Here is a 72,089-nt window from a genome sequence, read left to right as displayed (position 1 = left end):
AGGGGCTACTCCTAACAGTACCTGCATTGCCTCCGTAGAGACAGTGCGGCACACAGGCAAACAACCTAACAGAAGCACTCTCTGGCAAGCCAGCACTTTCTTTCTGCCGACCACAGTCGTGACCGCCTTGCACCATACAGACGATCCATATGCTGCACATGCAACAAACAAACCCTCATAGATGGTGCGGACAGCACGTCTGCTTAGGCCCCAGTCAGACCTCAAAATACGACGCACTTGCCCCACCAAACCAAGTAGCCGGGCCTTGAGACCAGCGATATGAGGAGTGAAACACATCCTCTCGCCGAAGGTTATGCCGAGGTATTTCACCTCAGACGCATACCTCACATTCACTCCATTCAGTCTGACAATGGGTGGCCGACTAGCTGCCAATCTGCCCTTGAGCAGCATTGACACTGTCTTGTCCATTGCAAGACTGACCCCAACACTTTCACCCCACTCATACACAGTGCGCAAGCACATACCCGCATTCGTCTCGATCTCAAGACGCGACCGACCCTCAATCAAGATGAGCAGATCGTCCGCATACGCACAACATTTACACATCTGCTCAAGCTGCACCAGCAAGGGGTCCATCATGAGGTTCCAAAAAAATGGGCAACAGATAGATCCCTGCGGGCAGCCACGAACAACATTTACGCTCACACATTCACACCGCCCTACAGCACACGCACGTCTGCCAGAGAAATAGCTCTTCCAGAGAGCTTTTTCTCGGCACCCGCATTCATCCAACCTTCTCAAAACACTCGCCCAACTCAGGTAGTCGAAAGCACCTTTAAAATCAACAAAGATGCCCAAGACATACGTGGAGCTGCTAGCCTCAACAGAGTCACTAACATACCTCCACGCATCCTCAACACATCTGCCCTGCCTAAAACCAAATTGCCTGTCAGACATTTGGTCACTCATTCTCCTCTGAAGCCTTTCTACCATAATCCTTTCCAGAACTTTTCCAAGAACCGGAAGAAGACTGATGCCCCGAAAAGATCTAGGATTGCTCCTGATCCTGTCAGGCGACTTCAGGAGCACTATCACTCTCGCACACTTCCATTCATTGGGGAAATAACCCTCATTCAGACACTTCGCGTACATCGCTTTCATATACTCTGGAATTGACTTCCAGACACTTTTACACATTTCTCCAGTGAATCCATCCATAGCAGGGGACTTCCTCGACTTTAACCTCGAGAAAGCCACCTCCAACTCACTATCCAGAAGCGGATCAACAGGCCTAACCACACTAGGTGGTGAGTCCTGATGATCCGCTCTGGGGAAGAATTCATTCAACAAGACATTCATGCAATCCCTCCATGCCGTTAACTGAACGTTACCAACACGGAGGCTACTTACATCCGTTTCCCTGCCTCTACCTCGGACTATTTTATAAGCACGACCCCAGGGGTCATCCTTATTGCGCTCCAGGAAAGAGCGCCATTCATCTTCTTTCACCTTTACAAGCATTTGCTTGTACTCATTCATACACCGACTATATTCAATCCTGAGTTGGGCTGCACCATCCGCATTGGTAGCTCTGGCCCTTTGGAATCGCTTCCGCAGAGACCGGACCATCCGCCGCTTGGTGCTTAACTGATTCGTCCACCACTTCACATGCTTAAGGTTGACCTTAAGGTGCCTCTTAAACATGCGATCATTCGCACCAGTTATCCACCCATTCACACATACGACCTGCTCATCCACATTCAAATCATTAAATGCATTAAGCGGAACTTGCGTTGCCGCCTCCTGCACAATGAGCCCATGAAGGGACCAATTCACACTACAAGTGCGCCAGCGATTACCCCCAACACTTTCGTTCCTCGTAATAGTGTGTGTGACAACAATCTCAATCGGATTGTGGTCACTCACACCAAGCCCACCTAGTACACACCAATGAAAAGCATACATACTCATTGCCACCGCATTCACTAGAGTAACATCAATGTCACTCTGACCCACCGGACCCGCAAACGTATACCACTCACTGGGTTCGTTAACGACCCGAACATCCTGGGACACGGCCCACTCGGCTAGCATCTCACCCCGTGTGTGGTTCGAATACCCAGACGAATGTCTGGATACCTTGCTGAACCACATGGGGGATAATGCATTCGCATCAAGACCAAGGATGACTGGTACGCTACTAACCAGTAGTAGCACCCCATCCAAGTAAGCAATGTATGGTTCGAGGGGATCCCCGAACTTACAATACATGCTCACTACAAAAATCCTGCCAAAACTGCCGCTTAGGCTCACACACACCCCCCAGTCAGTTGAACTACCCAAAGTGCATTCAATACTGACATCATTCACAATGACAGCGGAGTTAGCCCTGCTGTCAGGGAATACTCGCATACATGCGGGCAATCACCTTACGCAACCACCGGTCGCGTAGGGTTCCTGCAGCAGGGCAACGACGCTGCCCCTTTCACACATCATAGCCCCCACATCACACATAGCTGCATACGACCTTTGACAATTCAGCTGAAGAAATCTGCTAGACATTTTAATGTCTAGCATTCGCCCGCGCAACAATCGCCCCGTATATGGGACAGGCTAGAGACATCATCAGATGTCCCGAAGGCTTCCCCTTAAAGGAGCAATTGCGGCAATTCAGTGCATTGCTGCACTGAGCCACGCGGTGACCCATCTGGCCGCAGCGACGGCAAACGTCCTCTTTGGCTCTGCACTCCGCCACCTTATGGTCGAAGCCAAGGCAGCGGTAGCATCCCGGTACCAGGTCAAAACTTCTCACTCTAAATGAAAACCATTTTATGTAGCAGCGTCCGATTTCTAAAAGGGACTGCATGGCCACCACAGCACCCTCGAGGACTATATTAACTGCTACATTACCTCCCGCCGCCCATGGCTTACTTGTCATCCGGACACCTTTCTTAAAGGCTTCAAGTGACATTTTGTCCTTTTAGTTCATCTCGTAAAGGTCACCCATGAACTCGTCAGGGGTGATCTGCGAGTGAACGCCCTGAACCACAACTTTCGGCCCTAATTTATCATTCACACACACTTCCAATCCCACCTCGTTGAACTTTGTGTTCTCCACAATTTTCTCACGCTCGGCGACCGATGGAGTCCGAATTAACGCACCTCCATCCCTTAGAGGTTTCACCTCATGTATCCGCACACCAAGAGAGGGACCTACCTCCTTCACCACCTGCTCAACCACGTCCTTAGCGGTTTTGCCAGCAGCCTTGCTGCGCACAACCAAGGACCAGGTCTCAACTGGCCGAGGCATCTCCGGGGTAGACGGCACTGCCGACCTGGGACCCCCTCTGGCGGCGTTCACCGACGAAGCCCGCGCTTGGCCGGCTGGAACATGCAAATCATGCGAAACGCCTGAACCCCCGCAAACGGCCTCCAAGCGCCCCTGCAGCCGCTCATTCTGCGCCACAAGCGCGAACGGGAGCTGCTCATACTGCCCTGTATAATCGACTAACTTGCAAATGAGCGACCCCGTGGCTCTCGCCTTGAGTGCAAGCTGCAATAAAGCTCCCGTTATCCCCTTCATCTGCTCGACAGCTGTTCCTTTCCGCTTCCTCAAAGCCGCCGCACTTGTCGACGGCCCCTCCACGGCAGGTTCAGACACATTCAAAGCGCTCACGGCATGAGGAACGGCAAAAACCCGCTCCTCCACACTTGCACCCGCTGCTCCGGGCGAGCCATCTGCGGCTCCCGCGGGAACAGCGCTCCCCTCACGCGCACCAACTGAGCTGACAGCGCTTTCCGAAGTTGCCTTCCTCAGGCGCTGCTTGCTCCTCCGCCTTACCTCGCTGTTCGATGACGACTCCGACAAGGTCACCTCATCTTCCGACGTCATCCTACAATTTTCAAAAGCCCCCTTCTCAGCGGGCTTCTTTTTGCGTGGCGGCATCGCCCGCAGGTGTGCGCTTATCTATTTAATATATAAATAGCACGCACACACACACACACACGTAGAAGCTGGCGGTTTCACACACACACACGAACGCCTGTTGCTCACGCAGCAACGACGTAAACAAAGCAATAAAACTTTATTGCTGATAAGCGCACAAAATGTAAACAAGATACCGTTGCTTGAAAGCACCGTTATCTTAAAATTGTTTGCGAAGCGAGGGATGAAATAAACACGTCTGTTCCCAACGACTGTCTGAAACGAACTGATGCATCGCGGCAGTAGGAATCTCGTTAATCCATTCATGCGCGTCACTAATTAGATGACGAGGCATATGGCTACCTTAAGAGAGTCATAGTTACTCCCGCCGTTGACCCGCGGTTACTTAAATATCTTCACTTTGCCATTTAGAGCACTGGGCAGAAATCACATTATGCCACTTGCTTGGCAACCAAATCCAACGGCGGAGCTCCAGCAAGCACCTGCAGTGCCACGGTGGACACTGTACGGCATACCGGTAGGCATCCTAAGAGCATGACTCTTTGGCAGGAGATGAGGCGCCTCCTGGCCCCCGACTATCCCCTGACCACGGAATACCATACCAAGGCACCAAACAGTGCGCAAGGCACCATGAGTCCGTCATATACAGTGCGTCTGGCTCGGGGACTGAGGCCCCAGTCAACCCGCAGCACGCGGCCTAATGCTCCGACGACTCCAGTCAGTTTATCCCGCAATCCTGCGATATGCGGCTGAAAATTCAACCGTTCACCAACTGTGATGCCTAGGTACCGGTACTTGTCGACATATGGTAGGCTTGCTCCTGCAAACCGTACCACGGGCGGCCTGGAAACGGCAAAACGCCCCTTCAACATCATCATTGCCGTCTTGCTGGTTGAGATCGACACTCCGACCTCGGCTCCCCAAGTTCCCACGACGGACATCAGCTCAGCTGCTCGACGCTCGAGTTCAGCTCTCGACCTTCCCTCGACAAGAACCAGCAGGTCATCGGCATATGCACTAAATGTGCACAAGGGCTCCAGGCGTTGGAGCAGGACATCCATCATGGTGTTCCAGAGGAACGGCCCACTGATGGATCCCTGGGGACACCCTCGCGTGACCTCCACCTCGACTTCGCCACATCTGCTGGTCATCCTGGCTTTCCTGCCGCAGAAGAAGATTCTCCACAAGCTAGCTTCCTTGCATACCACGAAAAGACCAAGTACGGTTACCGCGGCAACGCTGGTCATCACGTGCTTCCAGGCGTCCCCGAAACAGCGTCCAGGTCGAAAGCCAAACTGCCATCTATTTCCATCCGGAACACCTCCTTCATTCGATCCACCATGATCCCCTCAAGCACTTTGCCAAACACTGGCAACAGGCAGATGCCCCGATAGGAAGCTGGATCGTTCCTATCCTTGTCGGGGCCCTTAAAGAGCGCAACCACACGCGGGCACTTCCACTCAAGGGGAAAGTATCCTTCTGCCAGGCAGCGGGAATACAACGCTGTCAGGTGCTCGGGGATGGCACGCCATACCGCCTTGCAGATCCCACCTGTAATTCCGTCAAGCCCGGGAGAGCGCCTGCTCTTCAACCGAGCGACGCATACTCCAACCTCGAAAGCTTCGAGCGCTGGAGAAGCTTCGTCCGGAATGAAGATCTCTTCACTCGACTCCGCAACTGGAAAAAAGCTGTGGAGGAGGAGACTCGCGCAGTCGTGCCATGTTACGACCAGCCCGTCACCCGAACGGAGGCACCTCAAATCGGTAGACCGCTTTCGTCCCCGGCACATCCGGTAGACGTGCCCCCACGGATCGTCTCTGTGGTCTCCAACGAAGCGTCGCCAGTTTTCCTCCTTCGTCTTCAGGATGAGCGTCTTGGACTCGCGGACAGCTGTCCGCAGATGAGCTGCAAGATACGGTGCAGATTCATGACCTCTGCGCCGTGCATCCTGGGGCCTCCGCCTCAGTCTCCTGACCTCCCGGCGTTTGGTCCACCATTTAACTTTTCCCTGGGCTCTCGACGGGGTGCGGCCTAACACTCTGTCGCACACAGACTGTACGGCAAGGTGTAGGGCAGACACCGCGGTATCCAACGGCAACATCCTAATATCCTCCTGGGAAAGGTGCTCCTCGAATTTCCTCTACCAGCTCCGAGTCGAACAATCGCCAATTAACATTCGCAAGCTTCCAGGACGGCACAGGAGCATAGCTCTCAACTGCATTTGCTGGGGATGGCGGAGTCACAACAGTAATCATGTTGTGGTCGCTCAAATCCCACTCGTCCACACTCCAGTCATACGCGGCCCACGTTGACGCTGCTTCGTTCACGATTGTTACGTCGATATCGCTCTGTCCTCTTCCATTATCGAACGTGTACACCTCGCTGACTTGATTTAGCACTTTGGCACGACTTCCGAGTATCCACTCATTTAGCTGTTCGCCTCTTCTGTAGTTCAGCTGGCCACGAATGACTTCGTGCCGTTTGCTGAACCACAAGGGAGACACAGCGTTTGCGTCCAGGCTGAGAATTACCGGTGTACTGCTCGCCAGTAGCAGTATGGTATCCATATAGCTCAATATCCTTGTCAAGTCAGCATGATCATGGCAGTATATGGAGGTCAGGTAAACACTGCCATGTTTACCTGTGACCCTCATACATACTCCAGCCTCGGTGGTCAGCGACTCCACTGGTAGGCAGATGGCATCTGGGTCGTCGATGATGACAGCAGCGCTCCTTTTCCGGTCCTCGACAGCGTGGCTTCCGAAAACGCGCATCCCAGCTGGGAAGTTCGTAATCCTTCCAACGACATCCGAGTATGTCTCCTGCAGCAGCGCAAAGGAGTGGCCGTGGTCACGCATACGTACACCGATATCGACGCACGCAGCGTGGCCCCGGCCACAGTTGGCTTATATGAAACTAAACATTAATGTTTAGCTTGCACCCTCGCCAACACTGCGCCATAAATCGAGCAAGACCCCGAAAGCATATAATGCCCCAAGGGTAGCCCTTTGAAGCGGCAATTCCGGCAGTCCAACAGATTTGCGCACTTGGCTCCGATATGCCCCATCTGTCCACACTGTCGGCATACGTCCTGCTTTAACCGGCACTCGGAAACCTTGTGGTCTAAGCCGACACACCTATGGCAAGCATAGGTGCGGACGAGGGACCGGCATCGGTATGAAAACCACTTTATATAGACCCGTCCGGTCTTTTCAAAAGTCGCCAGGGCCCTCTCGTCAACTTCTAGCGTCAGATTAACGCTGGCGCCATCAGTGACGGACCACGGCTTCGACTCAAGGTGTACTTGAAGTTGTTCGTATACAACTCCTCCATGAACACCTCGGGTAGGATCGATGTGTCCACATCGAACACCGTTTTCCTCGGCCTCAATCCTTTGTTCGGCTGGATGTTGAGTCCAACCTCTGCGAACTTGGTGTTTGCCACCACTCTGTTGAGCTCGCCCTTCGATGGTGTGCGGAATTCCACGCCGCCTCGCTTGAGCTCCCGCACCTCGTGCACCCGCACTCCAAGGGTGGGTGCGACCTCCTCCATGATCCGTTTGGCCACCATTTTGCCCGACTCGCTCGGGTCCCGACTCGTGACCACCGCGGACCACGTCTCAACTGGCTTGTTGACCCGTGGGGCAGCGATCGGCACTCCTGGGACGGGGACAGCGGTGCGGGCAGCATGGTGGGCAACTTGGTAAACGACTTGGTGAGCAGCAGTTGGGGTGGGGTCTGCGAGCTGCGCTGCAGACGATCTGCCTGCCAGGCTCTCGAGCAGAGCGTTCCGCACTGCCAGCGACGCGGACAGCTCCTCCAATCGCTTAACGGCTGCCGACACTTCGCGCGCGGCTTGGGGGGCGACACCCACCAGGGCAAGGCGGGTCATTTCGGTAGCTGCCGAAAGCTCCGCTATAATCACCCCTGTCCCCTCGGCCATAGTCCTCCATGCTGGGGCAAGCGCGATGATGGGGGCGGCAGCGGCAACGGCTCTGACGTCTTCTTCTGCAGCGGCAGCATCAGCGGCTCTTTTTGCAGCAGCCCTAGGGGCGGGCTTGGCAAACTTATCCGCGCTTTCCAACGCCTGCCTCTTCGGCTCAACATCAACGCAGGGGGGGGGGGGGGGAATCGTGCTACGGCCCCTCCCACTCCACACCCTCCTCCTTCCATCGGCGGCGACGCTGGCAACCGACTCGGCACTAGACGCTGTGCCGGCCACGTTTCTGGCCTCCATTGTCGTGGCGCCCTCCGTCGGCAACACAACTCCCCGAAGGGCCGCACCAACTAACTAAGGACGCAACGAGTTCCGTGGGCTCCTGGTTACCCGTGGTACCAAATTACAGCTTTGGTCGGCTGTTCGTAGCAATTGCCACTCCCCAGTTTTGTTGACGACAAACACGGAATAGGTCATCCATTGTTCGACTTACCACAAATTGGGGTTTGCCCACCAGATTAAGCTCTGTTCGGCTTCGTGACACAGTCCATGCCACTCCCAGTTTTGGCTAACGTCAGCCCGGCACTGGTTGGCCCTGTGTGGTTGCATTTCACTCCATCCTTCGCCGCCGTCTAGCAAACAGCGCTCGCGCAAACATCTTTATTAGTAGCAGCCGCTCTGGTGTCTCCAGGACCCGGGACCCAATTGCTTGGCAACCAAATCCAACGGCGGAGCTCCAGCAAGCACCTGCAGTGTTACGGTGGACACTGTACCATCCTAAGAGCATGACTCTTTGGCAGGAGATGAGGCGCCTCCTGGCCGCCGACTCTCCCCTGACCGCGGAATACCATACCGAGGCACCAAACAGTGCGCAAGGCACCATGAGTCCGGCATATACAGTGCGTCTGGCCGGGGACTGAGGCCCCAGTCAACCCGTAGCACGCGGCCTAATGCTCCGACGAGTCCAGTCAGTTTATCCCGCAATCCTGCGATATGCGGCTGAAAATTCAACCGTTCACCGACTGTGATGCCAAGGTACCGGTACTTGTCGACATATGGTAGGCTTGCTCCTGCAAACCGTACCACGGGCGGTCTGGAAACAGCAAAACGCCCCTTCAACATCATCATTGCCGTCTTGCTGGTTGAGATCGACACTCCGACCTCTGCTCCCCAAGTTCCCACGACGGACATCAGCTCAGCTGCTCGACGCTCCGGTTCAGCTCTCGACCTTCCCTCGACAAGAACCAGCAGGTCATCGGCATATGCACTAAATGTGCACAAGGGCTTCAGGCGTTGGAGCAGGACATCCATCATGGTGTTCCAGATGAACGGCCCACTGATGGATCCCTGGGGACACCTTCGCGTGACCTCTACCTCGACTTCGCCACATCTGCTGGTCATCCTGGGTTTCCTGCCACAGAAGAAGCTTCTCCACAAGCTGGCTTCCTTGCATCCCGCATCAATCAAAGGCGCCTTTAAAGTCCAGTCCAAGTTCCAGGCGTCCTCGACACAGCGTCCAGGTAGAAAGCGAAATTGCCATCAATTCATCCGAAAGCACCTCCTTCATTCGATCCACCATGATCCCCTCAAGCACTTTGCCAAACACTGGCAACAGGCAGATGCCCCGATAGGAAGCTGGATCGCTCCTATCCTTGTCGGGGCCGTTAAAGAGCGCAACCACAAGCGGGCACTTCCACTCAAGGGGAAAGTATCCTTCTGCCAGGCAGCGGGAATACAACGCTGTCAGGTGCTCGGGGATGGCACGCCATACCGCCTTGCAGATCCCCACCTGTAATGCCGTCAAGCCCGGGAGAGCGCCTGCTATTCAACCGAGCGACGCATACTCCAACCTCGAAAGCTTCGAGCGCTGGAGCAGCTTCGTCCGAAATGACGATCACTTCACTCGACTCCGCAACTGGAAAATAGCTGTGGAGGAGGAGACTCGCACAGTCGTGCCATGTTACGACCAGCCCGTCATCCGAACGAAGGCACCTCAAATCGGTAGACCGCTTTCGTTCTCGGCATATCCGGTAGACGTGCCCCCACGGATCGTCTCTGTGGTCTCCAACAAAGCGTCACCAGTTTTCCTCCTTCGTCTTCAGGATGAGCGTCTTGAACTCGCGGACAGTTGTCCGCAGATGAGCTGCAAGATACGGTGCAGATTCATGACCTCTGCGCCGTGCATCCTGGAGCCTCCGCCTCAGTCTCCTGACCTGCCGGCGTTTGGCACTCAGTTCGGCAGTCCACCATTTAACTTTTCCCTGGGCTCTCGACGGTCTGCGGCCTAACAATCTGTCGCACACAGACTGTACGACAAGGCGTAGGGCAGACACCGCGGTATCCAACGGCAACATCCTAATATCCTCCTGGGAAAGGTGCTCCTCGATTTCCTCTACCAGCTCCGAGTCGAACAATCACCAATTAGCATTCGCGAGCTTCCAGGACGGTACAGGAGCATAGCTCTCAACTGCATTTGCTGGGGTTGGCGAAGTCACAACAGTAATCATGTTGTGGTCGCTCAAATCCCACTCGTCCACACTCCAGTTATACGCGGCCCACGTTGACGCTGCTTCGTTCACGATTGTTACGTCGATATCCCTCTGTCCTCTTCCATTATCGAACGTGTACACCTCGCTGACTTGATTTAGCACGTTGGCACGACTTCCGAGTATCCACTCATCTAGCTGTTCGCCTCTTCTGTGGTTGAGCTGGCCACGAAAGAATTCGTGCCGTTTGCTGAACCACAAGGGAGACACAGCGTTTGCGTCCAGGCTGAGAATTACCGGTGTACTGCTCGCCAGTAGCAGTATGGTATCCATATAGCTCAATATCCTTGTCAAGTCAGCATGAGCATGGCATTATGGAGGTCAGGTAAACAGTGCCATGTTTACCTGTGACCCTCACACATACTCCAGCCTCGGTGGTCAGCGACTCCACTGGTAGGCAGAGGGCATCTGCGTCGTCGATGATGCATCGCGGCATGAAAGTCAGTGGGCTTAACGTGAGCACCTGCCGCGATGGCTTAATCTCACGGTTCCTAGTATAGGATTAATTCAAGCGTCAATCACCGCCCCCTTGGAACATCAATTCCGCAGGTACCAATTAAAGACACGACTGTTTGGTTGTGACTTCTACCTTGGTTTGGCACGAGGACTACCTAAGCCTCTTCCGTTATCTGGGTCACGGAACCCGGTTGTATGACGCAACTACACGTCGAGCGATGCTCTACCCGCATTTGGGTGTTAAACCACAACCACCACGATACTCCCCGAAGGGCCGCACCAACTAACCAGGACGGAACAAGTTCCGTGGGCTCCTGGTTACCCGTGGTTCCAGATTAAAAGCCTCTGGTCAGGCCTCGTACCAGAAGGGCACTTCCAATTAAAACTCCAAAACAGTTAAGGGTTGGTAGCCCCAACACAACACAATGTTCAACAAAAATTACCATTCAGACACACCCCCACATTCGTACCCCCACATTCCCACATCTACCATCCATCATCATTCATACAATTCCTTCCTGCAATTGCAAACGTCGCCTGGAAAATGCAGCTCTAGCAAACTCTCTTCTAACCCTATCACTAGTGGAGAGTGATTGACTTACGTCAAACCCGCCACTAACCTCACATACCCATCCCCCTCAGATCTCGAAGATCTGCATACCTTGTGCACTCACAGAGAACATGCTCCCATGTCTCAGCAGCCGAGCCACAACGGCATTCTGGACTGTCATAAAGGTTCCTCGAATGCAGGAATGCATTGAGGGAACCGTGACCAGTCAACAGGAGTCCAAGACTCAGGCCGAACCCAAAGTCTGGTCGGCTGCCGGCAAATGTAACCTCCCGTATAAACCGATAAGTGACACGCCCATTCACGCTAGTGTCCCATCTGACTTGCCAGTCAGACAAAACACACTCTTTCACCCAATCTCTTGCATTCACTAGGCCCTAAACTCTCCACATCCCTACCCGCTAGCCAATCATTCTGCAGCAATGGCAGCCGCCTCTTGATCCTGTACATCAAGGCTCGACGCCTGATCTCCAAGTCAAGAGGGGCTACTCTTAACAGTACCTGCATTGCCTCCGTTGAGACAGTGCGGCACACAGGAAAACAAACTAACAGAAGCACTCTCTGGCAAGCCAGCACTTTCTTTCTGCCGACCACAGTCGTGACCGCCTTGCACCATACAGACGATCCATATGCTGCACATGCAACAAACAGACCCTCATAGATGATGCGGACAGCACGTCTGCTTAGGCCCCAGTCAGACCTCAAAATACGACGCACTTGCCCCACCAAACCAAGTAGCCGGGCCTTGAGACCAGCGATATGAGGAGTGAAACACATCCTCTCGCCGAAGGTTATGCCGAGGTATTTCACCTCAGACGCATACCTCACATTCACTCCATTCAGTCTGACAATGGGTGGCCGACAAGCTGCCAATCTGCCCTTGAGCAGCATTGACACTGTCTTGTCCATTGCAAGACTGACCCCAACACTTTCACCCCACTCATACACAGTGCGCAAGCACATACCCGCATTCGTCTCGATCTCAAGACGCGACCGACCCTCAATCAAGATGAGCAGATCGTCCGCATACGCACAACATTTACACATCTGCTCAAGCTGCACCAGCAAGGGGTCCATCATGAGGTTCCAAAAAAATGGGCAACAGATAGATCCCTGCGGGCAGCCACGAACAACATTTACGCTCACACATTCACACCGCCCTACAGCACACGCACGTCTGCCAGAGAAATAGCTCTTCCAGAGAGCTTTTTCTCGGCACCCGCATTCATCCAACCTTCTCAAAACACTCGCCCAACTCAGGTAGTCGAAAGCACCTTTAAAATCAACAAAGATGCCCAAGACATACGTGGAGCTGCTAGCCTCAACAGAGTCACTAACATACCTCCACGCATCCTCAACACATCTGCCCTGCCTAAAACCAAATTGCCTGTCAGACATTTGGTCACTCATTCTCTCCTGAAGCCTTTCTACCATAATCCGTTCCAGAACTTTTCCAAGAACCGGAAGAAGACTGATGCCCCGAAAAGATTTAGGATTGCTCCTGATCCTGTCAGGCGACTTTAGGAGCACTTTCACTCTCGCACACTTCCATTCACTGGGGAAATAACCCTCATTCAGACACTTCGCATACATCGCTTTCATATACTCTGGAATTGACTTCCAGACACTTTTACACATTTCTCCAGTGAATCCATCCATACCAGGGGACTTCCTCGACTTTAACCTCGACAAAGCCACCTCCAACTCACTATCCAGAAGCGGATCAACAGGCCTAACCACACTAGGTGGTGAGTCCTGATGATCCGCTCTGGGGAAGAATTCATTCAACAAGACATTCATGCAATCCCTCCATGCCGTTAACTGAACGTTACCAACACGGAAGTTACTTACATCCGTTTCCCCGCCTCTACCTCGAACTATTTTATAAGCACGACCCCAGGGGTCATCCTTATTGCGCTCCAGGAAAGAGCGCCATTCATCTTCTTTCCCCTTTACAAGCATTTGCTTGTACTCATTCATACACCGACTATATTCAATCCTGAGTTGGGCTGCACCATCCGCATTGGTAGCTCTGGCCCTTTAGAATCGCTTCCGCAGAGACCGGACCATCCGCCGCTTGGTGCTTAACTGATTCGTCCACCACTTCACATGCTTAAGGTTGACCTTACGGTGCCTCTCAAAAATGCGATCATTCGCACCAGTTATCCACCCATTCACACATACGACCTGCTCATCCACATTCAATTCATTAAATGCATTAAGCGGAACTTGCGTTGCCGCCTCCTGCACAATGAGCCCATGAAGGGACCAATTCACACTACAAGTGCGCCACCGATTACCCCCAACACTTTCGTTCCTCGTAATAGTGTGTGTGACAATAATCTCAATCGGATTGTGGTCACTCACACCACCACTCAAATCCTGCCAAAACTGCCGCTTAGGCTCACACACACCTCCCAGTCAGTTGAACTCACCAAAGTGCATTCAATACTGACATCATTCACAATGACAGCGGAGATAGCCCTGCTGTCAGAGAATACTCGCATACATGCGGGCAATCCCCTTACGCAACCTCCGGTTGCGTAGGGTTCCTGCAGCAGGGCAACGACGCTGCCCCTTTCACACATCATAGTCCCCACATCACACATAGCTGCATACGACATTTGACAATTCAGCTAAAGAAATCTGCTAGACATTTCATGTCTAGCATTCGCCCGCGCAACAATCGCCCCGTATATGGGACAGGCTAGAGACATCATCAGATGTCCCGACGGCTTCCCCTTAAAGGAGCAATTGTGGCAATTCAGTGCATTGCTGCACTGAGCCACGCGGTGACCCATCTGGCCGCAGCGACGGCAAACGTCCTCTTTGGCTCTGCACTCCGCCACCTTATGGTCGAAGCCAAGGCAGCGGTAGCATCCCGGTACCAGGTCAAAACTTCTCACTCTAAACGAAAACCATTTTATGCAGCAGCGTCCGATTTCTAAAAGGGACTGCATGGCCACCACAGCACCCTCGAGGACGATATTAACTGCTACATTACCTCCCGCCGCCCATGGCTTACTTGTCATCCGGACACCTTTCTTAAAGGCTTCAAGTGACATTTTGTCCTTTAAGTTCATCTAGTAAAGGTCACCCATGAACTCGTCAGGGGTGATCTGCGAGTGAACGCCCTGAACCACAACTTTCGGCCCTAATTTATCATTCACACACACTTCCAATCCCACCTCGTTGAACTTTGTGTTCTCCACAATTTTCTCACGCTCGGCGACCGATGGAGTCCGAATTAACGCACCTCCATCCCTTAGAGGTTTCACCTCATGTATCCGCACACCAAGAGAGGGACCTACCTCCTTCACCACCTGCTCAACCACGTCCTTAGCGGTTTTGCCAGCAGCCTTGCTGCGCACAACCAAGGACCAGGTCTCAACTGGCCGAGGCATCTCCGGGGTAGACGGCACTGCCGACCTGGGACCCCCTCTGGCGGCGTTCACCGACGAAGCCCGCGCTTGGCCGGCTGGAACATGCAAATCATGCGAAACGCCTGAACCCCCGCAAACGGCCTCCAAGCGCCCCTGCAGCCGCTCATTCTGCGCCACAAGCGCGAACGGGAGCTGCTCATACTGCCCTGTATAATCGACTAACTTGCAAATGAGCGACCCCGTGGCTCTCGCCTTGAGTGCAAGCTGCAATAAAGCTCCCGTTATCCCCTTCATCTGCTCGACAGCTGTTCCTTTCCGCTTCCTCAAAGCCGCCGCACTTGTCGACGGCCCCTCCACGGCAGGTTCAGACACATTCAAAGCGCTCACGGCATGAGGAACGGCAAAAACCCGCTCCTCCACACTTGCACCCGCTGCTCCGGGCGAGCCATCTGCGGCTCCCGCGGGAACAGCGCTCCCCTCACGCGCACCAACTGAGCTGACAGCGCTTTGGGAAGTTGCCTTCTTCAGGCGCTGCTTGCTCCTCCGCCTTACCTCGCTGTTCGATGACGACTCCGACAAGGTCACCTTATCTTCCGACGTCATCCTACAATTTTCAAAAGTCCCCTTCTCAGCGGGCTTCTTTATGCGTGGCGGCATCGTCCGCAGGTGTGCGCTTATCTATTTAATATATAAATAGCACGCACACACACACACACACGTAGAAGCTGGTGGTTTCACACACACACACGAACGCCTGTTGCTCACGCAGCAATGACGTAAACAAAGCAATAAAACTTTATTGCTGACAAGCGCACAAAATGTAAACAAGATACCGTTGCTTGAAAGCACCGTTATTTTTAAATTGTTTGCGAAGCGAGCGAAGAAATAAGCACGTCTATTCCCAACGACTGTCTGAAACGAACTGGACATGAAAGTCAGTGGGCTTAACGTGAGCACCTGCCGCGATGGCTTAATCTCACGGTTCCTAGTATAGGATTAATTCAAGCGTCAATCACCGCCCCCTTGGAACATCAATTCCGCAGGTACCAATTAAAGACACGACTGTTTGGTTGTGACTTCTACCTTGGTTTGGCACAAGGACTACCTAAGCCTCTTCCGTAATCTGGGTCACGGAACCCGGTTGTATGACGCAACTCCACGTCGAGCGATGCTCTACCCGCATTTGGGTGTTAAACCACAACCACCACGATACTCCCCGAAGAGTCGCACCAACTAACCAGAACGGAACAAGTTCCGTGGGCTCCTGGTTACCCGTGGTACCAGATTAAACGCCTCTGGTCAGGCCTCGTACCAGAAGGGCACTTCCAATTTAAACTCCAAAACAGTTAAGGGTTGGTAGCCCCAACACAACACAATGTTCAACAAAAATTACCATTCAGACACACCCCCACATTCGTACCCCCACATTCTCACATCTACCATCCATCATCATTCATACAATTCCTTCCTGCAATTGCAAACGTCGCCTGGAAAATGCAGCTCTAGCAAACTCACTCATTCTTCTAACCCTATCAATAGTGAAGAGTGATTGACTTACGTCAAACCCGCCACTAACCTCACTTATACCCATCCCCCTCAGATCTCGAAGATCTGCATACCTTGTGCACTCACAGAGAACATGCTCCCATGTCTCAGCAGCCGAGCCACAACGGCATTGTGGACTGTCATAAAGGTTCCTCGAATGCAGGAATGCATTGAGGGAACCGTGACCAGTCAACAGGAATCCAAGACTCAGGCCGAACCCAAAGTCTGGTCGGCTGCCGGCAAATGTAACCTCCCGTATAAACCGATGAGTGACACGCCCATTCACGCTAGTGTCCCATCTGACTTGCCAGTCAGACAAAACACACTCTTTCACCAATCTCTTGCATTCACTAAGCCCTAAACTCCCCACATCTCTACCCGCTAGCCAATCATTGCAGCCACCTCTTGATCCTGTACATCAAGGCTCAACGCCTGATCTCCAAGTCAAGAGGCGCTACTCCTAACAGTACCTGCATTGCCTCCGTAGAGACAGTGCGGCACACAGGCAAACAACCTAACAGAAGCACTCTCTGGCAAGCCAGCACTTTCTTTCTGCCGACCACAGTTGTGACCGCCTTGCACCATACAGACGATCCATATGCTGCACATGCAACAAACAGACCCTCATAGATGATGCGGACAGCACGTCTGTTTAGGCTCCAGTCAGACCTCAAAATACGACGCACTTGCCCCACCAAACCAAGTAGCCGGGCCTTGAGACCAGCGATATGAGGAGTGAAACACATCCTCTCGCCGAAGGTTATGCCGAGGTATTTCACCTCAGACGCATACCTCACATTCACTCCATTCAGTCTGACAATGGGTGGCCGACTAGCTGCCAATCTGCCCTTGAGCAGCATTGACACTGTCTTGTCCATTGCAAGACTGACCCCAACACTTTCACCCCACTCATACACAGTGCGCAAGCACATACCCGCATTCGTCTCGATCTCAAGACCGACCCTCAATCAAGATAAGCAGATCGTCCGCATACGCACAACACTTACACATCTGCTCAAGCTGCACCAGCAAGGGGTCCAAATGAATGGGCCACAGATAGATCCCTGCGGGCAGCCACGAACCACATTTACGCTCACACATTCACACCGCCCTACAGCACATGCACGTCTGCCAGAGAAATAGCTCTTCCAGAGAGCTAATTCTCGGCACCCGCATTCATCCAACCTTCTCAAAACACTCGCCCAACTCAGGTAGTCGAAAGCACCTTTAAAATCAACAAAGATGCCCAAGACATACGTGGAGCTGCTAGCCTCAACAGAGTCACTAACATACCTCCACGCATCCTCAACACATCTGCCCTGCCTAAAACCAAATTGCCTGTCAGACATTTGGTCACTCATTCTCTCCTGAAGCCTTTCTACCATAATCCTTTCCAGAACTTTTCCAAGAACCGGAAGAAGACTGATGCCCCGAAAAGATGTAGGATTGCTCCTGATCCTGTCAGGCGACTTCAGGAGCACTATCACTCTCGCACACTTCCATTCACTGGGGAAATAACCCTCATTCAGACACTTCGCATACATCGCTTTCAGATACTCTGGAATTGACTTCCAGACACTTTTACACATTTCTCCAGTGAATCCATCCATACCAGGGGACTTCCTCGACTTTAACCTCGCGAAAGCTACCTCCAACTCACTATCCAGAAGCGGATCAACAGGCCTAACCACACTAGGTGGTGAGTCCTGATGATCCGCTCTGGGGAAGAATTTATTCAACAAGACATTCATGCAATCCCTCCATGCCGTTAACTGAACGTTACCAACACGGAGGCTACTTACATCCGTTTCCCTGCCTCTACCTCGAACTATTTTATAAACACGACCCCAGGGGTCATCCTTATTGCGCTCCAGGAAAGAGCAACAATCTCAATCGGATTGTGGTCACTCACACCAAGCCCACCTAGTACACACCAATGAAAAGCATACATACTCATTGCCACCGCATTCACTAGAGTAAGATCAATGTCACTCTGACCCATCGGACCCGCAAACGTAAACCACCCACTGGGTTCGTTAACGACCCGAACATCCTGGGACACGGCCCACTCGGCAAGCATCTCACCCCGTGTGTGGTTCGAATACCCAGACGAATGTCTGGATACCTTGCTGAACCACATGGGGGATGATGCATTCGGATCAAGACCAAGGATGACTGGTACGCTACTAACCAGTAGTAGCACCTCATCCAAGTAAGCAATGTATGGTTCGAGGGGATCCCCGAACTTACAATACATGCTCACTACAAAAATCCTACCAAAACTGCCGCTTAGGCTCACACACACCCCCCAGTCAGTTGAACTCACCAAAGTGCCTTCAATACTGACATCATTCACAATGACAGCGGAGTTAGCCCTGCTGTCAGGGAATACTCGCATACATGCGGGCAATCACCTTACGCAACCACCGGTCGCGTAGGGTTCCTGCAGCAGGGCAACGACGCTGCCCCTTTCACACATCATAGCCCCCACATCACACATAGCTGCATACGACCTTTGACAATTCAGCTGAAGAAATCTGCTAGACATTTTAATGTCTAGCATTCGCCCGCGCAATAATCGCCCCGTATATGGGACAGGCTAGAGACATCATCAGATGTCCCGACGGCTTCCCCTTAAAGGAGCAATTGCGGCAATTCAGTGCATTGCTGCACTGAGCCACGCGGTGACCCATCTGGCCGCAGCGACGGCAAACGTCCTCTTTGGCTCTGCACTCGCCACCTTATGGTCGAAGCCAAGGCAGCGATAGCATCCCGGTACCAGATCAAAACTTCTCACTCTAAACGAAAACCATTTTATGTAGCAGCGTCCGATTTCTAAAAAGGACTGCATGGCCACCACAGCACCCTCGAGGACGATATTAACTGCTACATTACCTCCCGCCGCCCATGGCTTACTTGTCATCCGGACACCTTTCTTAAAGGCTTCAAGTAACATTTTGTCCTTTAAGTTTATCTCGTAAAGGTCACCCATGAACTCGTCAGGGGTGATCTGCGAGTGAACGCCCTGAACCACAACTTTCGGCCCTAATTTATCATTCACACACACTTCCAATCCCACCTCGTTGAACTTTGTGTTCTCCACAATTTTCTCACACTCGGCGACCGATGGAGTCCGAATTAACGCACCTCCATCCCTTAAAGGTTTCACCTCATGTATCCGCACACCAAGAGAGGGACCTACCTCCTTCACCACCTGCTCAACCACGTCCTTAGCGGTTTTGCCAGCAGCCTTGCTGCGGGGTAGACGGCACTGCCGACCTGGGACCCCCTCTGGCGGCGTTCACCGACGGAGCCCGCGCTTGGCCCGCTGGAACATGCAACTCATGCGAAACGCCTGCACCCCCGCAAACGGCCTCCAAGCGCCCCTGCAGCCGCTCATTCTGCGCCACAAGCGCGAACAGGAGCTGCTCATACTGCCCTGTATAATCAACTAACTTGCAAATGAGCGACCCCGTGGCTCTCTCCTTGAGTGCAAGCTGCAATAAAGCTCCCGTTATCCCCTTCATCTGCTCGACAGCTGTTCCTTTCCGCTTCCTCAAAGCCGCCGCACTTGTCGACGGCCCCTCCACGGCAGGTTCAGACACATTCAAAACGCTCACGGCATGAGGAACGGCAAAAACCCGCTCCTCCACATTTGCACCCGCTGCTCCGGGCGAGCCATCTGCGGCTCCCGCGGGAACAGCGCTCCCCTCACGCGCACCAACTGAGCTGACAGCGCTTTCCGAAGATGCCTTCCTCAGGCGCTGTTTGCTCCTCCGCCTAACCTCGCTGTTCGATGACGACTCCGACAAGGTCACCTCATCTTCCGACGTCATCCTACAATTTTCAAAAGCCCCCTTCTCAGCGGGCTTCTTTTTGCGTGGCGGCATCGTCCGCAGGTGTGCGCTTATCTATTTAATATATAAATAGCACGCACACACACACACACACGTAGAAGCTGGCGGTTTCACACACACACACGAACGCCTGTTGCTCACGCAGCAACGACGTAAACAAAGCAATAAAACTTTATTGCTGATAAGCGCACAAAATGTAAACAAGATACCGTTGCTTAAAAGCACCGTTATCTTAAAATTGTTTGCGAAGCGAGCGATGAAATAAACACGTCTGTTCCCAACGACTGTCTGAAACGAACTGAGTAGATAGGGACATGAAAGTCAGTGGGCTTAACGTGAGCACCTGCCGCGATGGCTTAATCTCACCGTTCCTAGTATAGGATTAATTCAAGCGTCAATCACCGCCCCCTTGGAACAATTCCGCAGGTACCAATTAAAGACACGACTGTTTGGTTGTGACTTCTACCTTGGTTTGGCACGAGGACTATCTAAGCCTCTTCCGTCATCTGGGTCACGGAACCCGGTTGTATGACGCAACTCCACGTCGAGCGATGCTCTACCCGCATTTGGGTGTTAAACCACAACCACCACGATACTCCCCGAAGGGCCGCACCAACTAACCAGGACGGAACAAGTTCCGTGGGCTCCTGGTTACCCGTGGTACCAGATTAAAAGCCTCCGGTCAGGCCTCGTACCAGAAGGGCACTTCCAATTTAAACTCCAAAACAGTTAAGGGTTGGTAGCCCCAACACAACACAATGTTCAACAAAAATTACCATTCAGAAACACCCCCACATTCGTACCCCCACATTCTCACATCTACCATCCATCATCATTCATACAATTCCTTCCTGCAATTGCAAACGTCGCCTAGAAAATGCAGCTCTAGCAAACTCACTCATTCTTCTAACCCTATCACTAGTGGAGAGTGATTGACTTACGTCAAACCCGCCACTAACCTCACTTATACCCATCCCCCTCAGATCTCGAAAATCTGCATACCTTGTGCACTCACAGAGAACATGCTCCCATGTCTCAGCAGCCGAGCCACAACGGCATTCTGGACTGTCATAAAGGTTCCTCGAATGCAGGAATGCATTGAGAGAACCGTGACCAGTCAACAGGAATCCAAGACTCAGGCCGAACCCAAAGTCTGGTCGGCTGCCGGCAAATGTAACCTCCCGTATAAACCGATGAGTGACACGCCCATTCACGCTAGTGTCCCATCTGACTTGCCAGTCAGACAAAACACACTCTTTCACCAATCTCTTGCATTCACTAAGCCCTAAACTCTCCACATCCCTACCCGCTAGCCAATCATTCTGCAGCAATGGCAGCCACCTCTTGATCCTGTACATCAAGGCTCGACGCCTGATCTCCAAGTCAAGAGGGGCTACTCCTAACAGTACCTGTATTGCCTCCGTGGAGACAGTGCGGCACACAGGCAAACAACCTAACAGAAGCACTCTCTGGCAAGCCAGCACTTTCTTTCTGCCGACCACAGTCGTGACCGCCTTGCACCATACAGACGATCCATATGCTGCACATGCAACAAACAGACCCTCATAGATGGTGCGGACAGCACGTCTGCTTAGGCCCCAGTCAGACCTCAAAATACGACGCACTTGCCCCACCAAACCAAGTAGCCGGGCCTTGAGACCAGCGATATGAGGAGTGAAACACATCCTCTCGCCGAAGGTTATGCCGAGGTATTTCACCTCAGACGCATACCTCACATTCACTCCATTCAGTCTGACAATGGGTGGCCGACAAGCTGCCAATCTGCCCTTGAGCAGCATTGACACTGTCTTGTCCATTGCAAGACTGACCCCAACACTTTCACCCCACTCATACACAGTGCGCAAGCACATACCCGCATTCGTCTCGATCTCAAGACGCGACCGACCCTCAATCAAGATGAGCAGATCGTCCGCATACGCACAACATTTACACATCTGCTCAAGCTGCACCAGCAAGGGGTCCATCATGAGGTTCCAAAAAAATGGGCAACAGATAGATCCCTGCGGGCAGCCACGAACAACATTTACGCTCACACATTCACACCGCCCTACAGCACACGCACGTCTGCCAGAGAAATAGCTCTTCCAGAGAGCTAATTCTCGGCACCCGCATTCATCCAACCTTCTCAAAACACTCGCCCAACTCAGGTAGTCGAAAGCACCTTTAAAATCAACAAAGATGCCCAAGACATACGTGGAGCTGCTAGCCTCAACAGAGTCACTAACATACCTCCAAGCATCCTCAACAAATCTGCCCTGCCTAAAACCGAATTGCCTGTCAGACATTTGGTCACTCATTCTCTCCTGAAGCCTTTCTACCATAATCCTTTCCAGAACTTTTCCAAGAACCGGAAGAAGACTGATGCCCCGAAAAGATCTAGGATTGCTCCTGATCCTGTCAGGCGACTTCAGGAGCACTATCACTCTCGCACACTTCCATTCACTGGGGAAATAACCCTAATTCAGACACTTCGCATACATCGCATTCATATACTCTGGAATTGACTTCCAGACACTTTTACACATTTCTCCAGTGAATCCATCCATACCAGGTGACTTCCTCGACTTTAACCTCGAGAAAGCCACCTCCAACTCACTATCCAGAAGCGGATCAACAGGCCTAACCACACTAGGTGGTGAGTCCTGATGATCCGCTCTGGGGAAGAATTCATTCAACAAGACATTCATGCAATCCCTCCATGCCGTTAACTGAACGTTACCAACACGGAGGCTACTTACATCCGTTTCCCTGCCTCTACCTCGAACTATTTTATAAACACGACCCCAGGGGTCATCCTTATTGCGCTCCAGGAAAGAGCGCCATTCATCTTCTTTCACCTTTACAAGCATTTGCTTGTACTCATTCATACACCGACTATATTCAATCCTGAGTTGGGCTGCACCATCCGCATTGGTAGCTCTGGCCCTTTGGAATCGCTTCCGCAGAGACCGGACCATCCGCCGCTTGGTGCTTAACTGATTCGTCCACCACTTCACATGCTTAAGGTTGACCTTACGGTACCTCTCAAACATGCGATCATTCGCACCAGTTATCCACCCATTCACACATACGACCTGCTCATCCACATTCAAATCATTAAATGCATTAAGCGGAACTTGCGTTGCCGCCTCCTGCACAATGAGCCCATGAAGGGACCAATTCACACTACAAGTGCGCCAGCGATTACCCCCAACACTTTCGTTCCTCGTAATAGTGTGTGTGACAACAATCTCAATCGGATTGTGGTCACTCACACCAAGCCCACCTAGTACACACCAATGAAAAGCATACATACTCATTGCCACCGCATTCACTAGAGTAACATCAATGTCACTCTGACCCACCGGACCCGCAAACGTATACCACTCACTGGGTTCGTTAACGACCCGAACATCCTGGGACACGGCCCACTCGGCTAGCATCTCACCCCGTGTGTGGTTCGAATACCCAGACGAATGTCTGGATACCTTGCTGAACCACATGGGGGATGATGCATTCGCATCAAGACCAAGGATGACTGGTACGCTACTAACCAGTAGTAGCACCTCATCCAAGTAAGCAATGTATGGTTCGAGGGGATCCCCGAACTTACAATACATGCTCACTACAAAAATCCTGCCAAAACTGCCGCTTAGGCTCACACACACCCCCCAGTCAGTTGAACTCACCAAAGTGCATTCAATACTGACATCATTCACAATGACAGCGGAGTTAGCCCTGCTGTCAGGGAATACTCGCATACATGCGGGCAATCCCCTTACGCAACCACCGGTCGCGTAGGGTTCCTGCAGCAGGGCAACGACGCTGCCCCTTTCACACATCATAGCCCCCACATCACACATAGCTGCATACGACCTTTGACAATTCAGCTGAAGAAATCTGCTAGACATTTTAATGTCTAGCATTCGCCCGCGCAACAATCGCCCCGTATATGGGACAGGCTAGAGACATCATCAGATGTCCCGACGGCTTCCCCTTAAAGGAGCAATTGCGGCAATTCAGTGCATTGCTGCACTGAGCCACGCGGTGACCCATCTGGCCGCAGCGACGGCAAACGTCCTCTTTGGCTCTGCACTCCGCCACCTTCTGGTCGAAGCCAAGGCAGCGGTAGCATCCCGGTACCAGGTCAAAACTTCTCACTCTAAAAGGAAACCATTTTATGTAGCAGCGTCCGATTTCTAAAAGGGACTGCATGGCCACCACAGCATCTGCATCAATGAGCTAGCTTTGCCAGGTGATTCCGAGATGGTGAGAAATGCCGTGTCGTCGGCTTAAGTGGCAACGCGCACGTTTGGGTTCCCAGTGACGGGCATGTCAGCTGTGTACAGGTTATAGAGCAGCGGACCCAGAACACTTCCTTGAGGGACGCCAGCATGAATGTGTTTGGTGTTGGACCATGTTTCCCCACATTTAACTTGGAATGTTCGGTTCTCCAGATATGAAGCCAGAAACAAGAAGTAGGCGTGTGGGAGGTTACCCTTGAGCTTTTGCAGGAGCCCAGAATGCCAAACTCTGTCGAAGGCTTGTTTGACATCGACGAATACGGCGTAGCAATATTTTTTCTCCTCAAATGCGTCGAGGATAGTTTGAACAACTCTGTGGCATTGAAACCAAATTGGTGATCCGGGATGAGACCAATACTGACAAAACTTTACTTACAAATACTCTTTCTAGTATCTTGGAGTGTGCTGGCAGTAAACTAATCGGGCGATAGGAGGCCAGATTATCTTCAGGTTTACCAGGCTTAGGTATCATTACTACTTGCGAACTTTTCAATTGCGCTGGGAAGTAGCCGATTGCCATGCATCTGTTATATATTTCGGTGATGAACGAGATGCTTCTTTGCGGTAGTAGCTTTAATGCCATTGCATTGATACCATCATCACCTGGGGCTTTTTGAGAACAAGGGGGCTTGTTGTTTAGCGCAGTTATGTATTCCGCTATCTCCTCTTCATGTACCGGTGGAATCGTTTCCGTTCCTTCGGGCGGTACACTTAGCTGGTGTGCAGTTTCGGCTGCTTCGTCTGGCGTGCACCTGCTGAAAGGGGTGAAGACAGTTTCTAAGTGCTCGGCAAAAGCATTGGCTCTGTCAGTTTCCGTTCTACACCAACTGCCATCAGTTTTTCTTACTGGGTTGATTCTTTTCTGTGGCCTTTTAATGTGCTTGGTTACTTGCCACAGATTGTGTTGTGGGTCGTTAGGGGCGAGCTGCGTAAGAAAACTATCTAGGGCATCTTTTCTCAGAATCTTGAGTGTCTCTTTCAGTTCCTTGGTGATTCCATTTAGGACTGTCTTGTCCCTCGGGTTGCTGGACAGGAACCGGACCCGCCCTAGACGCCTTTTTTCAGCAAGCAGCTCGGCCACTTGTTGTGACCAGAGGTGAACGTCTCCATTTTCAACTCTGGGCCGGCTTGAGAGTCTTGGCGCCGCATGTGACGCCGCATTGTGGATATGAGTTGTTAGCTCCGTGACTGCCGCTTCGATGTCATCCGGGCTATTCAGTGGGTGTTTAATATTTGCCAATATCAGTGGCTTTATATTTAAGCTACTTGCGGGCAGACTTCCTCATGGCTGCAGCAAATATAGAGATGGCTATGGCGCTGTGATCAGATAGGAGGTCCTCTACTTCTCTGACTTGGATTATACCAGTATCTAAACCACGAGTTATCGCAATATCATCTCGCAAAGGTCACCCATGAACTCGTCAGGGGTGATCTGCGAGTGAACACCCTGAACCACAACTTTCGGCCCTTATTTATCATTCACACACACTTCCAATCCCACCTCGTTGAACTTTGTGTTCTCCACAATTTTCTCACGCTCGGCGACCGATGGAGTCCGAATTAACGCACCTCCATCCCTTAGAGGTTTCACCTCATGTATCCGCACACCAAGAGAGGGACCTACCTCCTTCACCACCTGCTCAACCACGTCCTTAGCGGTTTGGCCAGCAGCCTTGCTGCGCACAACCAAGGACCATGTCTCAACTGGCCGAGGCATCTCCGGGGTAGACGGCACTGCCGACCTGGGACCCCCTCTGGCGGCGTTCACCGACGGAGCCCGCGCTTGGCCGGCTGGAACATGCAATTCATGCGAAACGCCTGCACCCCCGCAAACGGCCTCCAAGCGCCCCTGCAGCCGCTCATTCTGCGCCACAAGCGCGAATAGGAGCTGCTCATACTGCCTTGTATAATCGACTAACTTGCAAATGAGCGACCCCGTGGCTCTCTCCTTGAGTGCAAGCTGCAATAAAGCTCCCGTTATCCCCTTCATCTGCTCGACAGCTGTTCCCTTTCGCTTCCTCAAAGCCGCCGCACTTGTCGACGGCCCCTCCACGGGAGGTTCAGACACATTCAAAACGCTCACGGCATGAGGAACGGCAAAAACCCGCTCCTCCACACTTGCACCCGCTGCTCCGGGCGAGCCATCTGCGGCTCCCGCGGGAACAGCGCTCCCCTCACGCGCACCAACTGAGCTGACAGCGCTTTCCGAAGTTGCCTTCCTCAGGTGCTGCTTGCTTCTCCGCCTTACCTCGCTGTTCGATGACGACTATGACAAGGTTACCTCATCGATGTCATCCTACAATTTTCGAAAGTCCCCTTCTCAGCGGGCTTCTTTTTACGGGGCGGCAGCGGGGGTGTGCGCTTATCTATTTAATATATAAATAGCACGCACACACACACACACACGTAGAAGCTGGCGGTTTCACACACACACGAACGCCTGTTGCTCACGCAGCAACGACGTAAACGTGGCGTGTACCCCGTAGGGGTTTACTACCACGGTATTCGAAATACAGCGAGTCGAAACAAAGCGTCGGACTAGCGCCCCTCCAAGACACTGCATGTGCAGTGCCCCGTCGGTACCAAATTGAATGCATGCTTGTCGAACATGACATTCCCCCTTGGTGGGAGGTGAGGTCTATCTATACCTCCGCTGGTCTATGGGTACAGCACCCGGTTGACACGCAACTCCACGCCGAGTGAAAACTCTCCCCACAATTGGGTATCGAACCACAGCCACCACGATACTCCCAGAAGGGCCGCACCAACTAACCAGGACGGAACGAGTTCCGTGGGCTCCTGGTTACCCGTGGTACCAAATTACAGTCGTCGGCTGATCGTAGCAATTGCCACTCCCCAGTTTTGTTGACGACAAACACGGAATGGGTCATCCATTGTTCGACTTACCCCAAATTGGGTTTTGGCTACCAGAATAAGCTCTGTTCTGCTTCGTGACACGGTCCATGCCACTCCCAGTTTTGACTAACGTCAGCCCAGCACTGGTCGGCCCTGTGTGGTTGCACTTCACTCCATCCCTCGCCGCCGTCTAGCAAACACCGCTCGCGCAAACATCTCCAGGAGTAGCAGCCGCTCTGGTGTCTCCAGGACCCGGGAAAAGTCCCAACGGGTACCTTCTCTCCTGACACCAAGTCCGTCGAGGTCTCGCAGATCTGCATAGAGTGGGCAAGCAACTAGCATGTGCTGCCAGTCTGCATGCTTCGCACCGCATTGACATGCGGGCGTTGCACTCAGACTTCTCTGATGCAGAAATGCATTTAGCGACCCGTGGCCCGTCAGCAAGAATCCAGCGTGAAGACCGAATCCAAGGTCTCGCCGGCTGTAGACGAAGCATGCGTCCGGGATAAACTGATGAGTCGGTCGACCGTGCTCATCACTATCCCATCTCCGTTGCCACTCGGAGCACATGCCTTCGTCCAGCAACGCTTTCATCCGCCTCTGGTCTAGATTTGCCACATCTAGACCGAACAGCCAGTCACTATCCTCCAGCGGGTGGGCACGCTTGACCTTGAATCTGATTGCCAATTGCTTGGCAAACAAATCCAACGGCGGAGCTCCAGCAAGCACCTGCAGTGCCACGGTGGACACTGTACGGCATACCGGAAGGCATCCTAAGAGCATGACTCTTTGGCAGGAGATGAGGCGCCTCCTGGCCCCCGACTATCCCCTGACCGCGGAATACCATACCGAGGCACCAAACAGTGCCCAAGGCACCATGAGTCCGTCATATACAGTGCGTCTGGCTCGGAGACTGAGGCCCCAGTCAACCCGTAGCACGCGGCCTAATGCTCCGACGACTCCAGTCAGTTTATCCCGCAATCCTGCGATATGCGGGTGAAAATTCAACCGTTCACCGACTGTGATGCCAAGGTACCGGTACTTGTCGACATATGGTAGGCTTGCTCCTACAAACCGTACCACGGGCGGCCTGGAAACGGCAAAACGCCCCTTCAACATCATCATTGCCGTCTTGCTGGTTTAGATCGACACTCCGACCTCGGCTCATCAAGCTCCCACGACGCACGTTAGCTTAGCTGCTCGACGCTCCAGTTCAGGTCTCGACTTTCCCTCGACAAGAACCAGCAGGTCATCGGCATATGCATTAAATGTGCACAAGGGCTCCAGGCGTTGGAGCAGGACATCCATCATGGTGTTCCAGATGAACGGCCCACTAATGGATCCCTGGGGACACCCTCGCGTGACCTCCACCTCGACTCCACCACATCTGCTAGTCATCCTGGCTTTCCTGCCACAGAAGAAGCTTCTCCACAAGCTAGCTTCCTTGCATCCCGCATCGATCAAGTGGCGCATCGCGGCGCTCCACTCAATGTTGTCAAAGGCGCCTTTAAAGTCCACGAAGAGACCAAGTACGTATACCGTAGTTGGCTGGCGGCAACTGTGGTCATCACGTGCTTCCAGGCGTCCTCGACACAGCGTCAAGGTCGAAAGCCAAATTGCCATCTATTTCCGTCCGAAAGCACCTCCTTCATTCGATCCACCATGATCCCCTCAAGCACTTTGCCAAACACTGGCAACAGGCAGATGCCCCGATAGGAAGCTGGACCGCTCCTATCCTTGTCGGGGCCCTTGAGGAGCGCAACCACACGCGGGCACTTTCACTCAAGGGGAAAGTATCCTTCTGCCAGGCAGCGGGAATACAACGCTGTCAGGTACTCGGGGATGGCACGCCATACCGCCTTGCAGATCCCACCTGTAATGCCGTCAATCCCGGGAGAGCGCCTGTTCTTCAACCGAGCGACGCATACTCCAACCTCGAAAGCTTTGAGAGCTGGAGCAGCTTCGTCCGGAATGACGATGTCTTCACTCGACTCCGCAACTGGAAAAAAGCTGTGGAGGAGGAGACTGGCGCAGTCGTGCCATGTTACGACCAGCCCGTCATCCGAACGAAGGCACCTCAAATCGGTAGACCGCTTTCGTCCCCGCCATATCCGGTAGACGTGCCCCCACGGATCGTCTCTGTGGTCTCCAACGAAGCGTCGCCAGTTTTCCTCCTTCGTCTTTAGGATGTGCGTCTTGAACTCGCGGACAGCTGTCCGCAGATGAGCTGCAAGATACGGTGCAGATTCATGACCTCTGCGCCGTGCATCCTGGAGCCTCCGTCTCAGTCTCCTGACCTCCCGGCGTTTGGTACTCAGTTCGGCAGTCCACCATTTAATTTTTCCCTGGGCTCTCGACGGTCTGCGGCGTAACACTCTGTCGCACACAGACTGTACGGCAAGGCGTAGGGCAGACACCGCGGTATCCAACGGCAACATCCTAATATCCTCCCGGGAAAGGTGCTCCTCGATTTCCTCTACCAGCTCCGAGTCGAACAATCGCCAATTAGCATTCGCGAGCTTCCAGGCCGGCACAGGAGCATAGCTCTCAACTGCATTTGCTGGGGTTGGCGAAGTCACAACAGTAATCATGTTGTGGTCGCTCAAATCCCACTCGTCCACACTCCAGTCATACGCGGCCCACGTAGACGCTGCTTCGTTCACGATTGTTACGTCGATATCGCTCTGTCCTCTTCCATTATCGAACGTGTACACCTCGCTGACCTGATTTAGCACGTTGGCACGACTTCCGAGTATCCACTCATCAAGCTGTTCGCCCCTTCTGTAGTTCAGCTGGCCACGAAAGAATTCGTGCCGTTTGCTTAACCACAAGGGAGACACAGTGTTTGCGCCCAGGCTGAGAATTACAGGTGTACTGCTCGCCGGTAGCAGTATGGTATCCATATAGCTCAATATCTTTGTCAAGTCAGCATGAGCATGGCAGTATATGGAGGTCAGGTAAACACTGCCATGTTTACCTGTGGCCCTCACACATACTCCAGCCTCGTGGGTCAGCGACTCCACTGGTAGGCAGATGGCATCTGGGTCGTCGATGATGACAGCAGCGCTCCTTTTCCGGTCCTCGACAGCGTGGCTTCCGAACACGCGCATCCCGGCTGGGAAGCCCGTAATCCTTCCAACGACGTTCGAGTATGGCTCCTGCAGCAGCGCAAAGGAGTGGCCGTGGTCACGCATACGTACACCGATATCGATGCACGCAGCGCGGCCCCGTCCACAGTTGGCTTGGATGAAACTAAACATTAATGTTTAGCTTGCACCCTCGCCAACACTGCGCCTGAATCGAGCAAGACCCCGAAAGCATATAATGCCCCGAGGGTAGCCCCTTGAAGCGGCAATTCCGGCAGTCCACCAGATTTGCGCACTTGGCTGCGATATGCCCCATCTGTCCACACTGTCGGCATAAGTTCTGCTTAAGGCGGCACTCGGACAGCTTGTGGTCGAAGCCGACACCTCTATGGCAAGCATAGGTGCGGACGAGGCACCGGCATCGGTATGAAAACCACTTTATATAGACCCGTCCGGTCTTTTTAAAAGTCGCCAGGGCCATCTCGTCAACTTCTAGCGTCAGATTAACGCTGGCGCCATCAGTGACGGACCACGGCTTCGACTCAAGGTGTACTGCCTTGTTGAACACCGCTGCTGTCATCTTCTCCTTGAAGTTGTTCGTATACATCTCCTCCATGTACACCTCGGGCAGGATCGATGTGTCCACATCGAACACCCTTTTTCCCCGGCCTCAATCCTTTGTTCGGCTGGATGTTGACTCCAACCTCCGCGAACTTGGTGTTTGCCACCACTATGTTGAGCTCGCCCTTCGATGGTGTGCGGATGACCGCGCCGCCTCGCTTGAGCTCTCGCACCTTATGCACCCGCATTCGTGAAATCGTGCTACGGCCCCTCCCTCTCCTCACCCTCCTCCTTCCATCGGCGGCGACGCTGGCAACCGACTCGGCACTAGACGCCGTGCCGGCCACGCTTCTGGCGTCCATTGTCGCGGCGCCCTCCGTCGGCAACACCACGCGATAACCCGGACACAAACCGCATTCCTGGTTGACGAACCGCACTGCTCTATTTGCGCTGCTTGCACTGTTTCACTCAGCTTTGCACTGCTTTTTAAAATTCCACACTCCTTCGCACTATGTGCACTGCTTATAAAGCAGTGAGCGCGTTTGCACTGCTTTCGCGCTGTCTTGGGCACAAACAGTTTTATTGCTATTTACCGCAAATAGTCCCGTTAAGTTTTATGGCTTTGTTTACGCCAAAGCGAACACCTGCACCTTATCTTTTGTTTTCGACATAGAAATAACTCCGCGACACGTCTGCTCGCGACGAGCGTCTGGAACACTCTGAGTAGATAGGGACAAAAACAAAACATATTTTGTTTAACCACGGATTCGAAATACAGCGAGCCGAAACAAAGCGTCGGACTAGCGCCCCTCCAAGACACTGCATGTGCAGTGCCCCTTCGGTACCAAATTGAATGCATGCTTGTCGAACATGACATTCCCCCTTGGTGGGAGGCGAGGTCTATCTATACCTCCACTGGTATATGGGTACAGCACCCGGTTAACACGCAACTCCACGCCGAGTGAAAACTCTCCCCACAATTGGGTATCGAACCACAGCCACCACGATAACCCCCGAAGGGCCGCACCAACCAACCAGGACGGAACGAGTTCCGTGGGCTCCTGGTTACCCGTGGTACCAAATTACAGCTTTGGTCGGCTGTTCGTAGCAATTGCCACTCCCCAGTTTTGTTGACGACAAACACGGAATGGGTCATCCATTGTCCGACTTACCCCAAATTGGGGTTTGTCTACCAGATTAACCTCTGTTCGGCTCCGTGACACAGTCCATGCCACTCCCAGTTTTGGCTAACGTCAGCCCATCACGGGTCGGCCCTGTGTGGTTGCACTTCACTCCATCCCTCGCCGCCGTCTAGCAAACACCGCTCGCGCAAACATCTCCAGGAGTAGCAGCCGCTCTGGTGTCTCCAGGACCCGGGAAAAGTCCCAACGGGTACCTTCTCTCCTGACACCAAGTCCGTCGAGGTCTCGCAGATCTGCATAGAGTGGGCAAGCAACTAGCATGTGCTGCCAGTCTGCATGCTTCGCACCGCATTGACATGCGGGCGTTGCACTCAGACTTCTCTGATGCAGAAATGCATTTAGCGACCCGTGGCTCGTCAGCAAGAATCCAGCGTGAAGACCGAATCCAAGGTCTCGCCGGCTGTAGACGAAGCATGCGTCCGGGATAAACTGATGAGTCGGTCGACCGTGCTCATCACTATCCCATCTCCGTTGCCACTCGGAGCACATGCCTTCGTCCAGCAACGCTTTCATCCGCCTTTGGTCTAGATTTGCCACATCTAGACCGAACAGCCAGCCACTATGCTCCAGCGGGTGGGCACGCTTGACCTTGAATCTGATTGCCAATTGCTTGGCAACCAAATCCAACGGCGGAGCTCCAGCAAGCACCTGCGGTGCCACGGTGGACACTGTAAGGCATCCTAAGAGCATGACTCTTTGGCAGGAGATGAGGCGCCTCCTGGCCCCCGACTCTCCCCTGACCGCGGAATACCATACCGAGGCACCAAACAGTGCGCAAGGCACCATGAGTCCGTCATATACAGTGCGTCTGGCTTGGGGACTGAGGCCCCAGTCAACCCGTAGCACGCGGCCTAATGCTCCGACGACTCCAGTCAGTTTATCCCGCAATCCTGCGATATGCGGGTGAAAATTCAACCGTTCACCGACTGTGATGCCAAGGTACCGGTACTTGTCGACATATGGTAGGCTTGCTCCTACAAACCGTACCACGGGCGGCCTGGAAACGGCAAAACGCCCCTTCAACATCATCATTGCCGTCTTGCTGGTTGAGATCGACACTCCGACCTCTGCTCCCCAAGTTCCCACGACGGACATCAGCTCAGCTGCTCGACGCTCCGGTTCAGCTCTCGACCTTCCCTCGACAAGAACCAGCAGGTCATCGGCATATGCACTAAATGTGCACAAGGGCTCCAGGCGTTGGAACAGGACATCCATCATGGTGTTCCAGATGAACGGCCCACTGATGGATCCCTGGGGACACCCTCGCGTGACCTCCACCTCGACTTCGCCACATCTGCTGGTCATCCTGGCTTTCCTGCCACAGAAGAAGCTTCTCCACAAGCTAGCTTCCTTGCATCCCGCATCGATCAAGCGGCACATCGCGGCGCTCCACTCAATTTTGTCAACGCGCCTTTAGAGTCCACGAAGAGACCAAGTACGTATACCGTAGTTGGCCCTTGAGGAGCGCAACCACACGCGGGCACTTTCACTCAAGGGGAAAGTATCCTTCTGCCAGGCAGCGGGAATACAACGCTGTCAGGTACTCGGGGATGGCACGCCATACCGCCTTGCAGATCCCACCTGTAATGCCGTCAATCCCGGGAGAGCGCCTGCTCTTCAACCGAGCGACGCATACTCCAACCTCGAAAGCTTTGAGAGCTGGAGCAGCTTCGTCCGGAATGACGATGTCTTCACTCGACTCCGCAACTGGAAAAAAGCTGTGGAGGAGGAGACTGGCGCAGTCGTGCCATGTTACGACCAGCCCGTCATCCGAACGAAGGCACCTCAAATCGGTAGACCGCTTTCGTCCCCGCCATATCCGGTAGACGTGCCCCCACGGATCGTCTCTGTGGTCTCCAACGAAGCGTCGCCAGTTTTCCTCCTTCGTCTTCAGGATGTGCGTCTTGAACTCGCGGACAGCTGTCCGCAGATGAGCTGCAAGATACGGTGCAGATTCATGACCTCTGCGCCGTGCATCCTGGAGCCTCCGTCTCAGTCTCCTGACCTCCCGGCGTTTGGTACTCAGTTCGGCAGTCCACCATTTAATTTTTCCCTGGGCTCTCGACGGTCTGCGGCGTAACACTCTGTCGCACACAGACTGTACGGCAAGGCGTAGGGCAGACACCGCGGTATCCAACGGCAACATCCTAATATCCTCCCGGGAAAGGTGCTCCTCGATTTCCTCTACCAGCTCCGAGTCGAACAATCGCCAATTAGCATTCGCGAGCTTCCAGGACGGCACAGGAGCATAGCTCTCAACTGCATTTGCTGGGGATGGCGAAGTCACAACAGTAATCATGTTGTGGTCGCTCAAATCCCACTCGTCCACACTCCAGTCATACGGGGCCCACGTAGACGCTGCTTCGTTCACGATTGTTACGTCGATATCGCTCTGTCCTCTTCCGTTATCGAACGTGTACACCTCGCTGACTTGATTTAGCACGTTGGCACGACTTCCGAGTATCCACTCATCTAGCTGTTCGCCCCTTCTGTAGTTCAGCTGGCCACGAAAGAATTCGTGCCGTTTGCTGAACCACAAGGGAGACACAGCGTTTGCGTCCAGGCTGAGAATTACCGGTGTACTGCTCGCCAGTAGCAGTATGGTATCCATATAGCTCAATATCCTTGTCAAGTCAGCATGAGCATGGCATTATGGAGGTCAGGTAAACAGTGCCATGTTTACCTGTGACCCTCACACATGGGTCGTCGATGATGACAGCAGCGCTCCTTTTCCGGTCCTCGACAGCGTGGCTTCCGAACACGCGCATCCCGGCTGGGAAGCCCGTAATCCTTCCAACGACGTCCGAGTATGTCTCCTGCAGCAGCGCAAAGGAGTGGCCGTGGTCACGCATACGTACACCGATATCGATGCACGCAGCGCGGCCCCGTCCACAGTTGGCTTGGATGAATCTAAACATTAATGTTTAGCTTGCACCCCCGCCAACACTGCGCCATATATCGGGCAAGACGCCGAAAGCATATAATGCCGCGAGGGTAGCCCCTTGAAGCGGCAATTCTGGCAGTCCACCGGATTTGCGCACTTGGCTGCGATATGCCCCATCTGACCACACTGTCGGCATACGTCCTTAAGGCGGCACTCGGACACCTTGTGGTCGAAGCCGACACACCTATTGTAAGGAAGCTTCTGGCCGGGGTATAATTCTCAGTCTTACCAGGTCTAGCGTGTTACAAGTTATTTATAATTACGCTGGGAGAGAGGGCTTAAAGGGGGCTGTGAGTATCCTGACCAAACCAAACCCAGATCTACCTCTACACACCTACACCATCGGGCCGTGGCCTCGTACCATCTATGCTAGCGGGCCGTGGCCTCGCTCCAACCACACTAGCGGGCCGTGGCCTCGCACCAACTCCACTACCTAAACACCCTATCTCTCTGCTGGGCCGTGGCCTTGTACCACTATGCTAGCGGGCCGTGGCCTCGCACAAACTACACTGGCGGGCCGTGGCCTCAAACCAGCTCAACTGCCTAATCCCCCTATCTTTCTGCCGGGCCGTGGCCTCGTACCACTATGCTAGCGGGCCGTGGCCTCGCACCAACTACACTAGCGGGCCGTGGCCTCGCACCAGCTCCACTACCTAAACACCAACCGGCAATGCCCACCACGGAGCCACAATCTCGTATCGCATGCCCCTCGTTCGAGGTTAGGTCGAACACCGGCTAGTTCCGATGTTAAGGTAAGCCGGGTTACCAGGAAACAGGGAATAATTCAATACTTTCTAAATAATTACAACGTTGGCACTTTATTCACTATTATTCATTCCGACCTTATCGTAAATCCTAAGCTAAACCCAGCCGCACTGTTTTCTGGAGCCCTAGCGCTCCACTATACCATCTATGATTTCGTTTATCTCGCGCAGCACTTCTACTCACCCTTAACGTTCAATCACAAGTGCCGGCCCGCTCGCCGGCAAGCCATGCGCTCGCTTCGGCTGCTCAACTTCGCCACGAGCTTTCGCAACTTCGCCTCGGAGCTTTCGCTCTTCGCCGCCGAATTGAAGTTGCGCTCTCAAAGACGGTGTTGAGCAACCGATCGACAACGCACGGTTGCCGCGGCGGCCGGCGGTTAAATTCAAACTCACTATTTAAATCAATTACAATATTCGCGGCTTCTTGCTTCTTTACTACTAATCGAACTGCTTATATTACTGATGGCTCCTTGCCTCTTATTCACTAAAATCTCAACCTAATATAATTAATACTTATAACTAAAGAAAATTAATACGTTGTCCCGCCAGCGGCTCCTTGCCGTAATTTGGCCCAAGGGATGACGGCTCCTTGCCTTGAAAACTGTGGGGTGGCTGGTCTCATTAGCCGCCTCACACCCCCCCCTCACTTCGGACAGGTGATGGTCACGTCGCCTTTCGCGTTCAGCGTAACGCTGTACTCGCTCTCCCCGTCGGACACGTGGAACCGAGTACGTCGGCACCGGAAGCGGCGGATTCGCGCCTCTCTGGCGATTAGGTCCACCACGCCCGACGACAACGGTGTTCCAAGAGGAAACACCTTCCAGCCTGAGGGGCTGGAATCGGGCACGGGTTCCTCGACGCGGCCCTCCGGTTTTACCCCAACTTCAGCACTGTGGGCGATCGCCTCGACCTCGGTGTCGGGTTTCTTGGGGTGGCTCTCCGGTGTGACCCTCACGTCGGCACTGCGGGCGACCGTGTCGACCTCGGTGTCGGGTTCCTCCTCCAGCACTGAGTCCAGGCTAGTGTCCCACCTGTCGATGCCGTCGAAAAGGTCCACTATGTCGTCCCACAACTCGCTCTCCGTGGGAGACTTTAGAGCCATGGGGGAGGAATCCTGGGTTGGACTCGAAAGCTTGGGTGACGAAGCCGTCACCACCGCGTCCTCTTCCTCGGACCAGACTTCATCCCGGCCTTCCTGGTGAACCGTGAAGGAACCTTTTCGGGATGGCGCCTTGCCTTCTTGGCCGAACCAGGCGTCTTCTAACTCCCGCCGGGCGATGGTGTCGGGTGTCTCGGCGCGGGCAATAGGCACGAGCGCGGGCATCTCGTCCTCGTCGTCGAGCCACTCCTTCTCCGATTCCTTAGGAAAGGTTTCGTTTGGCACCTCGGCGCGGGTTGGGGAAACGGCCGAGTTCCCCGCGTCCTTGGTGCTGAGATGGTGCTCCTCCACGACCATCTGGCAGACCGCAATCGGTATCGGCCAGGGTTCGGGATGCCCTCTTTGAGAAGCGATCTGGTAGCGGCGGTTATCCTTCCCGAGCTGGGGAGGACCCTCCTGGCGCTCGCGGGGCGAACGCGGCACGCACCGCTGCGATCCTTTGGGCTTCTCGGTCTCCATGCGAAGCCTCTTCGTGGCCGACGAGGATGCTCCCTCGGAACTGGGTCGGCGATGGCCTCCACTCCGGCGACGCTCGCCCCTGGCGGCTCTCCGTCGACGATGGCGGCTGCGTCGGCGCTTTTCGCCGGGGCTTTCTTTGGCACCCCCCCATTCGCGCTTTGCGGGGTTCAGACGGGGTTTGTTGGCTACCGCGGGGACTTTTGGTAGGTACCGCAGCGTTATCCTGGGAAACTGGCTGCCCGGGTCTACCTCCAGACGGTGGGTGGCAAAGCGGCGACGTAATTCCGGCTCGTCCTCCGTTGACGGGTCCTCTTCCACTAAGGGTTCTGGGTCGAGGCTCAGCGGGTCTGCTTCCCCGTCGTTTGCGCGGGTGCCGTTCGGCACCTCCGTCGGTGGTGACTCCGCGTCTCCGGCCGACGGGGATATTTCTTCTCCTACCGCCTTCACGTCCTGCGCTGGTGGTGTGTGCTCCTCCGTTCCGAACGGTGCGGACTCTTCCTCGTCCATCTCGCCAGCCGCGGTTGGGGTTGCCGGCTCTGATGATTGTGCCGAGTGGGATGCGAGGGGCGGAGATGCAGGCTCTTCCGCGTACGAACACGAACAACACGAACACGAACATTGTCGTGACCTCTACTGCCATCAGCAAAACCATCCCGTCTAGCCTCTCCATTATGCTGGTCCGCCGGGAGAATAGTGTATGGCGGAACTGGCGAGGCGGTCCTTCTTGCCGTTCTCTTCGATAGTACTCACGCCCCTGGCGTGGGTCGCGCGGACGGCCTGCGGCTCCCGACCCGGGGAAAGGCTCGGTGTCCCCGCTGCTGTTGTCTTCGTCTGACGATATGTCGATAGCTTCGGGTTCCATCTGAAAGTTCAGCTTATTGGTTAACTTACTCTTTACTTATTTGTTAATGCCCTATTCTCTCAGTGCGGCTCACACTTTACTATGCCTATTCTGAAATATGTTGTTAATGTTAGTTTTATCTAAGCTTAATCATAATAGTTTCGTTGGGCGACGGGTGTTGCTCTCATCCTTCGCTTACTCGTGGGCATTTGCGTGCCCTGGATCTTCGTCTTCTTCGTCGCTCGTCGTCTTTCTGTAGAATGGTCTCAATTGTGAGATGTTGGCCACCCTCTTCTTGCGGTCGTCTGATTTCACCAGCCGCACAATATTGGGGGATATGAATTTGACGACTTTGTAGGGGCCGTCAAATTTGGGTGCCAACTTTGCGGCGAAACCTTCGGCAGCGTTGGACAACTGGTGCTGCCTCAACAGGACCATCGAGTCCAACGAGGGCCGCCACTCTCGTCTCCGCAAGTTGAAATGCCTGCCCTGGTCCTTTGATGCGTGCTGGAGGTTGCTGTGGACGATATCAAAAATTTCTTTTAGCCTATCCGCCTTTCTCCTAGGGTCGAGCGCACTAGTTGCGGACCCCGGAGTTACCTGATCGTACAGAGCTGTGGGTAACCGAGGTTCCCTGCCCTGCAACAAGAAAGAGGGACTAAAGCCCGTTGAATCTGCCACGCTCGGTGGCCTGGTGGCCCTCAATAAATTGCGCTATCATGGTCTTTACAGTCCGGTTAGTCCTCTCAGTGGGATTCTCTTGCGGACAGTACGGGGTGGTATACTGGATCTCTACACCCAGGAACCCCAAAAATGACTTGAAGCTCCGACTCGTAAATTGTACCCCGTTGTCGCACACAAACTTTCTAGGTACCCCGAACCTGCTTAGAATCCTCTTTCGAAACGCAGTTTGCAGGTGTGCTGCCGTGGCTCTTCTGAGAGGGACCAACTCCACCAATTTCGAGAAAGCGTCATGGAACACCAATAGCATCGTGTTTCCATGTCTCGACCGTGGAAGGGGTCCGACGAAGTCCGCGCAAAGTACCGCCACCGGCTCTGCCACCTGCCTCGCCAGCATTCGACCAGCCGGTTTGTGTTGTTCACTCTTGAATTTTTGGCAGTCTTCGCAACATTTCACGTATCTGGCGGCATCGCGGAACATACCCGGCCAGTAGTACCGCTGGGCTAACCTCGCCACCGTTATTCTGACACCTTGATGTCCGGCCGTGGGAGCATCATGACATTCCCGCAGTACCCTCTGGCGTTGACCACTGCCTACGCATAGTTTCCAAGGGATGTAGTCCTCATCGTCTATCCGGTGACCCAAATGCCTATATAGCTCTCCGTTTTCCTCGGTGTAATCCGGGAACTTGGCTGGCTCTTCGGCGATTCTAACACGCATCCTCGCGACCCATTTGCAGGGGGCCTCGGCCACCACTGCTTGTTGACAGGTCTCTAGAAGATGCCTCGACAGGGCATCGGCCACGATGTTGAGCTTCCCTCGACGATAATGAACGTCAAATTGGAATTGCTGCAGTTCCAATGCCCATCGCGCAATCCATCCTGACGGGCTCTCGATCGAATTCTCTTGCGCGCTAGATGGTCCGTTATTACGTCGAATCGGTACCCTTCTAGGTAGCAAGGCAACTTCCGGATCGACCACACGATTGCCAGGCACTCTTTCTCATTGGCGGAATAGTTTACCTCGGCCTTCAGCAACTTTCGGCTCGCGTATGCTATCACCCGCTCTTGTCCATCGATCGTCTGCGTCAGCACTGCACCGAGGCCATACTCACTCGCGTCAGTCTGCAAGACGAACTTGGCGGAAAAGTCGGGGCAAGCCAACACAGGGGCAGTCGTCAAGCTCTCCTTCAATTGACGCAATGCCTCCTCCTGTTCTTGCTCCCATGCCCATTTCTGCCCCTTCTTTAAGAGCGCTGTGAGTGGCTGTACCTGGGTCGCGAAATTGGGTACGAAACGCCTGTACCATGACGCCATCCCGAGACACTGTCGCAGTTCTTTGCAATTTGTTGGGGCCCTCAGGTTTCGTATCGCCTCCACTTTCTCCGGATCGGTCCGTATCCCTTCTCCGCAAATTACATGTCCTAGGTAGACTAACCTCTCCCGGAAAAAGCTGCATTTTTTTCTATTTAACCGGAGATTGGCCGTCCTTAGCCGGCGGAATACCTCCCTCAAGTTCTCTACATGCTGTGTTTTCGTCGCTCCTATTACCACGATGTCGTCTAGGTAAGCGAACGCATGAGGCTCCATCTGCGGCCCTATTACCGTATCCAAAGCGCGCTGGAATGTCGCACACGCCGAGTGTAAGCCGAATGGTATCACTCGCCATTGGAATAGACCTCTTCCAGGGACTGTGAACGCCGTACACTCCCGGCTATCGACTGCCATCGGTATCTGCCAGTACCCGTGCTTCAAATCCAGAGTGGAGATGAACCGGGCGTGGCGCAACCGCTCCAGGATGTGGTTAATACGAGACACCGGATAAGCGCCCGAATGGAATGCGCGTTGAGTTGTCGGTAGTCAATGCACATACGCCACTCGCCAGTCTTCTTCTTGACCAAGACGATCGGGCCGCTGTGCGGACTACGCGACGGCCCGATGGCATTTGCCCGGTTCAACTCATCCACTTGCTCGTCGATCACCCTCTGCATGGCCGGATTCTTGGGGTAGTACCTTTGTTTCAACGGCTTGTCATCCTTCAGCCGGATTCGGTGCGAGATTCCCTGCAGCCCCTCGAAGACAGCCAGCTCTGACTCCAGAAACTCCCTCAGCTCTGGGTCCAGGCCCGCTGGCCAATCCGCCTCTGCGATGCCGTTATCGCCCCATCCTGGGACCATTTCGATTCCAGATAGAACTCCGTGGCCGCTCGATTTTGGCGATCGCTCCTGGCCTTCTATGTCCGTGTGGATTCTGGTCGTCGCTCCTACTCCGTCCTTTTTCTTGCACGTTCCCGCCGTGCCGCATCCGCAGCCATCAGAAGTCTGCCTCTGCAGCTCTATGCGCCACCTCTTGGGTTCTCCAGGCTGTCGACACGGGCCGGGCTTTACTCCCCTTTTCCTGACCTTTTCCTCGAAGGCCGAGCAGGTACTCCCTTCTCATGACTTGGGAGGCCTGCCTTTGGCTCCCTCTGTAGCCGAGCAGGTGCCCCCTCATCATGACTTGGGAGGCCTTCCTCCGGCTCCCTCTGTAGCCGAGCAGGTGCTCCCCATCATGACTTGGGAGGCCTTCCTCCGGCTCCCTCTGTAGCCGAGCAGGTGCCCCCATCATGACTTGGGAGGCCTTCCTTCGGCTCCCTCTGTAGCCGAACAGGTGCTCCCTTTCCATGCCTTGGGAGGCCTTCCACCGGCTCCCTCTGTAGCCAAGCAGGTGCTCCCTTTCCATGCCTTGGGAGGCCTTCCTCCGGCTCCCTCTGTAGCCGAGCACGTGCTCCCTTTTCATGCTTTGGGCGGCCTTCCTCCGACTCCTCGCTCGTTCGTGGCCTCACGCCCGGTGTCGTCGCTGCTTCTAGGACCAGCTCCGCCTCGCCGCAGCGTATTGTGGTATTCATCGCCCCCAAAAAATCCATACCCAGGATTACTTGGTCCAGCATTGAGGGCATAATGAGCATCGTCATGCTGATCGTTTCTCCCCCTAAGCTGGCGTCTACTCTCAAAGCCTTTTCTACCTCTAGGGTGGACCCATCTGCCAGGCGGATACGTGCCTGTATTTCCTCCGCTCTTCCCCGGATCGTCCATTTGCGTACGCTGTCCTCATTGGTGAAGCTACGAGTGGCTCCGGTATCGATCGTGGCGGGCGACTATCCGGCCACCGTCCACCTTCAGTGGGTGTCCTATTGCTGCGTTCCGTGTGTATTGGCGCCGACCCGATCCTGGTCCGGACGACGCCGTTGCCCGTTTCCCGTCTCCGCGCGGCGGCAACACTCCCGACTACTTCGGCCCCGGTTTCCACATACCCAACAAAATAAACAGGGGCGTTGGGACATTCCCTGGCAAAATGCCCCTCCTGTGCGCACCTACGACACGCCCGTCGCGGATCATATCCGTTCCCGGCCTCTTGGCTCATCATCTGATGGGCCACCTCTGCGTGAGCTGCAGCGGGTGGGGTGGAGACCCTGTTGTCCACAATGGTCGTCCCGGATCCGCTGGGAGCAGACCGGAACGGATTGAGATGTCCCGAGGACTGCGCCGTCCTCGCCCACTCTGCACTATTTGAACTAGAGACACCCTGACCCAAGGGTTGGCTGCCTGAGTATTCCGCCCTCTGCCCCACGACGGTCTCGTATTCTACGGCCAGTTGAGTTAGCTGGGATAGGGTAGAAAAGTCTTGCCGTCGTACATAGAGCCTGTACTCCGAAGCGGCGTTCTCGTAGATCCGATGCAGCTCTTGTGCCGGCTCGTATCTAGCGTGGTGCATAAGAGCCCTCAGCACTATCAAATATTCCTTGAACGCTTCACCTACGCGCTGCCTCCGGGATCGGATCTCGTCCTCAAGCCTCTCGAAGTAACGAGGGGGCAAGAAAAACTCCAAGAACTCTCCTAAACACGGCCCACGGCACATCCCTTAGCCCACAGCTCAGAAAGAGAAAAGAGCAGCCCTATCGCAGAACACCTCGCTCATTGCCCTGGGCATATGGTCGTGGGCTATACCATAGGTGATAGCGCGCTCCTCGAGGTCCTCTAGGAACCCAAGGGGGTCGGAGCGTCCATCGTACCTCACACCCCACTTCCGAACTTGCTCCGGGACATTGGGAAGTGGCCTCGCCTCCGATGGATGGTGCGGCCTAGTGTAGCAGGGACCACCACCCGGTTCAACAGGGGACCTCCCCACCTCTGCGTTGACCGCAGTTGCTCGGCGGTCTTCATTTCCACCGAGAGCAGGAACTGCCTCCACGCCCAAGACGGTCAAACGCGGGGTGGGCGCCTGCAAAAGCCCGTACAGCTGGGAGCTTCTGAGGTCAGGTTCCGTGGCCGTCCACCAAAGTCGGGTGGGACGCCCCAAGATGGCGGCTCAAGAGTTTTAGCATACTGGGATTCCAGCTCGGCGAGCCGAGCCCAAATCCCAGTCGAATGACCGCCCTCCTGCACGTAGGTGGACAGCCGCTTACGTAGCTCCTCCACGCGCCCCTCCTTTTCCAGCCCAAACTCCTGGGCGATCGCCACTAACTCCTCTGTGCGTCGCTGGTGAATCCAGCGGACGCCTACCCCCGGGTTTTGGCACTCACCTGCCGCCATCATTTATTGTATACTTCCTTGCTAGTCGACGTCGCTGTTTCCCTCTCTTCCCGTTCTAGGGGTTCCGTCGGTCCCTTTACTATTCCTCTCTCCTTTTCTTGGTGTTGGTGTCTTTTCACTTTTACGCCGATCTTGCTCAGCCACTTTGGTTCCTTTTAGTTTTCTTCTTTAGTTTTTTTTTTTTCTGTTTTTTTTTTTCCTTTTTGTCTTTATATCTTTAACCAAAGAAAAATACAAAACAATATTCCACAAAAGTATTTACCCCCCTTTTTTTAAAAAAAAAAAAAAACTCAACAAAACGTATTTCAAAATTTTCTTTTCTCACTTTTCCGCTTTTAGGCTGTTCCTTATTTGGTCGCTGCCTTTATCTTTATTGTGAACCTCGGTTTATTTTAATATTATTATTATCCACTCATTTTTATTTATTTTTGTTTAATTAATTTTATTTATAAAACAAAATTTTATTATTATTCACTTATTTTTATTTATTTTTGTTTAATTAATTTTAATATTTATTTGTTGGCTGGCTCGAGGTCCGTGTTTGTTAAAACAAACAATGAAAAACAATTTTATTCAATTCTCTTCCGATATATTTCGGTTGCACATCGGCAAACCGTCTTCAGGGCACTAACACCAAGATACAAAAAACAATTAACAATTATAATACAATAAATTAAACATTATTTCGAACATTTTACATACATTATTTTACACGTCTGCGCTTTTTGACGTGGAGATTGTTACTGAGGTTGTTTGACTGTTTAAGAGGTGTCTGTACAAGTGAGCGCAATTTTCTGTGTCTGTCTTGTAGTTTAGTCGTTTGTAGGTTGGTGTGTTAATTATGTGTAGCATTTCCAATGTGTGTCGCTTGTTATAGTGTTGTTCTTGTTGTAAGATTGTTGTTTCATCAAAATTTGGTGTGTGGTTGCTTCTTATACAATGGGTCATAAGTGCTGTTTTCTGTATATTATTTTGATGTCTTAGTTTGAAGTCCGATTTATGTTGACTAATCCTTGTTTTTAGCTTCGATTTTGTTGTACCTATGTAGACACTATTGCACTTGTTGTTGTTATCCCCGCCACATGGTATTTGGTAAACGACGTTGCTTTTTTCGATCATCGGGATTTTCGACTTTATCTTGTTGAAGAATTTTTGTAATGTATTCGTCGGTTTGTGTGCTACTTTTATATCTTGTTTGTTATAACAGTCTGAGTTTGTGAGGCGTTCTGATAGTCGTGGTACATATATTAGTGATTTGTATATTTTAGCAGGTTCTGTTGGCTTTTTTCTTTCGATTTGTCGTCTTTTTAATAATGTTTTGATTATATTTGGGGGGAAGTCATTTTTGGTCAAAAGTTCTTTGATTTCATGTTCAATTTCTTTGTGGTATATTGTGTCCGATATTTTCATCATTCTATTCATACAGCCTAGTGCTGTATTGATTATCATACTCTTTGGGTGGTTTGAATTGAAGTTGAGTATTCGTCCGGAGGCTATGGGTTTCCTATACCACTTTATTTTGAGTGTGTTGTCCATTCTGCTTACAATAGAGTCTAAAAATGGTAATTTCCCGTCCTTTTCTAATTCCATTGTAAATTTTATCTGTTTGTGGAAGGAATTCAATTCTTTTAGAATATTTTCCACGTCTATTTTGTTCGTTATGGCAAAAAGGTCATCTACATATTTGGTCAAGAGTCTTGGTTTTATTTTTAATTTATCTGTAATCTTGTCCAACAGTTCCTCCATTAATATATCTGCGATTACTGGGGAAGCCGGTGATCCCATTGGCATTCCCTTAAGTTGTGTGTATATTTTGTCTTCGTATTTGAAATATCTGTTTTCCTGTATGCAAAATCTAACTATGTCCATAAATAGTTGTTTCGGTATATTCGTGTGCTCTTCTAATTTGGTCCATTTTTGTCTTATTGTGTCAAGTGCTAATTCTATTGGTATGCTGGGAAATAAGGATACTACGTCAAAAGATACTAATGTTTCCTCTTCTCTAATCTGGGAGTTGTTGACTCTGTCTTTAAAATCTACCGCGTTCTTGATGTTGTACCTAGAGTCCATTGTCAGATTTTTTAATATTTGTATTATATATTTGCACAGCCCGTAAGATGGAGATCCTATGGAAGAACATATTGGTCTCAGTGGAGTTCCTTCCTTGTGTATTTTTGGTAGTCCATATATCCTCGGAGGTACCGCTGTTGTTGTAGTCATCTTATTTCTTTCGTCCTTTGAAATAAGACCCATCTTGAATAATTGTGCTACGAAGGTGTTATTCTTTGTCTGTAGTCTTGATGTCGGATCCAGTCTCAATGTTCTATACGCGCATAAGTCGTCTAAAATATTTGTCATTTTATTTTTATATTCATCCTCATCCATTGCTACGGTTTTGTTGCCCTTATCCGACGATAGAATTTTAATATTTATATTTTCTTTCAGTAATTTTCGTGTCTGTTCCACTGTGTCCAGTATTGCTCGATCCCTACTGTTTTGGTTGTTCTTGGTTTTATGCTCTTTGACTAACAAAGAGAAATAGACGTGGAAAATATTCTAAAAGAATTGAATTCCTTCCACAAACAGATAAAATTTACAATGGAATTAGAAAAGGACGGGAAATTACCATTTTTAGACTCTATTGTAAGCAGAATGGACAACACACTCAAAATAAAGTGGTATAGGAAACCCATAGCCTCCGGACGAATACTCAACTTCAATTCAAACCACCCAAAGAGTATGATAATCAATACAGCACTAGGCTGTATGAATAGAATGATGAAAATATCGGACACAATATACCACAAAGAAATTGAACATGAAATCAAAGAACTTTTGACCAAAAATGACTTCCCCCCAAATATAATCAAAACATTATTAAAAAGACGACAAATCGAAAGAAAAAAGCCAACAGAACCTGCTAAAATATACAAATCACTAATATATGTACCACGACTATCAGAACGCCTCACAAACTCAGACTGTTATAACAAACAAGATATAAAAGTAGCACACAAACCGACGAATACATTACAAAAATTCTTCAACAAGATAAAGTCGAAAATCCCGATGATCGAAAAAAGCAACGTCGTTTACCAAATACCATGTGGCGGGGATAACAACAACAAGTGCAATAGTGTCTACATAGGTACAACAAAATCGAAGCTAAAAACAAGGATTAGTCAACATAAATCGGACTTCAAACTAAGACATCAAAATAATATACAGAAAACAGCACTTATGACCCATTGTATAAGAAGCAACCACACACCAAATTTTGATGAAACAACAATCTTACAACAAGAACAACACTATAACAAGCGACACACATTGGAAATGCTACACATAATTAACACACCAACCTACAAACGACTAAACTACAAGACAGACACAGAAAATTGCGCTCACTTGTACAGACACCTCTTAAACAGTCAAACAACCTCAGTAACAATCTCCACGTCAAAAAGCGCAGACGTGTAAAATAATGTATGTAAAATGTTCGAAATAATGTTTAATTTATTGTATTATAATTGTTAATTGTTTTTTGTATCTTGGTGTTAGTGCCCTGAAGACGGTTTGCCGATGTGCAACCGAAATATATCGGAAGAGAATTGAATAAAATTGTTTTTCATTGTTTGTTTTAACAAACACGGACCTCGAGCCAGCCAACAAATAAATATTGAAATATGGAAAGGTCGCCAGAGCCATCAATTAATTAATTTTATTTATAAAAGAAAATTTTATTATTATCCACTTATTTTTATTTATTTTTGTTTAATTAATTTTATTTATAAAAGAAAATTTTATTATTATCCATTTATTTTTACTTGGCACTTGTTCCGCTCTTATTGTTCCCTTCGTTCACATTCACTTGAAGGGTGACCACTTCACTCCCCCGACAGCTGCACTCACGAATTCAACTTTTCACCGCGCGTGAGTTGGGTTGGCCCCACTGTACAACCGCTGCCGCGACGCCTTAACGGTCCTTCGACGCCGACGTCGACTGCGCAGCGCGTGTGGGCAACCGTGTGCGAGCGTGGTCTTGACGTCGCCCGGTTGGCAAGCGCGCGCTGTACTCTCACGACCGACCGTTATGTTTTCGTCTCTTTATCTTACTTGCCGGCTTGCTGCTAGCATTTTTGTCACTCACCAGCTGCACGTGTTCATTTTCTGGCTATGCCTAACACAAGGTATAGGAATGTTCTCTGGGGTATACCGGACTACTTAATACCCTATTTTTATATTTCGCACATACATGACCTTCTCATTTTCTTGCTCTCTGCTAGGTTACCTTCCCTCTAGGGTATACCCGACTAGAAATACCCTATATTTTTTTTTTTTTTTTTTTGGAAAATACCTATTCGGGCATGCTTGCGGGCTTTAATCCGCCGACATGCCACACCCCTAAACGCCTCTTGGTCTCTGCTCGGGCGCCACTTGTAAGGAAGCTTCTGGCCGGGGTATAATTCTCAGTCTTACCAGGTCTAGCGACTTACAAGTTATTTATAATTTCGCTGGGAGAGAGGGCTTAAAGGGGGGGTGAGTATCCTGACCAAACCAAACCCAGAGCTACCTCTACACACCTACACCATCGGGCCGTGGCCTCGTGCCATCTATGCTAGCGGGCCGTGGCCTCGCTCCAACCACACTAGCGGGCCGTGGCCTCGCACCAACTCCACTACCTAAACACCCTATCTCTCTGCCGGAACGTGGCCTCCTACCACTATGCTAGCGGGTCGTGGCCTCGCACCAACTACACTAGCGGGCCGTGGCCTCGCACCAACTCCACTACCTAAACACCAACCGGCAATGCCCACCCCGGAGCCACAATCTCGTATCGCATGCCCCTCGTTCGAGGTTAGGTCGAACACCGGTTAGTTCCGATGTTAAGGTAAGCCGGGTTACCAGGAAACAGGGAATAATTCAATACTTTCTAAATAATTACAACGTTGGCACTTTATTCACTACTATTCATTCCGACCTTATCGTAAATCCTATGCTAAACCCTGCCGCACTGTTTTCTGGAGCCCTAGCGCTCCACTATACCATCTATGATTTCGTTTATCTCGCGCAGCACTTCTACTCACCCTTAACGTTCAATCACAAGTGCCGGCCCGCTCGCCGGCAAGCCATGCGCTCGCTTCGGCTGCTCAACTTCGCCACGAGCTTTCGCAACTTCGCCTCGGAGCTTTCGCTCTTCGCCGCCGAATTGAAGTTGCGCTCTCAAAGACGGTGTTGAGCAACCGATCGACAACGCACGGTTGCAGCGGCGGCCGGCGGTTACATTCAAACTCACTATTTAAATCAATTAATATTCGCGGCTCCTTGCCTCTTTACTACTAATCGAACTGCTTATATTACTGATGGCTCCTTGCCTCTTATTTCACTAAGATCTTAACCTAATATAATCAATACTTATAACTAAAGAAAATTAATACGTTGTCCCGCCAGCGGCTCCTTGCCGTAATTTGGCCAAACGGATGACGGCTCCTTGCCGTGAAAACTGTGGGGTGGCTGGTCTCATTAGCCGCCTCACACTATGGCAAGCATAGGTGCGGACGAGGGACTGGCATCGGTATGAAAACCACTTTATATAGACCCGTCCGGTCTTTTCAAAAGTCGCCAGGGCCCTCTCGTCAACTTCTAGCGTCAGATTAACGCTGGCGCCATCGGTGACGGAGCATGGCTTCGACTCAAGGTGTACTGCCTTGTTGAACACCGCTGCTGTCATCTCCTCCTTAAAGTTGTTCGTATACAACTCCTCCATGTACACCTCGGGCAGGATCGATGTGTCCACATCGAACACCCTTTTTCCCCGGCCTCAATCCTTTGTTCGGCTGGATGTTGACTCCAACCTCCGCGAACTTGGTGTTTGCCACCACTATGTTGAGCTCGCCCTTCGATGGTGTGCGGATGACCGCGCTGCCTCGCTTGAGCTCTCACACCTCGAGCACCCGCACTCCAAGGGTGGGTGCGACCTCCTCCATGATCCGTTTGACCACCATTTTGCCCGACTCGCTCGGGTCCCGACTCGTGACCACCGCGGACCACGTCTCAACTGGCTTGTTGACCCGTGGGGCAGCGATCGGCACTCCTGGGACGGGGACAGCGGTGCGGGCAGCATGGTGGGCAACTTGGTGGATGACTTGGTGAGCAGCAGTTGGGGTGGGGGCGGCTAGCTGTGCTGCAGACGATCTGCCTGCCAGGGGGAAATCGTGCTACGGCCCCTCCCTCTCCTAACCATCCAACTTCCATCGGCGGTGACGCACGCAACCGACTCGGCACTAGACGCCGTGCCGGCCACGCTTCTGGCGTCCATTGTCATGGCGCCCTCCGTCGCCAACACCACGCGATAACCCGGACACAAACCGCTTTCCTGGTTGACGAACCGCACTGCTCTATTTGCGCTGCTTGCACTGTTTCACTCAGCTTTGCACTGCTTTTTAAAATTCCGCACTGCTTCGCACTATGTGCAATGCTTATAAAGCAGTGAACGCGTTTGCACTGCTTTGCACTGCTTTCGCGCTGTCTTGGGCACAAGCAGACCTATTGCTCTTTACCGCAAGTTGTCCCGTTAAGTATTATGGCTTTGCTTACGCCAAAGCGAACACCTGCACCTTATCTTTTGTTTTCGACACAAAAATAACTCCGCGACACGTCTACTCGCGACGAACGTCTGGAACAAACTGATAGATAGGGACATGAAAGTCAGTGGGCTCAACGAGAGCACCTGCCACGATGGCTTAACCTCACGGTTCCTAGTATAGGATTAATTCAAGCGTCAATCACCGCCCCCTTGGAGCATCAATTCCGCAGGTACCAATTAAAGACACGACTGTTTGGTTGTGACTTCTACCTTGGTTTGGCACGAGGACTACCTAAGCCTCTTCCGTAATCTGGATCACGGAACCCGGTTGTATGACGCAACTCCACGCCGAGCGATGATCTACCCGCATTTGGGTGTTAAACCACAACCACCACGATACTCCCCGAAGGGCCGCACCAACTAACCAGGACGGAACAAGTTCCGTGGGCTCCTGGTTACCCGTGGTACCAGATTAAAAGCCTCTGGTCAGGCCTCGTACCAGAAGGGCACTTCCAATTTAAACTCCAAAACAGTTAAGGGTTGGTAGCCCCAACACAACACAATGTTCAACAAAAATTACCATTCAGACACACCCCCACATTCGTACCCCCACATTCTCACATCTACCATCCATCATCATTAATACAATTCCTTCCTGCAATTGCAAACGTCGCCTGGAAAATGTAGCTCTAGCAAACCCACTCATTCTTCTAACCCTATCACTAGTGGAGAGTGATTGACTTACGTCAAACCCGCCACTAACCTCACTTATACCCATCCCCCTCAGATCTCGACGATCTGCATACCTTGTGCACTCACAGAGAGCATGCTCCCATGTCTCAGCAGCCGAGCCACAACGGCATTCTGGACTGTCATAAAGGTTCCTCGAATGCAGGAATGCATTGAGGGAACCGTGACCAGTCAACAGGAATCCAAGACTCAGGCCGAACCCAAAGTCTGGTCAGCTGCCGGCAAACGTAACCTTCCTTATAAACCGATGAGTACCACGCCCATTCACGGTAGTGTCCCATCTGACTTGCCAGTCAGACAAAACACACTCTTTCACCAATCTCTTGCATTCACTAAGCCATAAACTCTCCACATCCTTACCCGCTAGCCAATCATTCTGCAGCAATGGCAGCCGCCTCTTGATCCTGTACATCAAGGCTCGACGCCTGCCTCCAAGTCAAGAGGGGCTACTCCTAACAATACCTGGGACTGCATGGCCACCACAGCACCGTCGAGGACGATATTAACTGCTACATTACCTCCCGCCGCCCATGGCTTACTTGTCATCCGGACACCTTTCTTAAAGGCTTCAAGTAACATTTTGTCCTTTAAGTTCATCTCGTAAAGGTCACCCATGAACTCGTCAGGGGTGATCTGCGAGTGAACGCCCTGAACCACAACTTTCGGCCCTAATTTATCATTCACACACACTTCCAACCCCATCTCGTTGAACTTTGTGTTCTCCACAATTTTCTCACGCTCGGCGACCGATGGAGTCCGAATTAACGCACCTCCATCCCTTAGAGGTGTCACCTCATGTATCCGCACACCAAGAGAGGGACCTACCTCCTTCACCACCTGCTCAACCACGTCCTTAGCGGTTTTGCCAGCAGCCTTGCTGCGCACAACCAAGAACCAGGTCTCAACTGGCCGAGGCATCTCCCGGGTAGACGGCACTGCCGACCTGGGACCCCCTCTGGCGGCGTTCACCGACGAAGCCCGCGCTTGGCCGGCTGGAACATGCAACTCATGTGAAACGCCTGCACCCCCGCAAACGACCTTCAAGCGCCCCTGCAGCCGCTCATTCTGCGCCACAAGCGCGAACAGGAGCTGCTCATACTGCCCTGTATAATCGACTAACTTGCAAATGAGCGACCCCGTGGCTCTCTCCTTGAGTGCAAGCTGCAATAAAGCTCCCGTTATCCCCTTCATCTGCTCGACAGCTGTTCCTTTCCGCTTCCTCAAAGCCGCCGCACTTGTCGACGGCCCCTCCACGGCAGGTTCAGACACATTCAAAACGCTCACGGCATGAGGAACGGCAAAAACCCGCTCCTCCACACTTGCACCCGCTGCTCCGGGCGAGCCATCTGCGGCTCCCGCGGGAACATCGCTCCCCTCACGCGCACCAACTAAGCTGTTAGCGCTTTCCGAAGTTGCCTTCCTCAGGCGCTGCTTGCTCCTCCGCCTTACCTCGCTGTTCGATGACGACTCCGACAAGGTCACCTCATCTTCCGACGTCATCCTACAATTTTCAAAAGTCCCCTTCTCAGCGGGCTTCTTTTTGCGTGACGGCATTGCCCGCAGGTGTGCGCTTATCTATTTAATATATAAATAGCACGCACACACACACACACACGTAGAAGCTGGCGGTTTCACACACACACACGAACGCCTGTTGCTCACGCAGCAACGACGTAAACAAAGCAATAAAACTTTATTGCTGATAAGCGCACAAAATGTAAACAAGATACCGTTGCTTGAAAGCACCGTTATCTTTAAATTGTTTGCGAAGCGAGCGATGAAATAAACACGTCTGTTCCCAACGACTGTCTGAAACGAACTGAGTAGATAGGGACATGAAAGTCAGTGGGCTTAACGTGAGCACCTGCCGCGATGGCTTAATCTCACGGTTCCTAGTATAGGATTAATTCAAGCGTCAATCACCGCCCCCTTGGAACATCAATTCCGCAGGTACCAATTAAAGACACGACTGTTTGGTTGTGACTTCTACCTTGGTTTGGCACGAGGACTATCTAAGCCTCTTCCGTAATCTGGGTCACGGAACCCGGTTGTATGACGCAACTCCACGTCGAGCGATGCTCTACCCGCATTTGGGTGTTAAACCACAACCACCACGATACTCCCCGAAGGGCCGCACCAACTAACCAGGACGGAACAAGTTCCGTGGGCTCCTGGTTACCCGTGGTACCAGATTAAAAGCCTCCGGTCAGGCCTCGTACCAGAAGGGCACTTCCAATTTAAACTCCAAAACAGTTAAGGGTTGGTAGCCCCAATCACAACACAATGTTCAACAAAAATTACCATTCAGAAACACCCCCACATTCGTACCCCCACATTCTCACATCTACCATCCATCATCATTCATACAATTCCTTCCTGCAATTGCAAACGTCGCCTGGAAAATGCAGCTCTAGCAAACTCACTCATTCTTCTAACCCTATCACTAGTGGAGAGTGATTGACTTACGTCAAACCCGCCACTAACCTCACTTATACCCATCCCCCTCAGATCTCGAAAATCTGCATACCTTGTGCACTCACAGAGAACATGCTCCCATGTCTCAGCAGCCGAGCCACAACGGCATTCTGGACTGTCATAAAGGTTCCTCGAATGCAAGAATGCATTGAGGGAACCGTGACCAGTCAACAGGAATCCAAGACTCAGGCCGAACCCAAAGTCTGGTCGGCTGCCGGCAAATGTAACCTCCCGTATAAACCGATGAGTGACACGCCCATTCACGCTAGTGTCCCATCTGACTTGCCAGTCAGACAAAACACACTCTTTCACCAATCTCTTGCATTCACTAAGCCCTAAACTCTCCACATCCCTACCCGCTAGCCAATCATTCTGCAGCAATGGCAGCCGCCTCTTGATCCTGTACATCAAGGCTCGACGCCTGATCTCCAAGTCAAGAGGGGCTACTCCTAACAGTACCTGCATTGCCTCCGTAGAGACAGTGCGGCACACAGGCAAACAACCTAACAGAAGCACTCTCTGGCAAGCCAGCACTTTCTTTCTGCCGACCACAGTCGTGACCGCCTTGCACCATACAGACGATCCATATGCTGCACATGCAACAAACAGACCCTCATAGATGGTGCGGACAGCACGTCTGCTTAGGCCCCAGTCAGACCTCAAAATACGACGCACTTGCCCCACCAAACCAAGTAGCCGGGCCTTGAGACCAGCGATATGAGGAGTGAAACACATCCTCTCGCCGAAGGTTATGCCGAGATATTTCACCTCAGACGCATACCTCACATTCACTCCATTCAGTCTGACAATGGGTGGCCGACTAGCTGCCAATCTGCCCTTGAGCAGCATTGACACTGTCTTGTCCATTGCAAGACTGACCCCAACACTTTCACCCCACTCATACACAGTGCGCAAGCACATACCCGCATTCGTCTCGATCTCAAGACGCGACCGACCCTCAATCAAGATGAGCAGATCGTCCGCATACGCACAACATTTACACATCTGCTCAAGCTGCACCAGCAAGGGGTCCATCATGAGGTTCCAAATGAATGGGCCACAGATAGATCCCTGCGGACAGCCACGAACAACATTTACGCTCACACATTCACACCGCCCTACAGCACACGCACGTCTGCCAGAGAAATAGCTCTTCCAGAGAGCTAATTCTCGGCACCCGCATTCATCCAACCTTCTCAAAACACTCGCCCAACTCAGGTAGTCGAAAGCACCTTTAAAATCAACAAAGATGCCCAAGACATACGTGGAGCTGCTAGCCTCAACAGAGTCACTAACATACCTCCACGCATCCTCAACACATCTGCCCTGCCTAAAACCAAATTGCCTGTCAGACATTTGGTCATTCATTCTCTCCTGAAGCCTTTCTACCATAATCCTTTCCAGAACTTTTCCAAGAACCGGAAGAAGACTGATGCCCCGAAAAGATCTAGGATTGCTCCTGATCCTGTCAGGCGACTTCAGGAGCACTATCACTCTCGCACACTTCCATTCACTGGGGAAATAACCCTCATTCAGACACTTCGCATACATCGCATTCATATACTCTGGAATTGACTTCCAGACACTTTTACACATTTCTCCAGTGAATCCATCCATACCAGGTGACTTCCTCGACTTTAACCTCGAGAAAGCCACCTCCAACTCACTATCCAGAAGCGGATCAACAGGCCTAACCACACTAGGTGGTGAGTCCTGATGATCCGCTCTGGGGAAGAATTCATTCAACAAGACATTCATGCAATCCCTCCATGCCGTTAACTGAACGTTACCAACACGGAGGCTACTTACATCCGTTTCCCTGCCTCTACCTCGAACTATTTTATAAACACGACCCCAGGGGTCATCCTTATTGCGCTCCAGGAAAGAGCGCCATTCATCTTCTTTCACCTTTACAAGCATTTGCTTGTACTCATTCATACACCGACTATATTCAATCCTGAGTTGGGCTGCACCATCCGCATTGGTAGCTCTGGCCCTTTGGAATCGCTTCCGCAGAGACCGGACCATCCGCCGCTTGGTGCTTAACTGATTCGTCCACCACTTCACATGCTTAAGGTTGACCTTACGGTACCTCTCAAACATGCGATCATTCGCACCAGTTATCCACCCATTCACACATACGACCTGCTCATCCACATTCAAATCATTAAATGCATTAAGCGGAACTTGCGTTGCCGCCTCCTGCACAATGAGCCCATGAAGGGACCAATTCACACTACAAGTGCGCCAGCGATTACCCCCAACACTTTCGTTCCTCGTAATAGTGTGTGTGACAACAATCTCAATCGGATTGTGGTCACTCACACCAAGCCCACCTAGTACACACCAATGAAAAGCATACATACTCATTGCCACCGCATTCACTAGAGTAACATCAATGTCACTCTGACCCACCGGACCCGCAAACGTATACCACTCACTGGGTTCGTTAACGACCCGAACATCCTGGGACACGGCCCACTCGGCTAGCATCTCACCCCGTGTGTGGTTCGAATACCCAGACGAATGTCTGGATACCTTGCTGAACCACATGGGGGATGATGCATTCGCATCAAGACCAAGGATGACTGGTACGCTACTAACCAGTAGTAGCACCTCATCCAAGTAAGCAATGTATGGTTCGAGGGGATCCCCGAACTTACAATACATGCTCACTACAAAAATCCTGCCAAAACTGCCGCTTAGGCTCACACACACCCCCCAGTCAGTTGAACTCACCAAAGTGCATTCAATACTGACATCATTCACAATGACAGCGGAGTTAGCCCTGCTGTCAGGGAATACTCGCATACATGCGGGCAATCCCCTTACGCAACCACCGGTCGCGTAGGGTTCCTGCAGCAGGGCAACGACGCTGCCCCTTTCACACATCATAGCCCCCACATCACACATAGCTGCATACGACCTTTGACAATTCAGCTGAAGAAATCTGCTAGACATTTTAATGTCTAGCATTCGCCCGCGCAACAATCGCCCCGTATATGGGACAGGCTAGAGACATCATCAGATGTCCCGACGGCTTCCCCTTAAAGGAGCAATTGCGGCAATTCAGTGCATTGCTGCACTGAGCCACGCGGTGACCCATCTGGCCGCAGCGACGGCAAACGTCCTCTTTGGCTCTGCACTCCGCCACCTTATGGTCGAAGCCAAGGCAGCGGTAGCATCCCGGTACCAGGTCAAAACTTCTCACTCTAAAAGAAAACCATTTTATGTAGCAGCGTCCGATTTCTAAAAGGGACTGCATGGCCACCACAGCACCCTCGAGGACGATATTAACTGCTACATTACCTCCCGCCGCCCATGGCTTACTTGTCATCCGGACACCTTTCTTAAAGGCTTCAAGTGACATTTTGTCCTTTAAGTTCATCTCGTAAAGGTCACCCATGAACTCGTCAGGGGTGATCTGCGAGTGAACGCCCTGAACCACAACTTTCGGCCCTAATTTATCATTCACACACACTTCCAATCCCACCTCGTTGAACTTTGTGTTCTCCACAATTTTCTCACGCTCGGCGACCGATGGAGTCCGAATTAACGCACCTCCATCCCTTAGAGGTTTCACCTCATGTATCCGCACACCAAGAGAGGGACCTACCTCCTTCACCACCTGCTCCACCACGTCCTTAGCGGTTTTGCCAGCAGCCTTGCTGCGCACAACCAAGGACCATGTCTCAACTGGCCGAGGCATCTCCGGGGTAGACGGCACTGCCGACCTGGGACCCCCTCTGGCGGCGTTCACCGACGGAGCCCGCGCTTGGCCGGCTGGAACATGCAATTCATGCGAAACGCCTGCACCCCCGCAAACGGCCTCCAAGCGCCCCTGCAGCCGCTCATTCTGCGCCACAAGCGCGAACAGGAGCTGCTCATACTGCCCTGTATAATCGACTAACTTGCAAATGAGCGACCCCGTGGCTCTCTCCTTGAGTGCAAGCTGCAATAAAGCTCCCGTTATCCCCTTCATCTGCTCGACAGCTGTTCCTTTCCGCTTCCTCAAAGCCGCCGCACTTGTCGACGGCCCCTCCACGGCAGGTTCAGACACATCCAAAACGCTCACGGCATGAGGAACGGCAAAAACCCGCTCCTCCACACTTGCACCCGCTGCTCCGGGCGAGCCATCTGCGGCTCCCGCGGGAACAGCGCTCCCCTCACGCGCACCAACTGAGCTGACAGCGCTTTCGGAAGTTGCCTTCCTCAGGCGCTGCTTGCTCCTCCGCCTTACCTCGCTGTTCGATGACGACTCCGACAAGGTCACCTCATCTTCCGACGTCATCCTACAATTTTCAAAAGCCCCCTTCTCAGCGGGCTTCTTTTTGCGTGGCGGCATCGTCCGCAGGTGTGCGCTTATCTATTTAATATATAAATAGCACGCACACACACACACACACGTAGAAGCTGGCGGTTTCACACACACACACGAACGCCTGTTGCTCACGCAGCAACGACGTAAACAAAGCAATAAAACTTTATTGCTGATAAGCGCACAAAATGTAAACAAGATACCGTTGCTTGAAAGCACCGTTATCTTAAAATTGTTTGCGAAGCGAGCGATGAAATAAACACGTCTGTTCCCAACGACTGTCTGAAACGAACTGAGTAGATAGGGACATGAAAGTCAGTGGGCTTAACGTGAGCACCTGCCGCGATGGCTTAATCTCACGGTTCCTAGTATAGGATTAATTCAAGCGTCAATCACCGCCCCCTTGGAACAATTCCGCAGGTACCAATTAAAGACACGACTGTTTGGTTGTGACTTCTACCTTGGTTTGGCACGAGGACTATCTAAGCCTCTTCCGTAATCTGGGTCACGGAACCCGGTTGTATGACGCAACTCCACGTCGAGCGATGCTCTACCCGCATTTGGGTGTTAAACCACAACCACCACGATACTCCCCGAAGGGCCGCACCAACTAACCAGGACGGAACAAGTTCCGTGGGCTCCTGGTTACCCGTGGTACCAGATTAAAAGCCTCCGGTCAGGCCTCGTACCAGAAGGGCACTTCCAATTTAAACTCCAAAACAGTTAAGGGTTGGTAGCCCCATCACAACACAATGTTCAACAAAAATTACCATTCAGAAACACCCCCACATTCGTACCCCCACATTCTCACATCTACCATCCATCATCATTCATACAATTCCTTCCTGCAATTGCAAACGTCGCCTGGAAAATGCAGCTCTAGCAAACTCACTCATTCTTCTAACCCTATCACTAGTGGAGAGTGATTGACTTACGTCAAACCCGCCACTAACCTCACTTATACCCATCCCCCTCAGATCTCGAAAATCTGCATACCTTGTGCACTCACAGAGAACATGCTCCCATGTCTCAGCAGCCGAGCCACAACGGCATTCTGGACTGTCATAAAGGTTCCTCGAATGCAAGAATGCATTGAGGGAACCGTGACCAGTCAACAGGAATCCAAGACTCAGGCCGAACCCAAAGTCTGGTCGGCTGCCGGCAAATGTAACCTCCCGTATAAACCGATGAGTGACACGCCCATTCACGCTAGTGTCCCATCTGACTTGCCAGTCAGACAAAACACACTCTTTCACCAATCTCTTGCATTCACTAAGCCCTAAACTCTCCACATCCCTACCCGCTAGCCAATCATTCTGCAGCAATGGCAGCCGCCTCTTGATCCTGTACATCAAGGCTCGACGCCTGATCTCCAAGTCAAGAGGGGCTACTCCTAACAGTACCTGCATTGCCTCCGTAGAGACAGTGCGGCACACAGGCAAACAACCTAACAGAAGCACTCTCTGGCAAGCCAGCACTTTCTTTCTGCCGACCACAGTCGTGACCGCCTTGCACCATACAGACGATCCATATGCTGCACATGCAACAAACAGACCCTCATAGATGGTGCGGACAGCACGTCTGCTTAGGCCCCAGTCAGACCTCAAAATACGACGCACTTGCCCCACCAAACCAAGTAGCCGGGCCTTGAGACCAGCGATATGAGGAGTGAAACACATCCTCTCGCCGAAGGTTATGCCGAGGTATTTCACCTCAGACGCATACCTCACATTCACTCCATTCAGTCTGACAATGGGTGGCCGACTAGCTGCCAATCTGCCCTTGAGCAGCATTGACACTGTCTTGTCCATTGCAAGACTGACCCCAACACTTTCACCCCACTCATACACAGTGCGCAAGCACATACCCGCATTCGTCTCGATCTCAAGACGCGACCGACCCTCAATCAAGATAAGCAGATCGTCCGCATACGCACAACATTTACACATCTGCTCAAGCTGCACCAGCAAGGGGTCCATCATGAGGTTCCAAATGAATGGGCCACAGATAGATCCCTGCGGGCAGCCACGAACCACATTTACGCTCACACATTCACACCGCCCTACAGCACACGCACGTCTGCCAGAGAAATAGCTCTTCCAGAGAGCTAATTCTCGGCACCCGCATTCATCCAACCTTCTCAAAACACTCGCCCAACTCAGGTAGTCGAAAGCACCTTTAAAATCAACAAAGATGCCCAAGACATACGTGGAGCTGCTAGCCTCAACAGAGTCACTAACATACCTCCAAGCATCCTCAACACATCTGCCCTGCCTAAAACCAAATTGCCTGTCAGACATTTGGTCATTCATTCTCTCCTGAAGCCTTTCTACCATAATCCTTTCCAGAACTTTTCCAAGAACCGGAAGAAGACTGATGCCCCGAAAAGATCTAGGATTGCTCCTGATCCTGTCAGGCGACTTCAGGAGCACTATCACTCTCGCACACTTCCATTCACTGGGGAAATAACCCTCATTCAGACACTTCGCATACATCGCATTCATATACTCTGGAATTGACTTCCAGACACTTTTACACATTTCTCCAGTGAATCCATCCATACCAGGTGACTTCCTCGACTTTAACCTCGAGAAAGCCACCTCCAACTCACTATCCAGAAGCGGATCAACAGGCCTAACCACACTAGGTGGTGAGTCCTGATGATCCGCTCTGGGGAAGAATTCATTCAACAAGACATTCATGCAATCCCTCCATGCCGTTAACTGAACGTTACCAACACGGAGGCTACTTACATCCGTTTCCCTGCCTCTACCTCGAACTATTTTATAAACACGACCCCAGGGGTCATCCTTATTGCGCTCCAGGAAAGAGCGCCATTCATCTTCTTTCACCTTTACAAGCATTTGCTTGTACTCATTCATACACCGACTATATTCAATCCTGAGTTGGGCTGCACCATCCGCATTGGTAGCTCTGGCCCTTTGGAATCGCTTCCGCAGAGACCGGACCATCCGCCGCTTGGTGCTTAACTGATTCGTCCACCACTTCACATGCTTAAGGTTGACCTTACGGTACCTCTCAAACATGCGATCATTCGCACCAGTTATCCACCCATTCACACATACGACCTGCTCATCCACATTCAAATCATTAAATGCATTAAGCGGAACTTGCGTTGCCGCCTCCTGCACAATGAGCCCATGAAGGGACCAATTCACACTACAAGTGCGCCAGCGATTACCCCCAACACTTTCGTTCCTCGTAATAGTGTGTGTGACAACAATCTCAATCGGATTGTGGTCACTCACACCAAGCCCACCTAGTACACACCAATGAAAAGCATACATACTCATTGCCACCGCATTCACTAGAGTAACATCAATGTCACTCTGACCCACCGGACCCGCAAACGTATACCACTCACTGGGTTCGTTAACGACCCGAACATCCTGGGACACGGCCCACTCGGCTAGCATCTCACCCCGTGTGTGGTTCGAATACCCAGACGAATGTCTGGATACCTTGCTGAACCACATGGGGGATGATGCATTCGCATCAAGACCAAGGATGACTGGTACGCTACTAACCAGTAGTAGCACCTCATCCAAGTAAGCAATGTATGGTTCGAGGGGATCCCCGAACTTACAATACATGCTCACTACAAAAATCCTGCCAAAACTGCCGCTTAGGCTCACACACACCCCCCAGTCAGTTGAACTCACCAAAGTGCATTCAATACTGACATCATTCACAATGACAGCGGAGTTAGCCCTGCTGTCAGGGAATACTCGCATACATGCGGGCAATCCCCTTACGCAACCACCGGTCGCGTAGGGTTCCTGCAGCAGGGCAACGACGCTGCCCCTTTCACACATCATAGCCCCCACATCACACATAGCTGCATACGACCTTTGACAATTCAGCTGAAGAAATCTGCTAGACATTTTAATGTCTAGCATTCGCCCGCGCAACAATCGCCCCGTATATGGGACAGGCTAGAGACATCATCAGATGTCCCGACGGCTTCCCCTTAAAGGAGCAATTGCGGCAATTCAGTGCATTGCTGCACTGAGCCACGCGGTGACCCATCTGGCCGCAGCGACGGCAAACGTCCTCTTTGGCTCTGCACTCCGCCACCTTATGGTCGAAGCCAAGGCAGCGGTAGCATCCCGGTACCAGGTCAAAACTTCTCACTCTAAAAGAAAACCATTTTATGTAGCAGCGTCCGATTTCTAAAAGGGACTGCATGGCCACCACAGCACCCTCGAGGACGATATTAACTGCTACATTACCTCCCGCCGCCCATGGCTTACTTGTCATCCGGACACCTTTCTTAAAGGCTTCAAGTGACATTTTGTCCTTTAAGTTCATCTCGTAAAGGTCACCCATGAACTCGTCAGGGGTGATCTGCGAGTGAACGCCCTGAACCACAACTTTCGGCCCTAATTTATCATTCACACACACTTCCAATCCCACCTCGTTGAACTTTGTGTTCTCCACAATTTTCTCACGCTCGGCGACCGATGGAGTCCGAATTAACGCACCTCCATCCCTTAGAGGTTTCACCTCATGTATCCGCACACCAAGAGAGGGACCTACCTCCTTCACCACCTGCTCCACCACGTCCTTAGCGGTTTTGCCAGCAGCCTTGCTGCGCACAACCAAGGACCATGTCTCAACTGGCCGAGGCATCTCCGGGGTAGACGGCACTGCCGACCTGGGACCCCCTCTGGCGGCGTTCACCGACGGAGCCCGCGCTTGGCCGGCTGGAACATGCAATTCATGCGAAACGCCTGCACCCCCGCAAACGGCCTCCAAGCGCCCCTGCAGCCGCTCATTCTGCGCCACAAGCGCGAACAGGAGCTGCTCATACTGCCCTGTATAATCGACTAACTTGCAAATGAGCGACCCCGTGGCTCTCTCCTTGAGTGCAAGCTGCAATAAAGCTCCCGTTATCCCCTTCATCTGCTCGACAGCTGTTCCTTTCCGCTTCCTCAAAGCCGCCGCACTTGTCGACGGCCCCTCCACGGCAGGTTCAGACACATCCAAAACGCTCACGGCATGAGGAACGGCAAAAACCCGCTCCTCCACACTTGCACCCGCTGCTCCGGGCGAGCCATCTGCGGCTCCCGCGGGAACAGCGCTCCCCTCACGCGCACCAACTGAGCTGACAGCGCTTTCGGAAGTTGCCTTCCTCAGGCGCTGCTTGCTCCTCCGCCTTACCTCGCTGTTCGATGACGACTCCGACAAGGTCACCTCATCTTCCGACGTCATCCTACAATTTTCAAAAGCCCCCTTCTCAGCGGGCTTCTTTTTGCGTGGCGGCATCGTCCGCAGGTGTGCGCTTATCTATTTAATATATAAATAGCACGCACACACACACACACACGTAGAAGCTGGCGGTTTCACACACACACACGAACGCCTGTTGCTCACGCAGCAACGACGTAAACAAAGCAATAAAACTTTATTGCTGATAAGCGCACAAAATGTAAACAAGATACCGTTGCTTGAAAGCACCGTTATCTTAAAATTGTTTGCGAAGCGAGCGATGAAATAAACACGTCTGTTCCCAACGACTGTCTGAAACGAACTGAGTAGATAGGGACATGAAAGTCAGTGGGCTTAACGTGAGCACCTGCCGCGATGGCTTAATCTCACGGTTCCTAGTATAGGATTAATTCAAGCGTCAATCACCGCCCCCTTGGAACAATTCCGCAGGTACCAATTAAAGACACGACTGTTTGGTTGTGACTTCTACCTTGGTTTGGCACGAGGACTATCTAAGCCTCTTCCGTAATCTGGGTCACGGAACCCGGTTGTATGACGCAACTCCACGTCGAGCGATGCTCTACCCGCATTTGGGTGTTAAACCACAACCACCACGATACTCCCCGAAGGGCCGCACCAACTAACCAGGACGGAACAAGTTCCGTGGGCTCCTGGTTACCCGTGGTACCAGATTAAAAGCCTCCGGTCAGGCCTCGTACCAGAAGGGCACTTCCAATTTAAACTCCAAACAGTTAAGGGTTGGTAGCCCCATCACAACACAATGTTCAACAAAAATTACCATTCAGAAACACCCCCACATTCGTACCCCCACATTCTCACATCTACCATCCATCATCATTCATACAATTCCTTCCTGCAATTGCAAACGTCGCCTGGAAAATGCAGCTCTAGCAAACTCACTCATTCTTCTAACCCTATCACTAGTGGAGAGTGATTGACTTACGTCAAACCCGCCACTAACCTCACTTATACCCATCCCCCTCAGATCTCGAAAATCTGCATACCTTGTGCACTCACAGAGAACATGCTCCCATGTCTCAGCAGCCGAGCCACAACGGCATTCTGGACTGTCATAAAGGTTCCTCGAATGCAAGAATGCATTGAGGGAACCGTGACCAGTCAACAGGAATCCAAGACTCAGGCCGAACCCAAAGTCTGGTCGGCTGCCGGCAAATGTAACCTCCCGTATAAACCGATGAGTGACACGCCCATTCACGCTAGTGTCCCATCTGACTTGCCAGTCAGACAAAACACACTCTTTCACCAATCTCTTGCATTCACTAAGCCCTAAACTCTCCACATCCCTACCCGCTAGCCAATCATTCTGCAGCAATGGCAGCCGCCTCTTGATCCTGTACATCAAGGCTCGACGCCTGATCTCCAAGTCAAGAGGGGCTACTCCTAACAGTACCTGCATTGCCTCCGTAGAGACAGTGCGGCACACAGGCAAACAACCTAACAGAAGCACTCTCTGGCAAGCCAGCACTTTCTTTCTGCCGACCACAGTCGTGACCGCCTTGCACCATACAGACGATCCATATGCTGCACATGCAACAAACAGACCCTCATAGATGGTGCGGACAGCACGTCTGCTTAGGCCCCAGTCAGACCTCAAAATACGACGCACTTGCCCCACCAAACCAAGTAGCCGGGCCTTGAGACCAGCGATATGAGGAGTGAAACACATCCTCTCGCCGAAGGTTATGCCGAGGTATTTCACCTCAGACGCATACCTCACATTCACTCCATTCAGTCTGACAATGGGTGGCCGACTAGCTGCCAATCTGCCCTTGAGCAGCATTGACACTGTCTTGTCCATTGCAAGACTGACCCCAACACTTTCACCCCACTCATACACAGTGCGCAAGCACATACCCGCATTCGTCTCGATCTCAAGACGCGACCGACCCTCAATCAAGATGAGCAGATCGTCCGCATACGCACAACATTTACACATCTGCTCAAGCTGCACCAGCAAGGGGTCCATCATGAGGTTCCAAATGAATGGGCCACAGATAGATCCCTGCGGGCAGCCACGAACAACATTTACGCTCACACATTCACACCGCCCTACAGCACACGCACGTCTGCCAGAGAAATAGCTCTTCCAGAGAGCTAATTCTCGGCACCCGCATTCATCCAACCTTCTCAAAACACTCGCCCAACTCAGGTAGTCGAAAGCACCTTTAAAATCAACAAAGATGCCCAAGACATACGTGGAGCTGCTAGCCTCAACAGAGTCACTAACATACCTCCACGCATCCTCAACACATCTGCCCTGCCTAAAACCGAATTGCCTGTCAGACATTTGGTCATTCATTCTCTCCTGAAGCCTTTCTACCATAATCCTTTCCAGAACTTTTCCAAGAACCGGAAGAAGACTGATGCCCCGAAAAGATCTAGGATTGCTCCTGATCCTGTCAGGCGACTTCAGGAGCACTATCACTCTCGCACACTTCCATTCACTGGGGAAATAACCCTCATTCAGACACTTCGCATACATCGCATTCATATACTCTGGAATTGACTTCCAGACACTTTTACACATTTCTCCAGTGAATCCATCCATACCAGGTGACTTCCTCGACTTTAACCTCGAGAAAGCCACCTCCAACTCACTATCCAGAAGCGGATCAACAGGCCTAACCACACTAGGTGGTGAGTCCTGATGATCCGCTCTGGGGAAGAATTCATTCAACAAGACATTCATGCAATCCCTCCATGCCGTTAACTGAACGTTACCAACACGGAGGCTACTTACATCCGTTTCCCTGCCTCTACCTCGAACTATTTTATAAACACGACCCCAGGGGTCATCCTTATTGCGCTCCAGGAAAGAGCGCCATTCATCTTCTTTCACCTTTACAAGCATTTGCTTGTACTCATTCATACACCGACTATATTCAATCCTGAGTTGGGCTGCACCATCCGCATTGGTAGCTCTGGCCCTTTGGAATCGCTTCCGCAGAGACCGGACCATCCGCCGCTTGGTGCTTAACTGATTCGTCCACCACTTCACATGCTTAAGGTTGACCTTACGGTACCTCTCAAACATGCGATCATTCGCACCAGTTATCCACCCATTCACACATACGACCTGCTCATCCACATTCAAATCATTAAATGCATTAAGCGGAACTTGCGTTGCCGCCTCCTGCACAATGAGCCCATGAAGGGACCAATTCACACTACAAGTGCGCCAGCGATTACCCCCAACACTTTCGTTCCTCGTAATAGTGTGTGTGACAACAATCTCAATCGGATTGTGGTCACTCACACCAAGCCCACCTAGTACACACCAATGAAAAGCATACATACTCATTGCCACCGCATTCACTAGAGTAACATCAATGTCACTCTGACCCACCGGACCCGCAAACGTATACCACTCACTGGGTTCGTTAACGACCCGAACATCCTGGGACACGGCCCACTCGGCTAGCATCTCACCCCGTGTGTGGTTCGAATACCCAGACGAATGTCTGGATACCTTGCTGAACCACATGGGGGATGATGCATTCGCATCAAGACCAAGGATGACTGGTACGCTACTAACCAGTAGTAGCACCTCATCCAAGTAAGCAATGTATGGTTCGAGGGGATCCCCGAACTTACAATACATGCTCACTACAAAAATCCTGCCAAAACTGCCGCTTAGGCTCACACACACCCCCCAGTCAGTTGAACTCACCAAAGTGCATTCAATACTGACATCATTCACAATGACAGCGGAGTTAGCCCTGCTGTCAGGGAATACTCGCATACATGCGGGCAATCCCCTTACGCAACCACCGGTCGCGTAGGGTTCCTGCAGCAGGGCAACGACGCTGCCCCTTTCACACATCATAGCCCCCACATCACACATAGCTGCATACGACCTTTGACAATTCAGCTGAAGAAATCTGCTAGACATTTTAATGTCTAGCATTCGCCCGCGCAACAATCGCCCCGTATATGGGACAGGCTAGAGACATCATCAGATGTCCCGACGGCTTCCCCTTAAAGGAGCAATTGCGGCAATTCAGTGCATTGCTGCACTGAGCCACGCGGTGACCCATCTGGCCGCAGCGACGGCAAACGTCCTCTTTGGCTCTGCACTCCGCCACCTTATGGTCGAAGCCAAGGCAGCGGTAGCATCCCGGTACCAGGTCAAAACTTCTCACTCTAAAAGAAAACCATTTTATGTAGCAGCGTCCGATTTCTAAAAGGGACTGCATGGCCACCACAGCACCCTCGAGGACGATATTAACTGCTACATTACCTCCCGCCGCCCATGGCTTACTTGTCATCCGGACACCTTTCTTAAAGGCTTCAAGTGACATTTTGTCCTTTAAGTTCATCTCGTAAAGGTCACCCATGAACTCGTCAGGGGTGATCTGCGAGTGAACGCCCTGAACCACAACTTTCGGCCCTAATTTATCATTCACACACACTTCCAATCCCACCTCGTTGAACTTTGTGTTCTCCACAATTTTCTCACGCTCGGCGACCGATGGAGTCCGAATTAACGCACCTCCATCCCTTAGAGGTTTCACCTCATGTATCCGCACACCAAGAGAGGGACCTACCTCCTTCACCACCTGCTCCACCACGTCCTTAGCGGTTTTGCCAGCAGCCTTGCTGCGCACAACCAAGGACCATGTCTCAACTGGCCGAGGCATCTCCGGGGTAGACGGCACTGCCGACCTGGGACCCCCTCTGGCGGCGTTCACCGACGGAGCCCGCGCTTGGCCGGCTGGAACATGCAATTCATGCGAAACGCCTGCACCCCCGCAAACGGCCTCCAAGCGCCCCTGCAGCCGCTCATTCTGCGCCACAAGCGCGAACAGGAGCTGCTCATACTGCCCTGTATAATCGACTAACTTGCAAATGAGCGACCCCGTGGCTCTCTCCTTGAGTGCAAGCTGCAATAAAGCTCCCGTTATCCCCTTCATCTGCTCGACAGCTGTTCCTTTCCGCTTCCTCAAAGCCGCCGCACTTGTCGACGGCCCCTCCACGGCAGGTTCAGACACATCCAAAACGCTCACGGCATGAGGAACGGCAAAAACCCGCTCCTCCACACTTGCACCCGCTGCTCCGGGCGAGCCATCTGCGGCTCCCGCGGGAACAGCGCTCCCCTCACGCGCACCAACTGAGCTGACAGCGCTTTCGGAAGTTGCCTTCCTCAGGCGCTGCTTGCTCCTCCGCCTTACCTCGCTGTTCGATGACGACTCCGACAAGGTCACCTCATCTTCCGACGTCATCCTACAATTTTCAAAAGCCCCCTTCTCAGCGGGCTTCTTTTTGCGTGGCGGCATCGTCCGCAGGTGTGCGCTTATCTATTTAATATATAAATAGCACGCACACACACACACACACGTAGAAGCTGGCGGTTTCACACACACACACGAACGCCTGTTGCTCACGCAGCAACGACGTAAACAAAGCAATAAAACTTTATTGCTGATAAGCGCACAAAATGTAAACAAGATACCGTTGCTTGAAAGCACCGTTATCTTAAAATTGTTTGCGAAGCGAGCGATGAAATAAACACGTCTGTTCCCAACGACTGTCTGAAACGAACTGAGTAGATAGGGACATGAAAGTCAGTGGGCTTAACGTGAGCACCTGCCGCGATGGCTTAATCTCACGGTTCCTAGTATAGGATTAATTCAAGCGTCAATCACCGCCCCCTTGGAACAATTCCGCAGGTACCAATTAAAGACACGACTGTTTGGTTGTGACTTCTACCTTGGTTTGGCACGAGGACTATCTAAGCCTCTTCCGTAATCTGGGTCACGGAACCCGGTTGTATGACGCAACTCCACGTCGAGCGATGCTCTACCCGCATTTGGGTGTTAAACCACAACCACCACGATACTCCCCGAAGGGCCGCACCAACTAACCAGGACGGAACAAGTTCCGTGGGCTCCTGGTTACCCGTGGTACCAGATTAAAAGCCTCCGGTCAGGCCTCGTACCAGAAGGGCACTTCCAATTTAAACTCCAAACAGTTAAGGGTTGGTAGCCCCATCACAACACAATGTTCAACAAAAATTACCATTCAGAAACACCCCCACATTCGTACCCCCACATTCTCACATCTACCATCCATCATCATTCATACAATTCCTTCCTGCAATTGCAAACGTCGCCTGGAAAATGCAGCTCTAGCAAACTCACTCATTCTTCTAACCCTATCACTAGTGGAGAGTGATTGACTTACGTCAAACCCGCCACTAACCTCACTTATACCCATCCCCCTCAGATCTCGAAAATCTGCATACCTTGTGCACTCACAGAGAACATGCTCCCATGTCTCAGCAGCCGAGCCACAACGGCATTCTGGACTGTCATAAAGGTTCCTCGAATGCAAGAATGCATTGAGGGAACCGTGACCAGTCAACAGGAATCCAAGACTCAGGCCGAACCCAAAGTCTGGTCGGCTGCCGGCAAATGTAACCTCCCGTATAAACCGATGAGTGACACGCCCATTCACGCTAGTGTCCCATCTGACTTGCCAGTCAGACAAAACACACTCTTTCACCAATCTCTTGCATTCACTAAGCCCTAAACTCTCCACATCCCTACCCGCTAGCCAATCATTCTGCAGCAATGGCAGCCGCCTCTTGATCCTGTACATCAAGGCTCGACGCCTGATCTCCAAGTCAAGAGGGGCTACTCCTAACAGTACCTGCATTGCCTCCGTAGAGACAGTGCGGCACACAGGCAAACAACCTAACAGAAGCACTCTCTGGCAAGCCAGCACTTTCTTTCTGCCGACCACAGTCGTGACCGCCTTGCACCATACAGACGATCCATATGCTGCACATGCAACAAACAGACCCTCATAGATGGTGCGGACAGCACGTCTGCTTAGGCCCCAGTCAGACCTCAAAATACGACGCACTTGCCCCACCAAACCAAGTAGCCGGGCCTTGAGACCAGCGATATGAGGAGTGAAACACATCCTCTCGCCGAAGGTTATGCCGAGGTATTTCACCTCAGACGCATACCTCACATTCACTCCATTCAGTCTGACAATGGGTGGCCGACTAGCTGCCAATCTGCCCTTGAGCAGCATTGACACTGTCTTGTCCATTGCAAGACTGACCCCAACACTTTCACCCCACTCATACACAGTGCGCAAGCACATACCCGCATTCGTCTCGATCTCAAGACGCGACCGACCCTCAATCAAGATGAGCAGATCGTCCGCATACGCACAACATTTACACATCTGCTCAAGCTGCACCAGCAAGGGGTCCATCATGAGGTTCCAAATGAATGGGCCACAGATAGATCCCTGCGGGACAGCCACGAACAACATTTACGCTCACACATTCACACCGCCCTACAGCACACGCACGTCTGCCAGAGAAATAGCTCTTCCAGAGAGCTAATTCTCGGCACCCGCATTCATCCAACCTTCTCAAAACACTCGCCCAACTCAGGTAGTCGAAAGCACCTTTAAAATCAACAAAGATGCCCAAGACATACGTGGAGCTGCTAGCCTCAACAGAGTCACTAACATACCTCCACGCATCCTCAACACATCTGCCCTGCCTAAAACCGAATTGCCTGTCAGACATTTGGTCACTCATTCTCTCCTGAAGCCTTTCTACCATAATCCTTTCCAGAACTTTTCCAAGAACCGGAAGAAGACTGATGCCCCGAAAAGATCTAGGATTGCTCCTGATCCTGTCAGGCGACTTCAGGAGCACTATCACTCTCGCACACTTCCATTCACTGGGGAAATAACCCTCATTCAGACACTTCGCATACATCGCATTCATATACTCTGGAATTGACTTCCAGACACTTTTACACATTTCTCCAGTGAATCCATCCATACCAGGTGACTTCCTCGACTTTAACCTCGAGAAAGCCACCTCCAACTCACTATCCAGAAGCGGATCAACAGGCCTAACCACACTAGGTGGTGAGTCCTGATGATCCGCTCTGGGGAAGAATTCATTCAACAAGACATTCATGCAATCCCTCCATGCCGTTAACTGAACGTTACCAACACGGAGGCTACTTACATCCGTTTCCCTGCCTCTACCTCGAACTATTTTATAAACACGACCCCAGGGGTCATCCTTATTGCGCTCCAGGAAAGAGCGCCATTCATCTTCTTTCACCTTTACAAGCATTTGCTTGTACTCATTCATACACCGACTATATTCAATCCTGAGTTGGGCTGCACCATCCGCATTGGTAGCTCTGGCCCTTTGGAATCGCTTCCGCAGAGACCGGACCATCCGCCGCTTGGTGCTTAACTGATTCGTCCACCACTTCACATGCTTAAGGTTGACCTTACGGTACCTCTCAAACATGCGATCATTCGCACCAGTTATCCACCCATTCACACATACGACCTGCTCATCCACATTCAAATCATTAAATGCATTAAGCGGAACTTGCGTTGCCGCCTCCTGCACAATGAGCCCATGAAGGGACCAATTCACACTACAAGTGCGCCAGCGATTACCCCCAACACTTTCGTTCCTCGTAATAGTGTGTGTGACAACAATCTCAATCGGATTGTGGTCACTCACACCAAGCCCACCTAGTACACACCAATGAAAAGCATACATACTCATTGCCACCGCATTCACTAGAGTAACATCAATGTCACTCTGACCCACCGGACCCGCAAACGTATACCACTCACTGGGTTCGTTAACGACCCGAACATCCTGGGACACGGCCCACTCGGCTAGCATCTCACCCCGTGTGTGGTTCGAATACCCAGACGAATGTCTGGATACCTTGCTGAACCACATGGGGGATGATGCATTCGCATCAAGACCAAGGATGACTGGTACGCTACTAACCAGTAGTAGCACCTCATCCAAGTAAGCAATGTATGGTTCGAGGGGATCCCCGAACTTACAATACATGCTCACTACAAAAATCCTGCCAAAACTGCCGCTTAGGCTCACACACACCCCCCAGTCAGTTGAACTCACCAAAGTGCATTCAATACTGACATCATTCACAATGACAGCGGAGTTAGCCCTGCTGTCAGGGAATACTCGCATACATGCGGGCAATCCCCTTACGCAACCACCGGTCGCGTAGGGTTCCTGCAGCAGGG

The sequence above is a fragment of the Drosophila virilis genome, unplaced genomic scaffold, assembly GCF_030788295.1.
Source record: "Drosophila virilis strain 15010-1051.87 unplaced genomic scaffold, Dvir_AGI_RSII-ME tig00001982, whole genome shotgun sequence".
Lineage (NCBI taxonomy): Eukaryota > Metazoa > Arthropoda > Insecta > Diptera > Drosophilidae > Drosophila > Drosophila virilis.
The sequence above is the reverse complement of the archived record's forward strand: the minus strand, read 5'-3'. Positions refer to the sequence as shown.